Consider the following 72,089-nt stretch of genomic DNA (forward strand, 5'->3'; position numbering starts at 1 on the left):
GATATTCATAGACTCAAACATAAAGAAATGACAATGATAACACTGATGTGTAATACATCCTTGAATGTGAGGCCTGGGGAGGCTAAGTTTATGACTGAAGAGTTGATAGGAAGGATGGAACTGGAGTATATTGATGTTGTGAAGAGGAGAGGTAGATTGAGATGGTTTGGGCACAAGGAGAGGGTGGATGATGACAAATGGGTGTGGAAAAGTGAGAAATGTGAACATTGGGGGTAGGGCTGTGAGAGGCAGACCGAAAAAGACCTAAGACGAGGTCATAGTGTGACCTCAGGGATAGAGGACACAAAAGGGAGGCTGCCAGAGACAAGCAGCATGAACAACCACCATTAGGAGACCTGGGACAGTGGCATTTTCGCCGTGGGTCCACCCCCCAGAGGCTGTCAAAGTGGAGGAGGAGAACAGTATGGGGGCCAAACCACCACAATACCATCCCAACCCTCACAAGGCCCGAGAACCTGGGAGTGGCTTTGGTCGTTCGGGCAAGTACCACATCTCTCAACACAACATATACAACAAAACTGTACCGTACTCACACAATTCATCAAAATAATAAAACATAAACACTGCCATCTTACAAGATACAAAACTATGCAGAACACAAAGAACACCTACATTTCAGCTTATTTCACCACCATTAGACAAGACCAGGCCGACAGTGGTGGCGGCGGACTCATCACCATGGTTCACCAATCCATAAACTTTTCAGATACTAGTGCACACACAAAACTGCTTCTCCCCCACATGACACCACACCAGAAATACAATCAATTAAAATACGCACTGGTAACAAATCACACATAACAATTGCCAATACATACATTCCCCATTTATACACGGGTTTTATTCGCCCGTGTAGAGTACAACTTTCATGTGTGGGGAGGCTCCACACATACAGCTCTTCTCAATAGGGTGGAGTCAAAGGCTCATTGTCTCATTAACTCTCCTCCTCTTACTGGCTCCCTTCATCTTCTGTCTCTTCACTGCACTGTAGCAACTTTATCTCTCTTCTATCGCTACTTCAATGGTCACCGCTCCTTTGAACTCTCTGCTTGCATCCCTCCACATCTACGACAGGTGTGTAGCACTCATCTAGCAACAAACTTTCACCCCTTTTCTGTCCAGCTCTCTAATGCAATAATTAACTGGTACTTCCAGTCCTTCATTTATGCAACATGTCAACTCTGGAACTGTCTCCCTTGGTCTGTATTTCCTACTTCCTATGATCTCCAGTCTTTCAAACGCAGTGTGTCCAGGCATCTCAAAATGAATGGATCTTGAATTTGGCTCTCTTTTGCTACTGTTTTTGTTTTTTTCCTTGGAAGGAACAGTTGGCAGGCTCCTGGCCTTTGGTTCCTTCTTCCTTAATAATAATAATAATAATCTATCTATCTATCTATCTACTGCCAGACACTTCAATCCCGTTTGGGGTGGCCACAAACAAATCGCCTCCGTGTCATCCTGTCCCCCGCCATTTCACTGCCCTGCTCCCAACTCACACACCCCTCTCTCATATACCTTTCCATCCCATCCCTCCATCTCATCTTCGGCCTCCCCCTCCCTCTTCCTCCCTCCACCTCACTCACATACACTCTCTTCGTCAGTCTTTCACCCTCCATCCTCTCCAGATGACCAAACCACCTCAGTGTGTTCCTCATAACACTTCCTATCACATCCACAACCACACCACAACGCTCCTTTATATCCTCATTCATCAGCCTGTCTCTCCATGTGACTCCACAGGCTCCTCTTAAATAACTCATTTCCACTGCTTTCACTCTTGAATTGTGTCCTTCCAACATCGTCCAAGCTTCACTTCCATACGTTTTAGAGTTGGTATCACAATACTGTCATGTAGTAACTTTTTCACCTCCATGCTCACTTCCCTGTTTCTTAACACTGCTTTCAAAGAACCAGCAACCTTTCTTCCTTGCTGTACCCTTTCAAGCACTTCACCCTCCAAACCTCCATCCTTACTCATCACACTACCCAAGTACTTAAACGTACTCACATATAATAATAATAATAATAATAATAATAATAATAATAATAATAATCTGGTCTTTTGTTTCTCAAAAGCACCAGTTCTTCTTCTGGGAATTCACTAATGCTCGACACACATTATTTTTACAATTACAAAAAATGTGACCTCTCTCATATACATATAATAAAAGCTATATCATATATATATGAAAGTGGCAATAATTAAACCCTATAATCATCCATCATAGTACCTCTCTTCAGGTCATAGCATTTTGAAAAAAGAAAGGCCTTCAGCTGTCTCTTAAAGGATTCAACAGACGAGAGTTATCTTATGGACAATGGAAAACTATTAGGCTATATAATCTAGGGGCTCTATACATGAAATAACGATCAGAGAGAGATGACTGGTGAATGGCTCCAGGCTTGCTAAGATGCAAGGAGTCATCTTCACCATGTAACATCACACCCCCATCAGCTTTAAAAAAAAAAAAAAAAAAAAAAAAAAAAAAAAGGCCCCCACAGTACCACACAATTACTCTCCTCGAATACACCCAATCACTAACATACCGTTCCCAACATCATCCTGGGTGGTGATTTCAGCGCCAAGACATCGGCCTGGCATGTCAACAACCGTGACACAGACAGAGGGCTGGTACTACATTCCCAAACAGATAATCTTTCCATCCTCAACAATCTCCATCAACATACCCATATCCCACACCAAGCCCTCTTCCTCCCATCATCACCAGACATCACCTTTTTCTCCCCAAACCTCATCCCAACAACATCCTGGAGAGTGGTCAAAACTCGTGGCTCTGACCACCTCCCAATCATCATCACTACCAAAACCAGAATCAGCCCACTTGGCCACAGACACATACATACTACAGGAGCCAACTGGGAAGCCTTCACAAATGAAACAGAACAACACTTTCAAACATTAAACATATCATACGTCCATCACGAACATCAACACTGCTGTGCACACTTTCAATACAATTATTCAAGATGCAGACAAAAGACACATCCCTAGAGCCAACAGAAAGAGACAACCCCAACTTCAAGCCAGAAATTCAAGGCCTCATCAGTCATTGTGACACACTACAACACTCCCCAACACCCCATAAACATGGCACTGTAAAACAAATACAAGAGCTCAATACTTGAGTAAACAATAAAATATCAGAACAGCAAACACTAAATTGGAATAATTAGCCTATCTCCAAACACTTGATCACAAAATAAACACCAGCAAAATCTACAAAACACTAAATAGGATCACACTCTCCAACAGCAGGACTACAAAATCACACACTGCCATCACAACAAGAGACACCATACCCTCAAACAAACAACAAGCAAACGCTCTCATCAATCACTTTTATATGTCAGCCATTTAAACCCCCATTGTGACGACTGACATGTCACCCAGTGCAAGAGAGAGTTCCCCACAGACCCAGACTTCGCACCTTTCACTTCCAACCAGACAAAACACATCATTAGCAACCTTAGCCCGTGGATTGTGAGCCACAGCTCAGGTTCGGTAGTGTCGCGTTGCGAGCCACAGCTCAGGCTGTGCTGGCCGTGCATCACTGCTAACTACTCCATCCTTACTCAAAATTATGCATGGTGCTATGCAAAGAGAGAGAGAGAGAGAGAGAGATTTTTTTTTCTTTTCACGAGATGATGCCGTGGATGTTTATCTTCAAGTTTATAAAAAACAAACAAACAAAAAATTATTCTTTTTTATTAATTTCTTCACTACTTCCCTATGTAAACTTACGCATGGCCCTATGCAAAGACAGAGAGATTTCTTTTTCTTTCACCGGATGATGCCCTGGATGTTTATCTTCAAGTTTATAAAAAAAAAAACTTTTCTTCAATTTTTTGTGCACCACAAGGTGGGGGAAAAAAAAAAAAAAGGTAATTGCACAATCTACAGGTTAAGCAATCATCTGCCTGTGGACCAGACAACATTAGCAACACAGACCTTAAACACATTGGACCACAAGGCATACAAGCACTCACCAACATATCAAACTACAACTACTCACACAACATAATACCCAACATCTCGATGCATGGCACCATCATCACTATCTCCAAACTCAACAAAGACCCCACATTACCTTCCTCACACTGCCCCATCATACTCCTCTGCATCCCCTCCAAAGTCACCAAATGACTGATACTACAGCTAGTTACACCTCACGTCCCCCTAGCCCCATAACAACATGGTTTTAGGCCGCTATAGGCTGCTCCACAAACACTCTTCTTACAGACCTTACACAGAGAGTTTTTGATGGCATCATTTCAGCTAGGCCACCACACAGAACACTCTTAGTTACACTAGACATTAGCAAAGCTTTTGATGCCATCCCAGCCACAACCTCACAAATAAAATACTCAGCACAAACATGCACAACACAAAAAGATGGTTGGCAAACTATTTAGCAGGCAGGCGTGCACATGTCAGTCTCGAGCATCAGAAACTTCACAAGTGGCGCCCCCCAAGGATCTGTTTTGTCCCCTACTGTACTCTCTTTAACCCATACTTGCACGACATACCCACACACCACAAATACACATAGCTTCCTATGTAGATGACAACACTTACATGTACACACCAAAACGCAAATGCAGCCGCACACATCCTCCAACCTTACCTCAACACACAACATGAATGGTTTCAACAAACATACTCAAAATAGCCCCAGCCAAATCTATAGTGATCCATCACACAAACTGGACAGCAGAACACAGTCACATTCCACACCTCACCATAAACAACACATCCCTACCACACAGATATACACACACAAAACCCTTGGTGTAACATACAACAATATCAGTTAAACAACACATCACAAACATTACAGATAAGTTAACACCAAGACTCATCGCCCTAAGGTCACTTGCCCATATAACATTTGGACGCAACAAAGAAACCACCACCACAGTATACAAACAATATATACATTCAGTGATGAATTATGCAAGCCCTGCTTAGGCTTCTAACCTCACTAAAACACACTACAACACTCTACAGACCATACAAAACAAGGCCCTAAAAAAAATTACAGGCTGCACAGCTACTACATCCACAGACCATCTACACCAAGAAACCAGAGTCCTCAAAGTCAAGGATCATCTAGACATGAGAGGCACACATATTCTTGCCACAGCCTCCACAAACCCACACCATCCGCTACACTATGTGGCAGCACATCCTCATGCACCATGGAACATCAAAACAACACCCAGCACACAATATACAAAAACACTATCATCTCTCCCCCCTTACCCACCTCAAACCAGCTTCCAGAAGCATATCCATACTCAAATCACTCGCCGCTCCATTCAGTCACTTAAAGACAACACGCAGCTGCATGCACAGCCTCCTGATATCCACCCTTCTGAATCCTACCTCCCTCGTGAGGACAGGGTCCACCTAGCCAGGCTGAGATGTGGGCATCATCCAGCCCTCTTGAGTTATCATAACAGGCTGGACAACTCCGTCGCTGATGCCTGTCCAGGATGCAACACAGCACCCCACACTATTAAGCACATTATGGAAGACTGCATTGCACACAATCACCTACACCAACAACACAACATACACTCCTTGAGATCTCTGTGGGAAAGTCTGGTCTCAGCCGTGACCTTCCTTAGGAACTTGGGGCTGTTCAGCCAGACTACCTAGGGAACAGCTACTACTACCATACTACTACCACCATTAGGAGACCAAGGCTGACACATCCATGCATGCTGGAGCCTTTATAAATGATATAAAACAAAGCAAAAGACTATAAGTCACATGATTTTGTACTTTTACCACCTTTATCATTCTTTTTCTGTGCCTGCCCTCCTCTCTTCCTATTTCTCCCATCTTTCCTGTCACTTCTTATTGCTTTTCTTTTCCTTACAGGTGGCTTTACATCGAGTGACAAGCCAAATGGTTTCATGTAAGCCAAGAAACCATTTACAACACTGGGTGGTAACCATATAACCAAACCATACGCGCTCCCTAAGTGTCAACATGTGGGTTGGTGGAGGGTTACTGCCCCTCCCCGTAAAACAAATAACTCAATGTCAAATGACCACCCCTTACGGGATTATGGGATTATGGTGTCTGGCAACAGATAGATAGATAGACCATTTTATTCACACATTCCTAGTTTTATGAAGTTTCCAGTCTCCTCTCATTTTTGCATCTGCAGTCCCTGGTACTGTATTTAACAAGTGTGTTCTAGCAAGAATGTGAAAATCATAACCCTTCCACTCTGGGGTCTGTCCTCAAATGTGCTAAAACTTTCCCAATTTTTTCTTATTCTCTTAACTTTTTGTATGTTGTGGCTCTCCAGTTACCATATATCAGAGCTGGCTGGACAAATTAGCAATAAGGGTGGCCTGCACTGCCTCTTTTAGGTCCTGGGAAACCTCTGGTCTTTTATATCACTGCTGCTTCCTACAAAACGGACAAAAGTTCTACAGTAATGCTCTTGATGTAGCTATATGCAAATGAAACAACATAGCTAGTTATTTACTACATATATTTTGCTTTTTACAACAGCTACCCCCTCCATTATGAAAAGAACTCAACCAATACAGTAAAACGGACTTCAATAGACCGGAATTCGCTTTTATCAGACTCGAGGAGCTACTGGACTAAACTCCTGTATAGACCCATCAGAAAAAGTCTGATAAAGCCAGAAGCAGTCCAGACTGCCTGACCACATCAGGTATGTTCACCACAATAAGGTAAATAAAAGACATGTTTATTAGTGTACAGTACAGTATTATTGTATATATGTTATACCATTCGATTAATGTAGTGAAGTTATACCGGTAACACAGTACAGTACCGCAATGGTAGTCAAAACAGTTTAAAAACTGTTCAAAAGATCCGGACTAATGTCTGATATATCGGGAAAAGTCCGGGTTAGCAGGGGGATGTCCGAATGTCGCTTTTATCAGAATTTTGCATTTTTTGGAATGGCTTGGGCCCCAATTAGTCCGTTAAAGTGAAGTCTTACTGTATTTAAAGATGAACACCATTCATAAAATGTACCAGGGATGCAAGAGTTAACAAGGATGAGATGCTAGTATGCAGGAGGGGAGTGATGTGAAAGAGACATGTTGTTACCACGATGTACCATGAGCACCGGTATTTATAATATAGGAGGGAACAAGAGGGAAAACAGGTGAGGGAGAAAGAAAAGTGCCAGTGTTTAATCCTTGCCAAGCTGCAGACCTCATATGAGGTACACTTTACATTGCTTATAAAACAAGGACTCACGGGAAGTAAACTACCTTTCAAAGAATCAGCCCAGCAGGGGTTAAAATCATCAAATATGGATAAGGTTCTTGCAGATGCTAGACAAGGTTTGCCTTCATATGGTCATTGATGTAACCTGGCAGTTATGCTGCCTGGTCAGCTAAGGTAAACAAACATCCCTTAATTTCCTCCTTAACCCCTGAAGGAGACAGTGGGCTGCATGAGCAGGGCAACTTCAGCCTGCAGTCCACCAGGTTCATATTCAGAAGAGCCTAGGGCCACAAAGACAACAAGGTAGTGGCCCAGTTTGGGCCAATGTGATCCACTGTTGTCTGGAAGAACCTTTTATTAATCACTTTCACTGATTCATTCTGCAGCCCAACTATTGTGCCTGCCATACTTTTAACCCTTTGAATCCATGTGCTCTCCCTTTCTCTCTCTCTCTCTCTTTTTTTTTTTTTTTTTGAAAAACTCTGGGCATAGGCTTCACAGCCTGCTCTCAAGGTCCAGTAGTCCTCCTACGTACCGCACACCTCTAAGTGTCACCACTTCGGCGCTAACACCCACCGTCCATATTGAATACATGCTAGGGCTGTCTCATACAGGACTGGTGTATTGGTATTAGCGGGGGTATTTTTACGACATGTCAGCAGGTCTTCTGGTAGATCAGTCAAGTCTGATTTTTACGAATTTCAAATCCTTAAACTGTTCCCTGCCCCAGTGGGATTTAAACCCGGGTCCGTTAGGACTACAGGCCACCTCTCTACCGATTTGCTGTTACCAGACGATTTCGTTCACCTTAAGAAAGGCTTCTCATTCTGCAGGGCTTCATTAAGACTATTCAACTCGTAAATAAAAAAAAAAAAAGACAGCAAGAATAAAACGAAAAAGACAACCTGGGCCCAATGGGTTTGAGGCTATTAATTTATGAGATGCCTTTGCACTGATGCTGCTTCTGTTATGAAAAAGTACCGGTACCCAATGCGTGTCCAAACTAGGCCCGAGAACTACAAAAGGTCTCTCTAAAAGGAGTGGCTGGTTAGCCTAATGATGATGACTTGAGGGTGCCCTCGAGATCTTCGTTTATCTGAAGTGAAACATGATATTTTTGATGAAGTACCGTAGTCATTCTCTTTGGTGCAAGCCAGTGTTCTGGTAAGTGAGGGCTGTGCTGGAGCTGACCTGTTGTTCGATGAATTTTGGAGTGTTGAAAAGCTACTTCTAAGTTATTAACCCAACACGATCCTGTTACCTATTTATGGAGGTGGTGGTGGTGGGGGGGGAGGGGTTAAAGTTGACAGGTCCTGGAGGTAAATGTTAAAAATCACCATAATAAACAATGGCACAATAAGAGCAGAGAGTTGGCGATAGAGAAATATTGCAGCTAAACTATTTTACAGCAGAAAGGGTCAACAAAAGGCCAGATCTAATCCCTGCAATTTGAAAAGTCTCTCCTGAAATGAATACAACTGTTTGGAAGTGGTAAGTATAAACTACATAAGACATTCTCAAACCAAGGGGTTATGTAAAGTCACACAATAGTAACTCTGATTGGTCTCTGATGTACCCCTATCGAAACCATATTTAACACAGAATATAATTTCCTGGAATGAGTCTGAGTCTTCTAAATGAAACACATACACATACTGGCTCCTGCCTCTACCAAGTACTTACAAGCAACAAAAAAGAGTAACTAATAAATTAAGTTCCAGTAAATGAACAAACTCCTCCAAAAACAGCACTTGATACTTGCAGTAAGTTCACAACTGACCAATTCAGAAATTAGCCATATAAAACTGATAATCAACAAGATATAGGATAAAGCATTAGGTGATATTCTCATTTCAGCCCATAGCTACTGTTATTTTGATGGTGCTCTACAGTTATCTCTTACTGTATGATACTTGCATGACACTTCTATTAGAAATCAACAACAAACAAAACATTTACAATAAACCCTTGATATAACGAACACCAGTATTGCGAATTTCGGATATAACAAACAGCCAAATCGTGACCAAACTTCCCCTGGATTTTGCAAAGGTCACTAAAGGAGAGGGAAGGTCAGGAATTTGCCCATGGTAACAACAGCAACCCATCCTGGCACAGTAAGTATACTGTAACAGTACTACAGTACATTATACTGTATTCTTACTAAAGGTACCGGTATTATATTTATATGTGCAACTTCACACAGTATTGTATTTACATGTACAACTTCATAAACCATTGAATTCTCCATGTAAAACTTTACAGTTAGTGTAGGTTATGTCTGAGCATGTAGGACCGAAAGACTCCCGTTATATAACAAACTGAGTTTGGTAATCCCTCAGGAAATACCAACCCCTCATATACAGCGAACTTTCGGATATAGCGACCCACCCTTCTGCCCAATTAGTTCATTATATCGAGGGTTTATTGTATGTAGCACTTGAAAATACAGTACCGGTATGGTAACACATGGTTCTTGTCATGCTTATGGTTCTGCCCTCACCAATGTGCAAGCACTTAATAACCTAAATGAGGGACCAAAAAAGACCTGGGATGAGGTCATTGAGCGTGACCTCAGGATTAAGGGACTAAACAGAGAAGCTGCCAGAGATTGAGAAGCATGGAGAGCTGCCATTAGGTGGTCAAGGCTGATCCATGCAAGCATGTTGGAGCCTTCAAAAATGAACATGACACAAAAAACAGAAACACTGTGCATATCTACCTTAACCCACGCCACACTCACTGCCTCATATGAGGCGATGGGCCTCAATGCCATAATTTCAAGCTCGAGGATGCATCAGTGGTTTCCATGGGAATGCTGAGTCACCCTCTACACCATCAGAGCTGTTTCAAAACCCTGCCATATATACCACAATTGCCAAATACTGCATATTTAGTAATTCAGATATGCAGGCCATCCTTGGCCATGCTGATCGCCTCATATGAGGCGATGGGTCTCTGCGCCATAATTTCAAGCACGATGAAGTGTCATTGGTTTCCATGGGAATGTTGACTCTCCCTTTACACCATCAGAGCTGTTGCAAAATCCTGCCATACCACAGTTGCCAAACACCACATATTTAGTAATTCAGTTCTCGTTTGTAGCCCAGCACTGGCGGATTCATGCCCATCTACCCCCCACGGTGCTATCGACTTATCACCGCCCTCACACCCACCCAAGATGCATAAATTACATGAAGACGAGGGTGATGAAGAGTTCGAGCTCTGAAACACTCGATTTGATGAGAAAAAAAAAATCAACATAATATTAAATTGATAAGTCGGAAAAAATGACTCGGGGGAGGTAGCCTAATCGGGTCGATAAGAATTTGCGAGACGGGGGTTAAACAAACTAGGTCCGCCTCCCCCCCCTCGTCATGGTCCCACTTTTTTTCAAAGTGTTTTATGACATTTTCTTGTCAAATCAGGGGGCCTTCTCTATGGCATTTCCTTTGAAAATGCTTCTTCATGGGAGTGTTATGTTCATGCTGAAAGTACTTTCCCTAACTATAATGCAGAGATTTCAATACCTTTCAAGGTGATGTCCAACAATGATCTACATGATTAGTGTTATGGGTCCCTGTTAGGTACGGTACTTGTTTTTCCTGATGGGTTTTTATGTTTTGACTGATACCTAAGGCTCATCTGGTAATCTTCCAGGAGGCATAGGACCATCTCTTAAACATTTAAATTTTTTTTTACCTACATTTGAATTCAGTGACTGCACTGGTGTGCAGAAGTGCATTTTTGTGTATGAAGACAATCGATCATTAAACCAGGAAACTATGATTCAGGGATAAGTTTGGATTAGTTGGGTTAAGTTTTGTTAGGTTAGCACAAAATAGGTTGTTTTGTTGTTAGGATAAATTAGGATGGGTTGTTACAAAAATTTATATCAGAAATGGATAGGCTATATCAGCACTGATATGGGCACTTTTGTGCCAAAATTCACATCCCAAGATGATATCCATCTGTCTTCGGCACTGTTGAGGCTTGTAAACAAAGACTTTTTAAACACAATTCACCACTTTTAGCCTTATTTTCTCATGGTGGTGATTTGGAAAGGGGGAGAGAAAAAACTGCAGAACATTGTATTCTCAAAAGAAAAGTGTTGAGGGAAAAAAAAAAAAAAAAAAGTAAAAAATACATAAATCATAACTTTACAAACTCTTAGGGCCAGGCATGTGCAATGACATGGGTGAAATATATAAATGGCATGGCAAGAATCTTGTGTTATATACGAGTGATACATTACTGTTGTTACTGATTTCTGATGAAAATCTTCCTTTCCTTTCGCTGATAAAGGTCCAACATGTTAGAATGTGTCGGCCTTGGTCACCTAATAATGGTTCTCGATGCCACTTGATCCCTGGCTGCCTCCCTATTCAGTCCTTATCCCTGAGGTCACACTCTATGACCTCATCCCAGGTCTTTTTCAGTCTGCCTCTCACAACCCTACCCCCAAACATTCACACTTTCTTCTTACAGAAGAATAAATGTCTATACAGGTACGAGTTAACTCTGGTATACCGGTACTCCAAAAATAACCAAATCCAATACGGCCTGACCTGAGAATAGTAAGCATTTTTTTCTCAGCCTATGGTAAATCACTATCAGTAACAGCCTAGCTCAGTAATAACTATATATCTATCTATGAAGTGGCCACAAACAAATCACCTCCACGTCGCCCTGTCCCCTGCCATTTCACTGCCCTGCTCCCAACTCACATCCCCCTCTCTCATATACCTCTCCATTCCATCCCTCCATCTCATCCTCAGCCTCCCCCTCCCTCTCCCCACTTCCACCTCACTCATATACACTCTCCTCATCAGCCTCTCACTCTCCATCCTCTCCACACGGCCAAACCACCTCAGTGTGTTCCTCCTAACACTTCCTATCACATCCACATCCACACCACAATGCTCCTTTATAATAACACTCAACAGATATATCAGTGCCTCTGATGTCATTAAGCACTACAAGTTACCAAGCCTAAAAATTGATACCATACCACCAAGACAAAGCATACTAATCTTACAGTACACTAAGCACAAAACTCACCGATAACAGGTGACTTTGAAGCATCAACAACTTTTGGAGTGGACGGTCCGCCCTGTCGTTTCTCCCAAATATTTACACTTGGCACAGGAGCAGGGACATACTGGACTTTTTCCTCAACTTCTGGTTCTGGAGGTTGTGCAGCTTCTTCAGCAGGGCCTTCCTCCTCCTCAACGGGTCCATTTACGTGCTTGGCTTGTATATCTCTACCAGGTCTCTTCCCTCGACCTCTGGAAGTAGCCTCACTCCTGTCCCACTCCACATACTCTCGTCGTCCTCCTCCTCTTCTTTCTCTCCTCCCACGTCCAAATTCCTTCTTCTTCCACCGATCTTTCCTTGTTCGGATTTCTGTAAATTGGGCTAGTTCTTCTGGATCTAGTTCATCATCTGGTGGGCTCGTGTTATTGGTAATGCCAGAGGCTGGGGTTGACGCCTCCCCTATGCCAGCTGCCATCTCACTTGACTCACTGACTACTTGCTTTTCATTTCGCGACTGTTTGATGTTGTCTACAGAGCTGTCGCCTTTTCCTCCTCCAACAATGCCAGCCCACGATGACGTCCCAGTCTTTTCTTTAGAAACAATACTGACACCACTGTCGTCCGAGTGCGTCGCCATATTCGCACGATGATACACGAACAATATTTACGATTAAATATCGTAAGTGACGCTTTGATTCAACAACTCCCTTCAGTATCCCAACACATTAGTCACAGTTCTACACCATGGTGACATTTTCAAAGCAACCAAGCCAACACTGTTCAGTACACAACGTTAAATCCATCAGCACTCCCACATGCGTAGAGAGAACAACATTCAGGAAAGCATGGTGGAGCAGTGAAGGGGACAACGGGAACCGAGACCAGTCTCTTCTGGAAATATATACAGCAAGCTTTTTCAACTTATTGTAGTGCACCAATTCTCTCATTACACTGTCTTATGAAGGAACCAGTACATACTAAAAATGAAATTCTACTTGATAGACGAAACTTAAAATTTCACTTGTTCACCTTCACAGCTCTTATACTTGGGCTTGTTTGTATCATCTATAAAAGATCGAATACTCTATACAAAATTCAATGTCTTACAGGATCTTGCTTTCATAAAAAATATTATACTTATGATGCTCATTTGTATAAGATGACAATATGGACTAAAGTGCCTTGCTGAAGGTGTATAATAAATTCCATTTGATCTGATTATAGAAGAGCGAGGAAAAGCTGAGATCAAATACAAAAGAAAACCATGAATTTTATTATGCAGAAACATTGAGAATTGGGGTTCTTTTATCTCCTACAGAGATATTTCAGTTTGTGCTAAGAATTCACTGGAAGTGAGCAAGACTGGAAAATGAATTAAATATTATTGTAAAAGATACAGAGTGCTAATACAACAAAAGAAGGTGGTGGGTCTTTGTATGCAGAAAACATAAAACTGTACATCAAAAGGAGGTGGTTGGTCTTGCCACGCATCTCCTTCAGGATATATATTTATATATGTTATGCAGCGTATTCTGCGCCCAACTTCTTGGTTTCAGATACGGTGCGGGCCTTGGTTTCTTTACTCTTGACGGGGCCAAAGTTTACAGACAAGGGGGCAGGGCTCAAACACTGACTAACCGGATTTACACGCATATTACCAAACAACCAATGTGCAACAATTCACACACAAGTGCATGGGCAAACCTATACAAAATATAAGTACACCTGACACATTACAAGATAAAGTACACTCCATCCATCCATTCATCATCCAATCCTACATTGCCCCATGAAGAGCGTAGGAGCCCGGGGCTAGGCATTGGTCCCGACATTTAAGATGACAGTGACCAGCTTCACTCATCCCTGAGTGGCATTACATGAGAAATCAACCCCAATCACCCCTTGGATATAAACCTTCACCGGCTCAATCCGATTGGAGCGCAGTAATTACCCACTAAACCACCAGGCGCCAAAATTTGGTTATATGAATACCACCCAGCGTAGTACATGCTTTCCTGGTGTACAGGAAACCATTTGGCTTGTCACTCAGTGTTGAGTCACCCACAGGCAGAAGGAAGAGGAAAGAATGAAGTATACTGTAGAAAGAGAGAAGAGGGAATGTAAAGTCACCCGTAGGCAAAAGGACAAGGAAAGAATGAAGGAAAGAAAGACAGAAGAGGATGGAAGGAAAGAAGGATGGAGGAGAGGAAAAGGCAGACACCCGAGAGCAGCACTACATCGAGTGAGTGGATGGTGAGCGCCCCCACCAAAGTACACTCACACTAAATATATCACGACACAATACACAGGGGAGCCTGAATACACTATGACAAATGACACTAAATATATCTCAATATAACACACACACGGGTTTGCACATAGTATATCACAGTATGAATATAATGTACACGAGTGACATGAACTCAATACTTCGTGGGATACGATATACTGTATCACAGTACACCACACGCGCGTCACATAGACGGGATATGATAACAAGCACGGTATATCACAGCGCAAAACACGTATGTGGTATAATCAGAATACTTAGACACAAGATAGGGATATAGAGTCAGGTCGGATATGTATTGCACAGGGGAAGGGAACAACACGCTTGAGGGCCTGAGAATAGTTACACTACACCGACATGTACTACTACAGTATGTGATGGGGACGGGGTTGGGTAGCCCCCTTACGCTGAATCATGGTATATTATCACTGGTAGGGCCTAGGGCACAGAGGGGGGGAATCAGGGTGCTGCACAGGGCCGTGAAAGGAGGGGATGTCACTTAGGGCAACGGGGGAATTTCCCACAAGGGCGTACACTAGCATAAAAAACGGGTGGGGGGTTGGTGCAAGTAGAGGGCAAGCAAAGGGGCGTGAAGTTTTAGGGGCTGAGGAAGGGGAATAAACACAAAGTTCGTAGCACTACACAGGGGAGCACCTATGGCCACTATGCGGGCAGCCATAGGTAGCGGCCAGGTGTGGGAGGAAGGCCGTCTGGGATGTGTTCCCGGTGCGAGTCTCTGGCGGCGTAGTCTAGGGTCCGAGTCGAGCAGAAGGGCGGAGTGATAGCTGGCCCTTTCTTGGTGGGGGCTCTGGGAGTATGGTGGCCCTCTGGGCTAGGGCCAAACAGGGCTAGGAGGCACTCAACACGGTGCCTGCCCTTCATCATGGTGGGAGTCCTGGGGGGCAGACCTGGGCTGGTCTGAGCTGAGGGTCAGCCGTGGGGCACTAGTCACCTCCCTGGGGCTGTGGTCTCGCCTGGAGGAGGCGGCCGTCATGGGTCGGCTGCAGCCACCTGTACCTGGGGAGTCTGGTGGCTGATGTTGGCGTAGGGGGCGTCCTGCCATCACCTGGGGGCTGCGGTTTCACCTGGAGGAGGAGGCTGTCAAGGGTGACCTGCAGCTGCTCACTCTGGGGCAGTCCGTAAGCAGCTTCAGGCGTTGGGGACTGGGCTGCAGCAACAGGACACCTGGCCTCGGGGTGGTCTCGTCCCCGGTACTCTCCAGCAGGGTTCCTGTGGGGGAGCAGTCTCCACTCTCCGTACAGGAGGGGAGGTGGGAGGGGCGCTTCACATGGCTGCAGGATGGGCAGGCTGAACAAGAGGCGTTGCCCTCACAGGGAGCCTCCGGGATCGCAAAGGGGGAACGACTGGTGGTCCGTTCCCCAGCATGGCGGGCCTGACGGTCCCTGCCGAAACTCCGGGCCGGGGCATGAGAAGGAGGTTCAGAGGACACTCCCTCGGCCGAGCAGATCCGGTGGACACTGCCTAGGCTCCTTCTCAGGGTAAGGTCGAAGGAGATCCGGTGGACACTCCCTCAGGGGACCACTCGACCAGGGGATGGATGGAGAAGTCCTGTAGAGCCTTCTGGTGGGCGCCGCAGGTCTGGTGGACTCTGCCCTCCTGCCACTGGGGGATGGCGCAGCTGGGAGACAACCGATGGTCTGTTCCCCTTTGGTAGATCCGGTGGACACTACCACAGGGCCTGCCACCCTCCTGGGGAGCACGAGCGAAGGTCGTCTGGCAGACGGTCCAACACGCTGGCTCCCGGAGGTGGTTGGCAGAAGGAGGAGAGCCGGTGGTCACTCCTGTATTAGATCCAGTGGACACTACTGTGCTGCTGCTCCCCTGGGATGTAGTACATATATGAGCTCTGGTGGAGTCTCGTCCTCTTTTAGGGGCAGGTCAGGTGGACTCTGCATCTGAGGGCCTACTTGGGACTTTGCCACTGCAAGTCCCATCCCGATTCTGGTGAGTGCTCTCTCCGTTGGAGGGCAATGCACTCAATCTGAGTACTCCCGGTGGTCTGGCTGCATGGAAGAAGAGCATAAGATCACGTGGAAGATGAGTCGGTGTAGCGCGGGGCAGCGCAGAACGCCTGTAAGCCTCCCTCTGGCCTCCTTTTGCGGTGGTGGTGTCGGGGTCACTCTGTCTGGTGGGTATTTCAATATAGTCAGCAGTTACAAAGTGCATCCACTGTAAAATAAAAAAAGTAGTAAATCTTGCCACACCCCTTATATATATATATATATATATATATATATATATATATATATATATATAAGAGGATGTGAAAAAGGCAGAGTATAAGAGAGAAGTGGAGGAACGATTGGGCAAATATGAATTGGAGCAGATGGGAGACGTGGAAGGTATGTGTAAGATATTTACAGAAGAAATATGTGCAGCATGTGATGTGGTGTGTGGAAGGAAGAGAAGACAGAGGGGGGTGCAAGGAACAGCATGGTGGACTGAAGAGGTGAAACAGGCTGTGGCACAAAAGAAGAAAGCATACAATGAATGGATGAGAAATAGGGGCGTGGATGAAGTTGAGAGGCGGAAGAGAGAGTTATATGTGGAAAGGAAGAGAGAGGTGAAAAGATTGGTAAGAGAGAGTAAGAAGAGAGTGGATGAGGAATTTGGAAGGAATTTGAGTGTAAAGTGGAGGGACTGTAAGAAAATGTTCTGGAGAGAAGTGAAAAGAGTAAGACAGGGTGGAAGTGAAGTTAGCAGGGGAGTGAAAGATAAAAATGGTAGATTACTAGTGGAGAAGGAAGAAAAAGTGAGCAGATGGAGAGAACACTTTAAGGAATTGTTGAACGTAGAGGATGGAAGTAATGCGAGTATAAGTGGCTGGGGAATGGCTGGGAGAAGGAGGGAGGTGAGAAGACAGGAAGAAATCAGTGGGATAGAAGTTGTGGAAGCAATGAAGAAAGTTAAATCGGGGAAAGCCCCAGGAATTGATGGAGTGTGTGGTGAAATGCTGAAGCATGGGGGAGAGATAGTAGTAGAATGGATGTGGAAGATGTGCAGATTGGCCTGGGAGGAAGGTAGAGTCCCGGAGGATTGGAAGTCAGGTATAATTATTCCCTTGTACAAAGGAAAAGGGGAAAAAGAAGTGTGTGGTAATCATAGGGGCATTTGTCTTCTTAGTCTAATAGGAAAAGTGTATGGTAGGATACTTATAGACAGACTTAGAGAAAGAACAGAGAAATTAGGTGGAGAAGAACAGGGAGGCTTTAGGAAGGGAAGAGGTTGTGTAGATCAGATATTCATTCTTAGATCTTTAGTGAAAAAGTTTCTAGAGAAGGGAAAGAAGTTGTATGCGGCTTTCATGGATTTGGAGAAAGCATATGACAGGGTGGATAGACAAGGATTGTGGAAAGTGTTAAGAATATATGGAGTAGATGGGAAGTTGTTGAATGCTGTGAAGAGTATGTATGATGGTGCGAAGGCTGCAGTGCATGTGGATGGTGAACTAAGTGAATTTTTCTCTTTGAAAGTCGGTTTGAAACAGGGATGTGTCATGTCTCCATGGTTGTTCAATCTGTACATGGATGGGGTAATAAAAGAGGTACAAGGTAGGGTAGTGGATGTTGGAGTGGCCCTGGTGAGAGAGGATAGTGTTTGGAAACTCCCTGTTTGCAGATGATACTGTGTTGTTAGGTGAAGAAGAAGGGGAGTTGCAAGGCTTGGTGGATGAGTTTGAGAGAGTGTGTAAGAAACGGAACCTAAAGGTGAATGTAGGGAAGAGTAAAGTGATGGTCTTTGAAAGAGGTGAAGTTAGTGAATGTACAGCGAGGTTGGATGGTGATGAATTGGAAAATGTGAGTACTTTTAAGTATTTGGGTAGTGTGATGAGTAAGGATGGAGGTTTGGAGGGTGAAGTGCTTGAAAGGGTACAGCAGGGAAGAAAGGTTGCTGGTTCCTTGAAAGCAGTGATAAGAAACAGGGAAGTGAGCATGGAAGTGAAAAAGTTACTACATGACAGTATTGTGATACCAACTCTAACGTACGGAGGTGAAGCTTGGACATTGTTGGAAGGACACAAGTCAAGAGTGAGAGCAGTGGAAATGAGTTATTTAAGAGGAGCCTGTGGAGTCACGTGGAGAGACAGGCTGACGAATGAGGATATAAAGGAACGTTGTGGTGTGGATGTGGATGTGATAGGAAGCGTTATGAGGAATACACTGAGGTGGTTTGGCCATGTGGAGAGGATGGAGGGTGAAAGACTGACGAAGAGAGTGTATATGAGTGAGGTGGAGGGGGAAAGAGGGAGGGGGAGGCCAAGGATGAGATGGAGGGATGGGGTGGAGAGGTATATGAGAGAGGGGTGTGTGAGTTGGGAGCAGGGCAGTGAAATGGCGGGGGACAGGGCGACTTAGAGGCGATTTGTTTGTGGCCACCCCAAACGGGATTGAGGCGTCTGGCAATAGATAGATAGATAGATAGATATATATATATATATATATATATATATATATATATAATGTGTGCGTGTGTGTGTGTGTGTGTATATATGACAGGTACTGGCAACTGTTACAGAACGAGCATATTTGATTAAAGGTAGTTTTACCTTTATTCCAAGATGCTCAATCCACATATGATAATAAAGGTAAAGGTAGGGGGCAGACGCCATGAGGCACTTAGCAGCAGTGCTCATCTCCGTTAAAGGCTTTTGAGCCTACGGCAGGCTATTCACCCAATATTCCAGGATACAAGGCCATTGCATGATCCAATTTATCTCCCATAGGTATTACCCTAGGTTCAGGTATAATGCATACTATAAAATGAAAAGGGATTCATAACATTTCATTTAAAGAGTAAAGTAGTAAAAGAGAACTACAGAAGTATAGGCAGAGTTTGAGCATCTTGAATTAAGTTTAGAAAAAAAAAAAAAAAAATTATGCCAGTTTGGAGATGTCTATCTATCTATTGCCAGACGCCTTAATCCTGTAAGGGGTAGCCACAAACAAAATGCCTCCATGTCGCTCTGTCCCCCACCATTTCACTGCTCTGCTCCCAGCTCACACACCCCCTTTCTCATATACTTCTCCATGCCATCCCTCCATCTCATCCTTGGCCTCCCCCTCCCTCTCCTCTCCTCAACCTCACTCACATACACTCTCCTCGTCAGTCTCTCACTCTCCATCCTCTTCACATGGCCAAACAACCTCAATGTGTTTCTCTTAATGTTTTCTATCACATCCACATCCACAACACAACGTTCCTTCACTTCCTCATTTGTCAGTCTGTCTCTCCATGTGACTCCACATGATGGCAGCCTTACGGTTGGCCTTATATGAAATATTAAAGGCGGACCTGAAGTACAAGAGGATGATGACAGTTTCTCAAGGGAAGAGTGAACCAAGACATTCCAGGAGGAGTGGACTGTGTGGAGGAGCAGAGATGTCATCGGATGTAGCATAGGAGAAGACCTGATAAGTTGAAGGATTATTTTGTAATTTTCATTTTCGAAGGCTCCAATATGTTACCATGCGTTGGCCTTGGTCACCTAATGGTGGCTTTCCATGCTGCTCGATCTATGACAGCCTCCCTGTTCAGTCCCTTAACCCTGAGGTCACACTTAATGACCTCGTCCCACGTCTTTTTCAGTCTACCCCTTGTGACCCCACTCCCAATGTTAACACTTCTCACATTCTACACTCAATTATCATCCCCCATCCATTCCATATGCCCAAACCACCTCAGTCTACCTCTCCTCAACACAATACCAATACACTCTAGTCCCATCCTACCTCTCAACTCTTCCATCGTAAACCCAGCCTCCCCTAGGCTGTGCTCGCAGGTATTCACTGGACATCCACCTAATCATTGTCATTTTTGTACATTTGAGCCTGCGAAAAACTGCTTCCTTTACTGCCCAGGTCTCGCTACCGTACAGTATTACACTAACACATGTTGCATACAAAGATCCCATAACATGTAGGGAAAGCCATCTCAATGTCAGGAGAGGCAACAGCTCCCTGAACTTCTTTCAACCACTTCTCACCCTAGCCAGTCCTACCTTCAGCACATAACATGTCTCCCAAATAACAAAACTCTTCTACACATGCAAGAGACTCACCAGGAAATTCAATTCTTTCACGCTTGCTAATCTCCACCTGCTCTCCCTGACACACCTCACACATAAAATCAGCATTATCTAGCAGTCAACCTCTAATACCACTACATCTCTTGTGCACTCACTCATCACAAACACTGCACAAGAAGGAATTACTTCCCATGCCTTCATGGCAAATTGCACATGGTCACTCTCCCTTTTCTTTCACAGTACTGCCACCAACCCTAGATATTATCACTTGTGTTTTATCTGCATTTACTCTTTAGCCCTTGTGCCCCATACTATCTCTCCACTTCCTAAATCTTTCCTCCACCTCCCTTTCATTCTCTGCAATGAACACCAAATCATCAACATACAACATCTCCCACAGGATTCCATTTCTGATGCCATGTGAGAGGGCTTCAAGTACCATGATAAACAACAGGAAACTCAATACTGACCCCTGATGGACATCAACATTCACAGAAAACTCATCACTGAAATCTCCATTCACTCTTACCTGGGTGTGAGCACCCACATACACAGCCAAAACCACCCTAACCAGCCACTTCTCCATCTCAATCTTTCTCATTGCCCACTTCACCACCTCTCTAGGGACTCTGTCAAAGGCCTTCTCCAAATCAACAAAAACAAAGTACAGTTCCCTTCTCTTTCCTATATATTTTGCCTGAGGCTGTCAAGTGGTTCCCCTGCCTGGCAAAAACCCAAACTGTAACTCATCAATAGTCACTCTTTCTCTAATCATACCTTCTAGAACTCATTCCTTTACCTTTTATCTGATCTAAAAGCTTTATACCACTATAATTTCTTCTTTCCGGGGCATTACCTTTCCCCTTGTACACATTCACATTTACACTCTTCAGCCAATCATCCGGGACAACACACTCATATATAATCATATTTATTAGGTCAATGACTACCCTTACTCTTATATCTCCTGAGGCCTTCAACATTTCAGCAGTCAACCCAGACACACCTGCTGCCTTTCCCACCTGCATCCTGCCTATTGCCTCACTCACAGCAGCAGTGTCAATCATAGGTCAAGGGCCAAACACTGGATCTGCTGGCTCCAAACCTTCCCTATCCCAGTCAAACTCCTCTTTCAACAACCAGCTATAATGCCCTCTCCATGCATCTTTAATATCCCCATTGTTCACCACTACCCTTCCTTCATCATTCTTCATAAACTGCTCCTCTGTAATATCCCAATTATCCCTCTTCACCTGGTTTGCCACTTTAAATATCCTGTTCTTCCTTTCCACATGATTTAGGTTATCAAGTAAAAGTCCTTGCAACTCAAACTTCGCCCTGTATACCTCTCTTCTAGCACTACGGTTGGCAGCCAAGTATTCCTCTTTGTTACCACCCTTCTTCCTATCCAGGAAAAGCCTTCTTTTTTCCCTTAACTGCAGCTTCTACACCCTCATTCCACCACCAAGTTACTTTATGTCTTGATGGGCCTCTTGTCCAACCGCACACTGAATCAATAACTCTCAAGAGGCTGTTCTTGAAGGCTCTGTACTGTTCATTAATGTCTCTGTCAACAGCTCCCTGTTCAGCCACCACTTTCTTTATCTTGCTATCGAAAGCATCCCTTACTGTTTGGTTTTCCAGCTTCCATATTTTCCTCCTAGGTACGAAAGTCCTCTTTTTCATCACTCATTCTTTAAGCACTGTCACATATGAACTTCCTATAACTTAACATCCCTCACCAACCTCGTATCAGCCCTCCTGACCAGAAAATAATCTATCTGAATGCTATTTCCCCCAGACTCGTATGGAATCAACCTACTCTCTTCCAAAAATGTGTGTTGCACACAATCGTGTTCATTGCCTTCCCATAATTAAATGTTTAGTTTGGATTAAGGATTATGTTTGTATACATTGTGTAGTTTTGTTGGGACAACAAAGGACTAGGGAGAGGGTACTGTTGAGTAGTGAGATTTGCCAATAAGATTATGCTGGAGAATTCCCAACGTCTGTCATACCATAGTTCCATTACGAGTCAGAGTTGCCAGTTAGCCTGCTGTTTTTGAGCGAGTTATTTTGTAAGTTGTACATTAATTTTGTGCTCTTTTTCTCATTCATGTTTTATTTATGTGACATTGTTAAATTATGTAATTTAATTTATGTTTGTATGCTAAATAATTTAGAGTGTTAAGCAGCGTAAGAAAACTCTGGCATGTTTTGGACATCTCCGAGTTGGTAACTGTTGTAACCGTTGCTCCCTCAAAAATGCACGAGAACTGTGGAAAAGTGCAGAAGACTCTACAATATAGGAAGCTTATATAAGGATGGGGAAGAGACTAGAGTGGTTTCAGTCAGTTTTCAGTTCAGGTTGAGTGTAGTGCAGTCTGTGTCAGTGAAGTTTGTATATCATCAGTACTTGTGAAAATAGTGAAGCGTTGTTGCCAAGCATTGTCTGATTGCAGTTGGTAAAGATTGTATATCTTCGGTATTTGTGAAAACAGTGAAGTTGACAAGCATTAAGTGTAATTATTTGGAAAATAAAGACAATGAACTTTAAAGCCAGTGTTTATTTTCACCTCAGCTGTACACTGACAGGCTGACCATAGGAAGAACAACTCACTGGGCAATATCCTTCCTATACTGAACTACTGCTGTTGGAGCCTGTGGCAGTGTGGGATGGAGACATAACAATATTTTCAATACTATCCACATTTTTCCTTATTGCTATAAAGGAGAACACTGAGTTGGTATCAGTATTCACTGGAATGTCTGAAATGTTATGGTAAGAACAGTTTCCCATATAAATTTTGGATTTCATTTTCTTTATGATACTGGATTTGAAATGTTCTTCAAAATAAGTAACAATGTCAAGTTTCTGATTTAACAGCTGATGACTTAGAGAAAAGAGTGATGAATTTAAACATTATTACATAGTTCCTCATAATGCACCATATAATTAAGGTATTTCATCTTCTATATGATTTGAACAATGGACAAATCTTACTCAGAAGAACAGGATTGTAAAGATAATACATATTCTTAATTGCATTATCATATGCCATTCCTGTGCTCCTAATGGGCATGGATGATGAATGGAATGATCTTTGGTATCCATGCAAGAGCACTTAAATAAATATGGTTACCGGTACTGAAATTGGAAAACGCATGTGACAGGATGAACAGAGAGGAACTATTAGTCTTAATTATGCTGGGTGTTTCCACTCCTCTGATCATTTGATTTAGTGTTACCTTCAGGTGAATCTATAATTGAGTGACAAGCCAAAGCACTTCCTGAAACCCAGAAACCCATTTGCTTCACTGGATGGTAACCAAATAACCAACAACTGAACACCTGGTAGTCCATCCATCCATCATCTGATCCTATGTTGCCCCATGAGAAGCGTAGAAGCCCGGGGTTAGGCAAGTTGGTCATGACATTTAAGAGGAGAGTGACCAGCCTCACTCATCCCTGAGTGGCATTACGTGAGCAATACACCCCAATCACCCCTGGGATATAAACCTTCACTGGCTCAATCCGATTGGAGTGCTATTTTTACTCACTAAATCATCAGGTGCTATAATTTGGTTATATGGTTACCACCCAGCACAGTAAATGGTTTCCTGGTGTACAGGAAACCATTTGGCTCGTCACTCAGTGTAGTCACCCACAGGCAGAAAGAAGAGGAAAGAATGAAAGGAAGATAGGTAGAAGAGGGAGTGTAAAGTCACCCGTAGGCAGAAGGACGAGGAAAGAATGAAGCAAAGAACAACAGAAGAGGAAGGAAAGAAAGAAGGAAGGAGCAAAGGAAAGGACAGACAACCGAGAGCAGCACTACATCCGGTAAGTGGATGGTGAGTGCCCCCACCTACCATTAACATCTGGTAATATGACTCATTAGGGCTTAATTCCGAGGAATGGTTTGGGTTCGCTGCTTGCATAATGCTGCTTAAGGGGAAACAATTGGTTACTACTGCCTTAAATGTCTAGATTAAGTGGCCTAACCCTGGTCCTTTTTGCTCTTGATGGGGCAAAACAGGTCTCCATGATGGATCAATGTATGGTGACATATGTTAGTGCCCACATCAACATATGGGTGCTGCAATTTGGTATGGCAAAGTGCTAAAAGCCAACGGCCATGCCACGTTGAGTACACCGCTTCCCGTCCGATAAGCGAAGTTAAGCAACGTTGGGTCTGGTTAGTACTTGGATGGGTGACCGCCTGGGAACACCAGATGCTGTTGGCATAACTCCCTACGTGTCAAGTGGGGTTGGTGGAGGATTAGTGCCCCTCCCTGTAAAACAATTAACTCTAAGCCCTTGACCACCCCCTTTGGGATACATGGCGTCTGGCAATGGATGGATGGAAAGTGCTAAAAGTCAGCAAAAAGAGCAGTGTTATCAAGACAGCTGAGAAATGTGTGAAGTGCAGAGTAGATATGATTAGAAACCATGTGACTTGTGAAAGATATTAAGTGATGAAGTCTTTTGCTATTAGAGTAGATGAGTGCTTTGATGGAATCTTTACTTTTAGAGAATGGACAAAGATAAGTTAGCTATACAGGTATTTGTGAGCAGTCTGAAGGTTGGAGGCAAGTTACTCCTCGGGATGAAGGTGTCTGGCTACACACCCACCAAACAGGTGTGACTGTGGGAACTACAGTAGTTTAAAATTTTCTTCTATGTATGTTACTGTTGCAACTAAGGGCTCATCTAAATGTGAAACTGATAAATTGCAGGCTGAAATTACCTTCTGCAGTCTGCCATCCTTTCTGTATAGATAGGGAAGGAGCTGAGTGACATTGGAACAACCAGGCATTGGAACCACCTTGGTGCCCCCACAGGAAGGCATCCCTCACCAAATTACATTAATGTACAGGTAATTAATGTAATGAAGAGACTATAGTTTACCATGGTACAGAACATTTCAACCCTTCAGCTGCGATATTTTCAAGGTTGAATAAAGCTGTCTGGCATTAGCTAGAAAAAATTTTTCAAGCTACACTGGTTAAGAATAAGCATGGCAGGGCTGAATAACAGCCTCCAATGCTGAACAAGAAATAGCAGTTGGAGCTATATACCACCGACATGAAAAGGGAAATTTACCATCCAATTAACATTCAGGCTGAAATATCAGTTAGTGCATTTGTACTTGTGATTACAGTATTCCATTAATACATTTTCTGTACACTAGCAATGCAATATAAAATTCTTACCCTAAATTCTGCTACTGAACATACAAATATACAGTATTTTCTGTGCCATAACGTAACAGTCACTAGCACAGGATTCTTCCTGATAATAAACAGTACTTTGAAAAAAATGTATGGCAGCTGGTAAAAAAAAAAAAAAAAAAAAGTATAATTGTTGTACAACTGTTCCCCTACTTATGAACTTCACTGGTTTTGAAAGCTGGCTCAGTTCAAAAGTTTTAAGTTGAAACTCACTAATACTGAACACCAAATATGTACATCATTCATGAACACAGGTAGAAACTGAAATACCACTCTTGTACCAGCTGCTTCTGGTAAACTGATCATTAAGTCATTAATCTGTAATAAGCAATGGACATTTTTTTTTTTTTAATCTCTGTATCATCATCATTCAATCCAGTGTTTCCCCATGTGAAGTGTACGAGCCTGGGGCCGGGCAAGTTGGTTCTGACATTTAAGAGGAGAGTGACCAGCCTCACTCATCCCTGAGTGGCATTACTTGAGCAGTAAACCCCAACCACCACTTGGTTATAAACCTGCACCAGCTCAATCCAATTGGAGAGCCTTAATTGCCTACTAAACCAACAGGTGCCATAAATTGGTTATATGGTTACCTCCCACCATAGTAAATGGTTTCCTGGTGTACAGGAAACCATTTAGCTTGTCACTCAGTGTAGAGTCGCCCTTAGACAGAAGGAAGAGGAAAGAATGAAGGAAAAAAAGACAAGTGAAAGGATGGAAAGAAGGAAGAGAGGAAAGGGCAGGCACTACATCGAGTAAGTGGATGGTGAGCGCCCCCACCCTTTAAACAACTAATAAATGCTTCTTCGATAATTTGTATTTCCAGAAGTTCATAATTCATAATATACGGAAGGGAGCAAGTGTTCTTATTCCATAGCTGAAGTGATGGCTCTTAATATACGATCCTGCTTTTTAAGGATTTCACATTGAGTTTTAGCAATAATTTGAAGTTCCTTTCCAATTTTTTGTAATGCTTTTAATTTGAGTCTCTCTCTCCTCTCTTTCCTTTTTTTGTAATGGTGGTGGAAGTCCTGCGTATCAGACAGATGCTGAAGGTATTGGTTAAGAAGAGCCTGCCTACCACTGCCTTGCTCCACCTGTTTGGCTACGGATGAAGTTGGTAAGTGAACTGTTACTCTTGTTCCAGAACTTTCTTGCATGGCATCTCCACTCTCCACAACCATCCCTCCACTTCTTCCATCCGTAACCTTCACAAAAGCCCCAGTACTACTGGGATAGGAAGAGTCTGTTGGGAGGAATTCACTAAGTACCTGGAAAAAAAAAAAAAAAATGAATAAAATAAAATAATATGCACATTAATTCTCTGTTCAGTACTACTGTTGCCACAAATATATACAGTGATCCCTTGGTTTTTGTGCACTTGGTTATTGCAGTTTTTGTTATCGGTGCAAAATGAAAATCTGCACTCCTGTTGTTATAGCACATTTTTTGGCTAATATCATCATTATCGTGCAACTGAGCAGGTTTCTGCCGATAATAATGGTGCAGTGTCTGTGGTTTCTGATGGCTCTGAGGGATTCAAAGATGAGACCCTACTCAAGGAGTTAATCTCAGGTGGTGGAGGCCACTAACTCTCCATCATTTAGCCTCAGAACCACTTACTTAAGCCCAGCTCAGGTCTCTCTATGGTACGTGTTTCTTCCTTATTGTGCCCTTATTCCATAGGTTCTGTGTTTTCATTATTGCACAATTCTGTTATCACAAACCATGTTTTGTACCAATTATGTGCAACAACCAATGGATCACTGTACATTTGCAGTTTTGCAGTGTAATGGACTAAATGACATATGCATGGATGCAAATATCCTCCTTTCTCCTTGTACAATATTAACACATTAAATGCAACATATACTGTACTGTATCATATGAGTCATGTTATAAGACTGGACATATACATGATGAACATGAATGAGGTGACAGCACTCCTGAACAGGTTTAAATGTCTCTGACCACATCTTGGGACTTCAAACTCAAGGTATCTCAACTGTGCACAACAATTAGTCTCTGTCCAGCCTCCAAGGGGTAAACACATACCACTTTCGGGTGACTCTCATTCCTCCAATTCCTTTGGTGGTAGTGCTAGCACATGTCTAATGCTGAAGGACATATACTTGATATGAGGTAAATGCATATGACACAAGAAAGCAGCAACAGGGATGAAAGGGGTGCTGAAAGTACAATGCAGTGTGTGCTCAAAAGAGATGACAGAACAATTTACACAGGGCCTTCCAGAGCAACCACACCACACTACACCATTTATGTAATTTCTATACCATTACACATCTACCTCTTTGAAATGGACACTGGTTATGATAATGAATGTGAAAGAAGAAATGAAATGCAGGGAGAGGGAAGAAAGTTGGTGGAAACTGAAGGTAGGCGAGCTTCAACCAGTCAAAATGGCACTATTGCATATCACCACCAGCGGCCAGCCACCACTCAAATCATCTAAACTGCTTTGCCACTCCTAATTATCTATTAAAAAGAAAGTTTCCTTGATAAGCCCAACTCCTTAGCTACAGTAGTAGATAAAGAACCTCTCTCTTTCAGTCCCTGGACTCATGAGGGATATACCAAACCTCAGGTACCTTAATATTTCCTACATCCTGTTATCTTCATAATCACGAAGCCTCTGGTAAGCTAAAAGCTCTGGTAAATCCCATGGAACATACATGAGGTAAGAATGATCAAGAAATAAGACCCAAAAAGTATAAATGTGAGAGCTATCTACAGAGTATCCTTTGAAGTGGTTCACAAATCCATCCACTCATCACTCAGGCCTTTGAAATTCTAGGCTCCACATAACAGGTCAACCAAACCACAAAAAATGTGTTTCTTACCGTCAATCGCACATATATCCTCTTATTTCTTGCTACATATTTCTCTACTACTTTTTTCAGAGTAAAACTTTGGTTCACAAACGTGCTTGCCTTCCTTAACTGACCATATTCTTCAATTACTGACACCTCCTTAACCTGTTCAGTACCGAAGCCTTTGTCAGATTTTGTGCATAGATTGCCGAGCCTCTGTGTGGCAAGGCTACCTCTGCTGGCAATTTTCAACTTTTTTTTTTTTTTTTTCCATGAGTAGACCTGAAAAGCAGTCAAAATAAGCCTAATGATAGTAAAAGTGCTCACTTCGGCTGTTTGCCGCCCGAAAACAGGTGTTTTGGTCCATGATGCCCAGATTTGCATCAGGTGGCTACTTTCAGAAACTGTACTGACAGCGGCTGATGTGGATAGACAGTCCAATCTGGAGTGGAGTGGGTGGATGCATGTAGTAAAATGCAACCAGGTTTACATACTGCAGCCACAGATGAAATTATGATGATGGGAAGTTGGGGTTCCGTGCTAATTTTACATATTTTCACATTCAGTTCTTTTTATACTACAGTATATTGGTATACGGCACTTTGAACATTCACACAGGGTACGATAAACATTCACGTTGCACACAGTCACATTAGTTACAGTAAATCACACATTTCTTATGTTATTTTCCTTACATTACTTGATTTCATGATTTACTTCTACTTACTTACATTTACTTTTACTACTTTCATTATATACACTATTTACACATCACTATCAGTTAGTTCATCACTTTGAAGTTTTCCAACTTCCACTGGAAGTTGGGAGAAGTTAGGAGCAAGCACAATATTTTTGGCAGTGCAGTGTGACCCAGATATGCGTCAGATGGCTACTTTCAGATACTGTCAGTGGCTGACGTGGAAAGATAGTCCATTTTGGTGTAAAGTAGGTGGATGTATGTAGTGTCTGTAGTGTGGAAATGCAACCTGGTGTGTGTAATGCGGCCTTAGTCAAAACTACGATGATGGGAAGTTGTGGTTCGTATTATCACATTCAACTTTTTTTTTTTATATTACTGTATATTGGTATAAGGCACAGGAGGGGAGGAGAGGTGTCAGTCATCCCATTTTCTGTCACACACTAAGGGCAGATTCAGGAAATTTTGTGCAAATGTGCAAAAAACCGTGTCCGTATTTATACGGACTCGGCAATTTAGGGTAGTATGAGTTAGTCCGTATACAGTATACTGTATACAGACTCAGCAATTTTGACATGATTGGTTTGTTCATATATATACAGACACGGTACAGAACAGGTTAATTAATCCTACTCTTCATTTTTTTTTTTTTTTTTTTAGCATGTCCAACTCTAGGCAAAGGCTTCAGGGCCTATCTCTGGGGGGCAGTGACCTACCCCAAGGCCCAGTAATCCTTCTACACCTCCACATGTCACCACTTCAGCGCTAACACCCACCATCCGCACTGAATACATTCTAGGGCTATCTCATACAGGACTGGTGTATTGGTATTAGGAGGGTTATTTTATGACATGTCGGTGGGTCATTTGGTAGATCAGGAAAGTCTACTTTTAGGAAATTCAAATCCTTAAACTGTTCCCTGCCCCAGCCGGGATTCGATCCTGGGTCCATTAGGATTGATGGCCGTCCCTCTATCAATTCAACCACCGCCTCCACCTAAAACTGAAACTGAAACTTCCTTACGTCTCCCATCCCATCAATTACTACTGTGTAATATTATATACAGTATTGTACTACCGTACCACACTAATCAAGCTAATGGCTACCCATATGACTCCCATTTTCCTTTTTGATATCCTGTTTTCTGCAATGACAGAATGAAACATTCCTTCAAGTCCTCTGACAACCTTCCTTATTCCCATGCAATCCTGAACATGTTAACCAACCAATATTCAATGTATAATCCTGAGGCATATAATCCACAACTTTCATTCCTGACACTTGTCATGTTGTAAGTTTTTTTTGCACTGTATAATAAAACAACTTAAGGAAATAATTCCATCCCAACCTCAAGCCCCAAGTTCCCCTTTTCGCCCTTAAACCCACAACATCACTCCCTATAACCACCCTCCAGTTAACAAAAATGCTACCAAAAACCAATGTTAAATACCTGAATGCCCATTCTATGCCAACAGCCAGATAAAATTAAAGTATTTCCCTCCCAGTATGTCTCCCAGAGTCACCTGCCAGCCTCCCTCCCCTTTTTTAATTTTTTTCCAAGGAAGAAGGAACCAAAGGCCAGGAATCAGCAACCTGTCCCCTCCAAGAAAAAGCGAACAAGACAACTGTGAACCAAATTCAAGATCCATATATTTTGAGATGCCTAGATACAATGCGTTTGAAAGACTGGAGATCATAGGCCACAGGAAATACAGACAGAGGAAGGCTGTTCAAGAGTTGACCTGTTGCATATACAGTCAGGCCTCGCGTCTGGCATTATTTAATATGGCAGTTTCACATCTGGCAACAGGTTAGAAACTTTACAAAGCCCCGCATCTGGTGGGCGCTTGCCATGCAAAATTCCGTGCATATCCAGCTCAGCACTTGGCGGCCATCTTGTCACGATGTCATTGTGTACACCGCCACCTCACAGACAACAGCTACCATCTACCCTGCCTGACTAGTTTTTGTGCCTGGTTCTTGTGTTTGGCAGTGTCCAGCCACAACTTATTACAACAGTACAAAGGAAGCAGGGGAGAGACGATAAGGCAGCGACCTAGGCTGCCACCCAGTAGTTATTCAACAATCAACAACCCACACTTTGGCCCAATAAAACACTCCTAAACTTGATATTAATGAGTTTTTATTTCCTTTACATATTTATATTGATGTTTGGTGTTGTTATATTTAACGAGTTTCGGCACAAGATGAAGCGCTTGATCAACAGGGAGGGCCTAACTCTCGGTCAAGTCTACAACGCTGACGAAACTGGCTTATTCTATCACTCTTTGCCTATGAATACTCTAGCCGAGGAGATGGAGAAGCATGTACCTGGCCGCAAGCTCTGCAAGCAATGGATATCTGCTTTGTGTTGTGCCAATGCTAACAGCATGCACCAGCTTAAGCCCGTTATTGTTGGTCGTGCAAAGCAGCCTCGGTGTCTTCATGGGGTGATGGATGTCCTTCCTGTCGTCTGGTACCATTCCTTGAAGGCGTGGTTCACAGCCCAGATCTTCAAAGACTAGTTCCACCACCATTTCATCAAGGAGGTCATCCATTACCAGACGGAGAAACTGGGAATCCCACACGACCAGGTAAAGGCTCTCCTTCTCCTCGACAATGCACCTGCCCGCCCGTGCGACAAGAAGTTGGTAGCTGAGAATGGGCGCATTACGTGTATGTTTCTGCCACCTAATACTACTGCTCTCATCCAACCAATGGACCAAGGAGTGATCATGGCAATGAAGAGGCTGTACCGACGGAAGTTCCTGGACGAGGTGATGGTTGTTCTCGAGGATGAGGACGAACGCAGGGAGGGACGGGACACGCGAGGCCAGCGGACTTTGGAAAACATTCGCTGCTACAACATCAAGTCTGCCATCTACAACTAGGCCAGTGCATGGAAGGAAATCCCTGTCAAGACTCTAGAAAATGGTTGGTCTCATCTGCTTCTCGGAACGGATGTGGAGCACGATTTCCTATGTTTTGACGTGGATGACTTCCATGCACGTCTACGTGTGCATGGAAACGATGTTGATGTGGACGAAGTGCGTGAGTGGTTGGATGACGACGAGGGCGATCCTGGGTATCAGACCATGTCTGATATCGAGATCGCATCTTCAGTTGCAGGTGTCAGTACCCAGCTTGAAGATTCTGATGAGGACGGCGACGATGATGCGGACTCCTCTCAGCGTGACACTACTCCAGCCATCCCCAAGCTGAGCGAACTCCGGGAACACCTAGAGTTCGTTCTGGACTACCTGGAGCACCCGGACTGCGACAGGGAGATGGGGCCCTTGGGACTTGTGGAAGAAGTGCGCGCTTTCAGGCAGTGCATCATTAATCGTCAAAATCGTCGTTCCTTGTGTCAATCAACCATTGACAGCTTTTTCAGGTCTGTGACCCCCGCTGTGCCCAGCCCTGGCATCACTCCATTGCCTCCCCAAGACAGGCCCTCATCCTCCGAGCCACAGCCCAGCACATCAGGTATGGTGGAGTCACCACTCGACGTGAGTTTGCACCTCTCTTCAGAGTCGTCTGCAGTGGGTACGCCATCACCACGACTCAGCGACGCACCAATAGGTCACCTGCATGTGCTACTCTCAGACTCTGACAATGATTAGACGCCAAGAACTTCTCCACTAGACCACACAGGAATGTACAGTGTTGTGCAGTGAAAAAAAAACAGTGCATAGTGTTAAGGAATTTGAGTTCTGAGTGAAAAGACAAAGATTTAATGGACTGTCAATGTAACGTAAATTAACTTGAGTGTGTTTTGTTTAGAAAATGGTTTTATGAGTGGAAAGACTTAAAGTGCAGAGTGCAACACTTATTTCATTAAGGTACAATGGAGCGCAAGTAAGACAAGAGTGCGCAGTGTTAAGAGACTGGAATTCTGAGTGCAAATGACTAAGTTCTGTGCAAGACTTCATGAACAGTGTACTGCAAGTGCTTCAGGAACTCCTTCTTACTGTCAGAGTCTGAGAGGAGGCGGGTTATTCATCGAGATAGCCAGGGACTTGCTGTAAGTACCCAGAATGTTTCATATTATACTGTACTGTATTTTCCATACTTACCTCTAACACCTCATTTCACTCTTTTATGTCCCTTATTGGTGTGAATAGTGTCTTAGGTGCTATGCATGTGCAGTAGGGAGGTGTTTTTCTGAGTTAGGCTAGGTTAGGGTCCATAACTACCAGTCCAGGAGCCAGGGACTTGTAAGTACCCAGAATGTTTAATATTGTATAAACTCACCTCTAAAACCTCATTTTATGGTTCTTTTGCATTTATTTCAGCCTTTTATGTCCCTTATTGGTGTGATTTGGGTCTTAAATAGGTGCTATGCATGTCCAGAGGGAGTTGTATAGGTGTTTTTCTGAGTTAGGGTCCATAAGTACAAGTCCAGGAGGCTGGGGCCCAATATCCGGACAGGATCACTATCCGGACATGCCTTTGGCTCTATTACATCGGATATTGGAGGGATCACTGTAGTGTGCACGAATAGTGTGTTTTGTAATCAAAGTCAAGTATTGAGTAATGCTGGGGAAAAGTGTAACACAATGGGACAAAAGTGTACCATGACAGTATATGTGAACAAATGTGTACAAATGACAAAATGTACAAAAAATGAGACAAAATGTGTAAAGGAATGTGTGTACAAAATGAGACTAAATGTGTCTCTTCACATTTTCCTCGACCTTATAAAGCAGACTTACTCCGCCTCTCTCAGCTAATTAACCACTAGGCTGTCTTATGGAATATCTACAGCCACTCACCAAATACAGAGGCACCTGCTATGAAGGGGAGCCAATGGCAAAGTTACACAAATTACACAAGACCACTGACGTGCCATTATGAAGACAGAGCAAATGTTATTTAGGCTTCTAATGGCATATACTCTGTTTTAGCTCCTCCCACACTATAAGCTGCACCCACAGTTCAAGGACAAGAGGGATTTTCTGCATAATTTGTGAGAAAAACATCTGGTGTGTTATCAGTCCAGTGACCGCTAAGTAAACACAGCTGGGGATAAGGATTACCCTTACAGCCTGCAAAACTGATAAGGAAAAGAATTTATTGTCTTGATGGCTCGTCTGTCTCCTTACGTTATCACTTATTTTCTATTCCACCCATTCGCTACTGGGGTTAACTACGCTAGTAACAATATACATACATACATATATATATATATATATATATATATATATATATATATATATATATATATATATATATATATGTATATATATATATATATGAGGAAGAGAGTGTATGTGAGTGAGGTGGAGGGGGGAAGAGGGAGGGGGAGGCCGAGGATGAGATGGAGGGATGGGGTGGAGAGGTATATGAGAGAGGGGTGTGTGAGTTGGGAGCAGGGCAGTGAAATGGTGGGGGACAGGGCGACTTGGAGGCGATTTGTTTGTGGCCACCCCAAATCGGATTGAGGCATCTGGCAATAGACAGATAGATAGACATATATATATATATATATATATATATATATATATCCATCCATCATCTAATCCTACGTTGCCCCATGAGAAGCGTAGGAGCCTGGGGCTAGGAAAGTTGGTCCTGGCATTTAAGATGAGGGTGACCAGCCTCACTCATCCTTGAGTGGCATTACGGGAGCAATAAACCCCAACCATCCCTTGGATATAAACCTTCACCGGCTCAATCCGACTGGAGCACCTTTATTACCCACTAAACCACCAGGAGCCAAAATTTGGTTATATGGTTACCACCCTGCATAGTAAATGGTTTCCTGGTGTACAGGAAACCATTTGGCTTGTCACTCAGTGTAGAGTCACCCACAGGCAGAAGGAAGAGGAAAGAATGAAAGAAAGAAAGACACAAGAGAGAGTGAAAAGATACCCGCAGGTAGAAGAAAGAGGAAAGAATGAAGGGAAGAAAGACAGAAGAGGATGGATGGAAAGAAGGAAGGAGGAGAGGAAAGGGCAGACACCCGAGAGCAGCACTACATCAAGTGAGTGGATGGTGGGCGCCCCCACCTATACACAGTACCCTCGCATCTAACACGGTATTATTGTCTTGCATGGGTCCCGTGTTGGACCAAAAACATGTTGGACAAACAACAGAGCTTATGGGGAAAAATGAATTATGTCAGCAACCCTAGGAAAAGTCACCCTAAATACCTATCATATACCTATACATATTTTGGTACTACTATAATTATAATAAATGGTACTGTACTATGAATGACAACTAACCTTTAAGAATAGTGTTGGTGGGCTTGCTGGGAATGGAAGGTGATATCTGAGGCTGTAGGTAGTCCTACTGGGTCCCTGGAGGATGGCTGCTGGCATCACTAGTGGATAATGGCTGCTCCTCCTCCTCAACCTCCCTCATAAATCCTTTGAAATTCCTCTCCCTGTTCTTCTGCCTCTCGATGAATTCTAGCTTGGTGGCCTGAGGGAGGTGTCGCCGTTTCTTGAGGTTCTCAGAAGGCTTCCTAGGCATCCTGAGCAGGGGAAAATGGAGTAGCAAGGGCAGAAAATGCAGCGAGAAAAAGGCACCGTCCAATCCGAATTATGCGACTGAGTGGCGCTCTGGTGGGAGAAATTTAAACAAAACATCACATGAGAGCAGAAGCATTTTTCATTGGGTGACATCACAATCACGTCACGATAGCAGGCGGGGAAGGCTACTTGATCGGAAGTTTTGATTGGCTGTCAGCATCACGGGAACATCCAGTATGACTGTGTTGGGCCAGGGGTGATCGTGATAGAGGTGAACTCTGCTGATTTCGCCCACTACTCGGAGTTCCGTCAGTATTATGCTTACACACCCGTTTTACAGTACTTAAATCGTATTATATCGTACTAATTTTTTGCTCTCTGTGCTGGACAAACACGTGTTGGACGCAAGGGTACTGTATATATATATAAGTAATCCCTCCAATATCCAACGTAATAGAGCCAAAGGCATGTCCGGATATTGGGCCCCAGCCTCCTGGACTTGTACTTATGGACCCTAACTCAGAAAAACACCTATACAACTCCCTCTGGATATGCATTGCACCTACTTAAGACCCAAATCACACCAATAAGGGACATAAAAGACTGAAATAAATGCAAAAGAACCATAAAATGAGGTTTTAGAGGTGAGTTTATACAATATTAAACATTCTGGGTACTTACAAGTCCCTGGCTCCTGGACTGGTTTGAACCGACAGTTTGCAGTCCACAGTTAATCCTCTGCACTCTAAATTCTAATTTCTTAACACTGCACAACACTGTAAATTCCCATGTGTTCTAGTGGCGAGGTATTGCAGTTTGTTCACTGTTTATTCACAAAAAACAAGCACCTGTGGCTTGCACTGCTATAAGCATCTGCTTTTGATCGGAGTTTGGCTGTGACTGTTGATGATGGCGGGGTAACAGAATTGCCAGATCGCAACGGCAACATTACCAATCTCCTCAACTTTCATTACCAAATTCGTAAAGCTAGCATTTATTCTTCACTAATTATATATACAAGTGGAAATACATGTAATCACTCTCCTTATAATTAACACCATGTTGATTATTTTCACGTTATGTAGGGTAGCAGAATAATCAGAGAGAGCAAACAATTCACCATCTCCATCCTGTGTATCCTCATACATGTGAAAAATCCATTTGGTAATGCATTATTCTGATTCATTACCAAACGAATTTTTCATTACCAAATTGGCCCACACTTGGTAATGAAAAATACCAAATGGCAACCCTGACAGGGGAGGGGGGAGGGGGAGGAAGGAAGGGCTGAAGGGACCATGGTGTAACAGCTGTTTGGCGCCACGCGGCAATTTCAAATTACGGGAGGGAAAAAAGTCAGATTTTTTTCTAATTTTTTGCGGTTTTTGGCCCATTTTGGGAATGTTGGATCCCGGGACGATTATGTCCGGTTAGTGGGGATGTTCGGATATTGGGCGTTCGGATATTAGAGGGATTACTATATATATATATATATATATATATATATATCTATCTATCTATCTATCTATCTATCTATCTGTATACCTAGGCTGCTTTCCCCAAGGAAAGGGAGGTAGCCGAGACAGGACGACACACTCCCCATTTACTCATCCATTCATACACATTCATTTGCATCTTAGCCCCAAAGGGGAGAAGGAACAGATCCTCACCACACCACACTGCACATGGGTCAACTGCGCAGTGCAATCAGTGACATCCGCAGCAAGGCCCGACAGCAGAGCTGGTTTGCCCCTGCCGCATCACAATAGACCCATCCCCTTACCCGCACCTGACCTGACTAGCTGATCAGACCAAATGCAGGAGAATATCCCCACAGGGCTGCATCATCATTTATTCATTCACAATTTCTCTCCATTTATTTCTGTCATGCACAGCCACTCTTCCTTGCTCAACAGACATCCCTCTCGCATCCAGTGCTCTCTTCACACTGTCCATCCATCCTATTTGTGGTCTCCCTCTCAGCCTTACACCTCTCACATCAGATCTAGTTATCTTTTTCACCAATTGCTCATTATCCATTCTCTCCATATGGCCAAACCATCGCAACACCCTCTGCTCAACTCTATCTGCCATCTGAACAACTACAGTTCTCCTTCACACTTCATCATTTCGCACTCGATCCATACGCGTCACTCCACACATACTCCTCAGACACCTCATCTCCATTACATTCAAACTTTTCTTCTCTGCTACACCCATATTTCATGTTTCAGCCCCATATAACGCAATCGGTACCACAACACCCTCAAACAGCCTTTTCTTTACATCCATTCTAAGTGAAAGACATCTAAACACTTTTTTCATTCCTCCCAGCACCTTTCCTACTTCATTCATTCTAAACTTCACTTTTGCATCTATTCTTCCATCCACAGAAACATGTGACCCTAAATATTTAAAACACTCTACCTCCTCAAGCAACTCACCATTCAAAACTATATTCTTCCCCCTACCATCTATCAACCTCGTATACTTCATCACTACTCTTATTCTCGTTTACTTTCAATTTCCTCCTTTCACACACCCTTCCAAAACTCCTCTACCAACTGTCTCAATCTCTCCTCTGAATCAGCCACCAGTGCAGTATCATCTGCAAACAGCAGCTGCTTCAGATTCCACTCTCCACCATTAACATTCACCAGACTCAGACCTCCACCTAAAACTCTTGCATTCACCTCCCTTACAACACCATCCATATAAATATTAAACAACCAAGGCGACATCACACATCCCTGTCGCAGCCCCATTCCCACAGGAAACCAATCACTCACAGCATTTCCCACTCTAACACACGCTCTACTATTTACATAAAAACTCTTCACCCTTTTTAGTAACCTACCATCAAGTCCATACAATCTTAAAACAGTCCACAAAACCTCCCTTTCAATTCTATCATATGCTTTCTCTAAATCCATGAATACCCAAAACACATCCTTGCCTTTCGCTAAATACTTTTCACACACTTGTCTCACAGCAAACACCTGATCCACGCATCCTCTCCCTCTCCTAAAGCCACACTGCTCATCACCAATCACTCTCTCTGTACCCTCTCTAACTCTCATAATTAACACTCTACCATACACCTTACCTATGACACTCAAGAGACTTATACCCCTAAAGCTTGTACATTCATACTTATCACCCTTGCCTTTATACAACAGGACCACACAAGCACTTGCCCAGTCAACTAGCACCATACCTTTCACAAAGCACACATTCAACAATCTTACTAACCAGTCAACAATAGTCACTCCACCACCCTTCAGGCATTCCACAGCACATCCATCCATACCTGCAGCTTTCCCTGTTTTCATCTCCTTTACTGCCTTCTCCACTTCCTCCTTCGTGATCAAAAGCATTCAACTCTCCCAACACATAAATATCATCACCATCCGGACCTCCTTTCCCACCCTACAGCAGGGTGAGGAGTAGCAACGTCCAGACAATCCAAATTTGCCCAATCCATTGGGCCACGCTTCCATTCACTCACATTAAAGCCACCAGAATCCTGGCTCAATCTGATACGCCAAAAACATTCATCATGTTATGTGGCTTCGCATAAACGTATCCGATAGAGTCAATCCAGATGATGTCACATTAAAGAGGGGTGCCAAATCCCTGATGATATGCTTCTCCTTATAATATTCATCTAGCCAGCTCAATCTCTTTGTCAGTTCCCTAGCCTCACCGACTTACAGAGCTCTCTTCCTGACAAACTCATCCACCATATCCCTCCACCTTTTCCTTGGCCTACCTCGCCTCCTCCCTCCTTCAAATTCACTCAGATATACCTTTTTCATCACTCTGTGGTTATCCATTCTCTCCACATGATCATACCATCTCAGTAAACTCTCTTCGATTCTGGTGTCCACAGACTTCCTCACTCCACATCTTTCACAAATCACATTTCGTATCCTATCCACATACATTCCTCAGCAGTCGCATCTCCACTGCTTTCACTCATGATTTCATTTTCATGCCACACCATAGACTCTCATCCATATGTTAGATGACACTAACACTCCTTCATGTAAGCCTTGTGCAGCTGCAACACTCACGCCTCTGTTTCTTATTAAGGCCTTCATTGCACCAGCTACTTTCCACTTCTTTTGCATATATTCCTCCCTCATCTATCACTGTACCCAGGTGTCTGAACTCTCTCACCAATTCCAGTCTCCCTCCATTCACTGTAACATCACACTGGGAGCCACCTCCTCTCTCAATAACCATCACTTTACTCTTTTCTACATTTACAGTACTTTCAAGGTGCGATGCTCACAGACATCAGCAAAGCTGCACCAGTCTACCATGTTCTTGTCCGGTATTTGCAAGTAGTACTGCATGATCAGCATACAACAAATTTGAGACATTCCATTCATTTATTACCAATGCCATCCCCCTCTTCATTACTCATGTTTTGACATCTCTCATCATCCCATCTATATATATATTGAACAACCATAACATCACACAACCTTGTCGCACGCCCATACCAATCGTGGACCATTCACTTAGATGCCCATCTACCCTTACACATGCTTCACTACCATCATAAAAACACTTGACAGCACCTAGCAGCTTACCATCTACACCGTACATGCGCAAAACATTCCACAATCCTCTGTACTTTGTCATATGCTTTTCCATATCCATGAATGCCATAAACACCTTATAGTCCTCACAAGCCTTCTCCACTATCTGTCTTACTGCAAATATTTGATTCACACATCCTCTGCCACTCCTAAAGCCACCCTGTTCATCACTCACTAAGACTTCTGATATCTCTTTTACTTTCTCCATAATAATTCTTCCATATACCTTCCATACAACATTCAATAAACTTATGCCACGATAATTCTTGCACTCACTTCGCTCACCTTTATTTTTGTACAGGGGGTACGATCACAGCCTTTTTCCACTCTGCTGGCACAGTTTCAATCATTCATGTCTTACATATCTCCAACAAGCACTTCATTCCACTCTCTCAACTACACTTAATCATCTCTGCATACACCTTATCAACCCCCGATGCTTCCCATTTTTCAGCCGTTTCACAGCGTACTTCACCTGTGTGTCACGTTTCTTGGCACTGCATTCCTTCTTGCACACTCCCAAAACCAATTCAGGTAAAACTAATGTATTTTGAGATAGTTTATTAACCTGCAAATATGGTTGGACAATTGTGTATTATTCAGTTCTTGCTATTTCCAGATGATTCTACTCACCTTAGAAATAAGATTTTTTTTTTTTAATATATAACTAGAGGGGTTACATATAGGCTAGCCTTCATTACCCCTCCATTGCACACCATCATCCCTAAATTGAATGTAATCATCTAGTGATAGCAAAAATGACTTACAGATTGTGTCATCAGTTTTGGGAGGCCAATATTTCATCCTTAATCATATGATAATTCAGTACTCACACATTTCATGTGGCCATCCTTTGCAATGCTTTTCTCTGGGCCAGGGTATCACACCCAACATTTACAATGGCTGATAATGAACCTGCATGAACCACCAAGGCAATGGTTGCATTACAGTTAATTAGATGTGTGGAAATTGCTATCATGATAGTCTCAGCCTAGACAATGACTGTCTAAATACTGTATGGCAACATCCCCTGACATCACTCGTATTTTCACCCTCTTCTACTTGCACTGTACAATAATACTGTATATATTTGGGATTACAGTCCAGTAATGACCCATCCTCTTCCTCATGATAGTTAAATCACATAGTGGCTGTGAATTATTGTCATGGAGCCCTATTTTTGCAAAAAGGACATCAATACGTCAAGTGTTTCTTAAAATAAAACTTTGCCGTACTGCATAACAATAAGAATGATGAGGACTAAAGGCAGACTGATTCTGCAGCAAAGTATTCTCACAATAAACACAATTCTGTATGAGGATGTAAATAAGTTATGGACAATTCACAGAACCGTGAAGCAAAACACAAAGAATTTTGCTCTAGAGTTATCTCTGAAAATTTTAAAATTTAACACATTAAAGTAAAAGTGCTAACTTTGAAATGCCAAAATGTTTGAAGAATCAAAATATTATTTACCTGATAATATTCCCATGGTGGTTTCTTTGGTGAAAATTCTTTCTTGACTCGTTTATATGTACCAAGGAGATTATTCCACTTGCGTCTAATCCTCTCCAATGAGAAATTGTAGCCATGCCTTGTAAGTTCTTCATGTAGTTCCCGATATACCTGTGGTCGGGCCCGGTTGTTAGATGTCAGCTCGTGGTACCTCTTTCTGATACCATTAATTAGCAGCATGGTGGCTTCATGGCTGAACTCTATGTCCTCTGTTGAAGTACATTCATGGTTATTTAAGAGCTAGACAACTGACTTTATGGAATGTTAACAATACAGTAAAACACTGTAAGGTAAAAACAGTACCACTAACAGCATGTCTCATATAATTCCTTGCAAGGTGTATAGGTCTACAGCACAGTTTCAAGAAATACACCATCACTCACCCTCAACTGGGCAGAGGCATGGAAGAAAGCGTCGCTTGCCACACTAAAGAATGGTTGGTGTATACTCCTCAGAACCTCCAAGATTCTAGCACCACAACATGATATTAAGGTCTGTGAGCCACTAAGGAGGGCAGAAATGTTGAGATCTGATTGGTAAGAGAACCCTGCTGAGGAGGAGCTGCAAGAGTAACTTGATGAAGATATTGGTGTGCCAGCCTACCATCACCAGACAGAAGGGGAGATTATGGCTGAACTACAGGACAAGACATCAGCAAAGGTGGAAGACGAAAAAAGGGAGGTGGAGGCACCTGGACTGTCTCTAGCTGCAGCCACTGATGCTGCAGACACAATCCTGACTACCAATGACAAAGCTAGAGGACCTCTGGCTCAACATTATGATGTCATGTGGCTCATCAGGCTGGAGTTAATGCAGTTGCAGCAGCCAAGTCAGATCCAGGCTAAGATCTCCAAGTTTTTTCAAGCCTTTGCACTCTCCTGCTGCCAAGCGGCTCCACACAGTCAGACTTCCACTGTGTCTGTAGCATCAACATCCTTAGCCAGCCTCCACACAGCTTCAAGATCCAGCAGTACAGCCTCTAGGACCCCAACCGCAAGCACCTCAGGACTCTCTATGATAGATGTGACGCAAGAGCCACCAGAAGCCATCTTTGCTGAGTGACAATGAATGACAGTTAACTCTGTGTACAGCATACAATAAGGGTGGCAATGTGAACAGTGTACATCCATCTATGCAGGTACAGTGTACAACACATGTGTTTCCTACCCTTTTTACCCCAACCTGGCCTGAAACTGCCCTCTCCCCATCATGACTGCCAAACTTTAAGAACAGACTACAGTGCTGTAATACTGTACTCGTCATGAAGGCACACTATGATAAGGATGTGAAATTATGGACCAAGTTAGTGTAAAATGGGTATAGTTTTCATTCTTTAGCACTGTAATATGGTTTTTCACTCATTCATTTTCCAATATGTGCTTGAAATCCCACTTCGCAGGGGAAGGAACCATCAGATATAAAAGAGTATCAGCTTTATCAGAGCAGACTTCCCCCTAATTGGTATGTTATAGTGAAGGCCTATTGTAATTTATCCTGGAAAAAAAAAATATACAGCAATCACTCCAATATCCGACGTAATAGAGCCATTGGTTATTGGTTTTGTCCGCATAGTGGGCCCCAGCTTATGGACTTCTACTTATGGACCCTAACTCAGAGAAACACCTATACAACTCCCTCTGGACATGCATAGCACCTATTTAAGACCCAAATCACACCAATAAGGCACATAAATGACTGAAATAAATGCAAAAGAAACATAAAATAAGGGTTTAGAAGTATGTTCATACATTAATAAACATTCTGGTACTTATGGACCCTAACCTAGCCTAACTCAGAAAAACACATTCCTACTGCACATGCATAGCTACTAACACCCTATTCACACCAATAAAGGACATTAAAGAGTGAAATGAGGTAAGTATAGTATCGAAAAATGTACAGTATGAAACATTCTGGTAAGTCTAGTATGGAAAAAAGTACAGTATGAAACATTCTGGCTACTTACAGCAAGTCCCTGGCCACCTCGATGAATAACCGCCTCCTCTCGGACTCTGACAGTAAGAACGATTTCCTGAAGCACTTGCAGTACACTCTTCCTGAAGTCTTGCACTGAACTTAGTCAATAACACACAGAAGTCCGTTCTCTTCACAGTGATCACTTTTGTCCAAATAATTCTCCATTGTAACTTAGTGTTGCACTTTAACTTTTCCCATTTTTTTCCCATTTTCAAAAGCCAAAACAAAGAAGTCTATTTATGTTAAATTTATTTTCCACTGAGTCTTTTCTCTCAACTTGAAAACCTTAACACAATACACCGTTTTTTTCACTGCACAACACTCAAAATTCCCGTGTGGTCTAGTGGAGAAGTTCTTGCTGTTTATTCACTGTCAGAGTCCGAGAGTATCACTGGCAGGCGACCTAGGGGTGCATCGCTGGGCCGTGGTGATGGCGTACCCACTGCAGAGGACTCTGAAGAAAGCCGCAAACTCATGTCGAGCGGTGACTCCACCGTGGCTGATGTGCTGGGCTGTGGCTCGGAGCATGAGGGCCTGTCTTGGGAAGGCAACGGAGTGGAGCCAGGGCTGGGCACACCGGGGGTCACGGGCCTGAAAAAACTGTCAATCGTTGACTGACGCAAGGAACGACGATTCTTACGATTGATGATGCGCTGCCTGAAAGCACGCACTTCCTCCACGAGTCCCAAGGGCCCCATCTCCCTGTCGCAGTCCGGGTGTTCCAGGTAGTCTAGAACGAACTCTAGATGTTCCCGGAGTGCGCTAAGCTTGGGGATGGCTGGAGTAGTGTCCTGTTGAGAGGAGTCCGCATCATCGTCGCCTTCGTCGTTGGAATCTTCAAGTTCTGTACTGACACCAGCAACCGAAGACGCAGTCTCGATATCAGACAACGTCTGATACCCAGGATCGCCCTCGTCGTCGTCCAACCACTCACGAACATCGTCCACATCAACATCGTCGCCGTGCGTATGTAGCCGTGCATGGAAGTCATCCACGTCAAACCCTAGAAAATCGTACTCCACATCCGTTCCAAGAAGCAGACGAGACCAACCATTTTCAAGAGTTTTCACAGGGACTTCCTTCTATGCACTAGCCCAGTTGTACAGCGCAGACTTGATGTTGTAGCGGCGAAGGTTTTCCAAAGTCCGCTTGCCTCGTGTGTCCTGTCCTTCCCTGCGCTCGTCCTCGAGAACAACCATCACCTCGTCCAGGAACTTCCGACGGTATAGGCGCTTTGTTGCCACGATCACTCCTTGGTCCATGGGTTGAATGAGAGCAGTCGTATTAGGTGGCAGAAACATGACCTAATACGGCCATTCTCAGCAACCAAGTCCTTGTCGCACGGGTGGGCAGGTGCATTGTCGAGCAGAAGGAGAGCCTTTACCTGGTCGCGAGGGATTCCCAGTGTCTTCGTCTGGTAATGGATGACCTCCTTGACAAAGTGACGGTGAAACCAGTCTTTGAAAATCACAGCTGTGAACCATGCTTTCAAAGAATGGTACCAGACGACAGGAAGGACATCCATCACCCCCACGAAGGCACTGAGGCTGCTTTGCACGGCCAACAACAACGGGCTTAAGCCGGTGCATGCCGTTAGCACTGGCACAACACAAAGCAGATATCCGTTCCTTGGAAAGCTTGCGGCCAGGTACCAGCTTCTCCGTCTCCTTGGCTAGAGTGTTCGTTGGCAGCGAGCGATAGAATAGGCCAGTTTCGTCAGCATTGTAGACTTGACCGAGAGTTAGGCCCTCCCTGTCGATCGAGCCTTTCACCTTGTGCCGAAACTCGTCACCTCCATCCTCGTTAGCGTCCAATGCTTCGCCATGTGCTTTACGGTTAGTAAGGCCATGTCGCAACTTGAACGCGAAGAGCCAACCCTCGGATGCCTTGAAGTCTAGGGCATCGTGAAGCCTTGCGAACTTCTCAGCGGCAGCCTTCAGCTCCGTTCCACGTACCATCACACCAGCTGCACGTTGCTGTCGATATCAAATCAACGTGGATCGGTCGATTTCTGCAAACTTGGGGGTAAACATAACCTTCCTTTCCACGTTGCGTTTGCTTCTCGACGAGAAGTCAGCCGTGTACTGCATGAGTTTGTTTCGGGAACATTTGTTATTGAACAAAGTTGACCGGGCCAGGTTGTACTCGCGGAGAATGCGGGAAGAAGACCAACCCGCATCAACTTTCTCCAATATCTCCCTCTTCTTTTCCAGAGTCAACACCACTCTCTTCCTTTTCTCAGGTGGCGGGGCCATCATCACACACACTAAGAGGAGGCCCGAGAGCAGCAGGAGGCCCTGCAGCAGGTAGGGCACCACCACAAAAGCGAGCACGTGGGCAGCCATTGCGAAGAGCGTAGGTCCAGTCGCAGTGAGAGACAGGTGGGAAGTGGGGAGGATGCAGTGGCGCTCTATCGGACGTCGGAGGAATGACGCACCAAAACAATGCTCTCCTGCGGCGCACGCAGCAAGTTCAAATTACGGATGGGAAAAAAAATCTTTTTTTTTTTTTTTTTTTAAATCCCAGGACGATAAGGTCCGGGTAGTGGGGATGTTCGGTTATTGGGCGTCCGGATATTAGAGTGATTACTGTATATCCAATAATGAAATAAATGAAGTACATGCTGTACAGTAGAGTATTTTACAATAAAATGCCTGATTATCTCCCACTTCTTCTTGAGGGACAGAACGCTCCTAGCGTGCTCGTTAGAAGGGGGAATAACGTACACACATGCCAGCCCAAGGCAAGCAACATAAGCCCCTGCGAAAGCTGTGTGTGGCAATAAAAGGTGGAGACTCAATGACAAACTTTACATGCATCTACACCAGCTGGCTTAAGATGTGTGACTGAGGAAGAGTGGGCAAGCTGGGCACTGTTTTGGCAGGGAGAGGCAGGTGGTTTGATATACTGTATTCGGCTTCACTGCTCCCTGACAGCTAATGTCGCAAAAACGGATATTGTTTTAATTCAGCCAGATTTTTTACTTTTTTGGAAAATGGTGTTCATCAGTTAATTGTCAGACAATCAGGGGATTCCTGTATACTTGTATGTATGCAGTAATGAGTGTGCATGCATGCATTTTTTTGAGTGTGTGAGCTAAGTGTGAATGTTATGTGTATTTCAGGGTGCATACAATACTGTGAATGTATGTGGAAAAGTTAATATGAAGCTGTGTGTTAACATTAGATGGTGTAAGCTACTGCAAAGATGTAAAAATGTGGGCGGGATAATGAAAAAGTGAGTTGATCAGAGTCAGTGAGCTTATGTCAGGGTGTGAGCTGGTATACAGGTGTGTAAGGTGATGCTGTGTAGGAGATACAGGTTGAACCTTAATTTAACAGATTCCTTGGGAAACAGGCTTTGCCGCTGAACTGAATTTTCTGGTAAATTGAGCTATTACAAAGGATTGGGTTCTTTCTTCTGGGAAAAAAAAAAAAAAAAGTAAAGCACATTCATACTTTACAAAATAAAGGCAATTACTATGCTTTGGGACCTTTTCTGTGTAAAACAATGCATGTACTGTACATATTAAACCACAAGTATCTATTTATCTATTGCCAGAAGCCATAATCCCGTAAGGGGTGGCCACTTGACTCTGAGTTATTTGTTTTATTGGGAGAGGGGCACTAACCCTCCACCAACCAACTTGTTGACAAGTAGGGAGCATGTATGGTTTGGTTATATGGTTACCACCCAGCGTTGTAAATGGTTTCTTGGCTTACAGGAAACCATTTGGCTTGTCACTCAATGTAAAGCCACCTGTAAAGGAATGAAAAGTAAAAAGAAGTGACATTACAAAAATAAAGAGTGGCCCTCATCCTGATCAGCTGTTTTTTTTTTTTTTGGGGGGGACCAAAAAGGGCATGCATACAACCCCTTTCTCTAGTACAGTATTAGCCTACTCAAAACTGGTGGGTCAACATTCCTGTTAATTTTTGTTCTTGTGAAGGCAATAATTATAATAATTAAATTGTTTTCATGGGTGTTAAATGCAATACAGTAGATCCTACCAATACACAGGTATTTGGATAACAACAAGGAATGTGTACTACAAACCATAAGTTACAGGTATTAATGCTCTTACGGTGGACACCTTTTCTGAGAATAATTTTTCACCCTTTTGGTGGCATTTCCAACATTATTGAAGGGGCTACTGATATATGAGCACCCAGCAAATACTCCACCCTGCAGCAGGTGTTTTATATATACAGTAGGCTCGCACAGTGCACGAGAGATTGAGCGGTCCACGACCTCGCGCACTGTGAATTCACGCACTGTGAATACATAATCTGATGGGAAAAATTACATATGGGCGGTACCCCCTCATACCTGGACATTTTTTGCCCCTTAGAGACATAATAAAGGTCAAATTTTTCAGACATTGTACTACAGATATAGCTACAATAACAAAAACATGGGTAGTCACCTTAACAACAGTAGACAACAGGCCTGATGGACTTAAATAACAGGGGTTCCTAGGTGTGGAAACATTTACAGCACCTCATCCCCAGCTGCACCAACACTTCCCTCCACAGACTCCTCTTGAGCACCTTCCCCAGGAGCCTCAAAGTCACTCACTTCAGCCATAAACCCCTCAAAGTCCAATGCTGACACTTCTGACATTACATCCTCTTCATCATTAACAGGAAGAGGAGCAGACGATGTAGCTGGTTCCTCAATTTCGCTAACATGAGCCCGCTGTGTGTAACTTGTTATGAGCGTCTGTCTTCATCTGTTTATTTCTTGCCTGTGCCTGTCTGTGTAGAAACGGAAGAGTTTGTTGATACCAACCAGCACTTCCTCCGTTCTTAGGCTGCTCACTTCCTGTTTCTTCACCTCTTCCTTGAGCTTATCCATGGCCGCAAGGATCTTGCTTATTCTTGACATACACCGCTCAGTCCTGCCCTCCATTACACTAGGCTGCTCAACTTGACTCAGCCTGGCGTCGGGCTCTGTGTCAGCCTTGTCTATCTGTTGCAACACTTCCTCGGGAGGCTGTTCCTTATTAGCAGCATGCACTTCTCGTATGTCCGCCAATGTAACATCCTCAAAACCTGGTACACCTTGTGCTGGTGTCAGTGTTGCTGCCTCAGCCTCGGCCAGTGGTTGAATGGCCGTCTCCTGGGTCGTCCATAAGTGAGGCACAAGCATTCGCCACACATGGTTCACTGTTGCAGGTGCAATCTGGAGCCACGCTTGTAGGAGAAATTCAACCGCATCCTTCACTGTAAAACGACGCCAAAATGCCTCAACAGTCATGACACCTGTGGCGGATCAGGATACAGCTGCTGGCGGAGATGGAATGGGAGCAGGTGCCTCATCGAGGTCTTCATCGTGATCTTCTTGCACGGCATGAAACTCCTCTTGTGTGTCGGTCTTCCGGCATAGGTAGTCATACACTTGCTTATGGCAGAAGTGCTTCACAGTGGCAATCAGTTCTTGATCCAGTGACTGCACTAATGATGTCGTCCGGGGCGGCAGAAACACAACACGACAATTCTTGTGCAGATCTTCTAGGTATGGAGGGTGACTTGGTGCACTGTCATGCACAAGGAGCATCTTAAATGGAATGCCCAGTTCCCAAAACTTGGCCCTGGCATCGGGGACGCAGCGCCTCGTTAACCAATCTGCCATAATGTTCCCGGTCATCCAACCATTTGCAGACTTGTACCAGTACATGCCATTTGCGTCCACGTTCGTGAGGTTTTTGTAGCACCTTGAGTGTGATGCTGTGTGTACAACTGGCCTCATCTTGTGGCTCCCAGACAGGTTTACAGCGAACATTACCATCATCTTACACTTCTGGAGCTTGCGACCAGGGGGTTGTTTCTGTCTTTTAGCAATGTAAGTTGATTTGGGCATGGCCAACGACGTTTCATCGACACTGTAGATCTGGTCCTTGGTGTACTGTCCCTCTTCAAGAAGCGCTCTAAATATCGCAGGATAGTCTCTCGCAGCCAGCTCATCGGCAGAGGCACGTTCAGCAGACACTTTGACGTGACGAAGTTCCTTGCGCTTGAGAAAACAGTCCAGCCATCCAACCGATGCCTTGAAAGGTTTGTCCACATTTAACTTGTGAGATGCTGCCTTGTAAAAGAGCTGGGCTTGGTTCTGAATAAATCTGCCATTCAGTGGAACACCTTCCTCAATATGAAGGTGGCAAGATACCGTTACATTAGTATCATCGCATGATTTCCCACCCACGAACGGCCGTCTAGGTCAGAGGCACTATATGTCTTCACTAGAGCCCTTATGGCATCACGGTTCTTCCACACTGTTCTCATTGTTGATTCAGCCAGTCCCAGGGCTTTCCCAGTGACACTGTTTCCTTGACCATCCTCCTTCTTCTTGATGATCTCTAACTTGGTAGCGTGCATCAGAAGTTTTTTAACTCTTGGGGTTGGAGCTATGGTGCGGCGAAGTACAGGCCAGGATGGAGCAACAAAAAAAAAAGTCACATGTTGTACACAACAGGTTAGCTGCAGACAGCAGATCCGCACTGTGCACAAGCCAGGACTGTTATGGCGTGCCCGCCGCCTTGTACCCCAAGCTGTGCAGTAGAATGCCTGGGAATTTCTACGCATCAAAATGACGACACGTGACGCGTTGTGTGAGGGGTGGTCGGGTACTACTATAAAATGGCGTTTTTTTAGCCACTCCTTGCCTCTACCTAGCGTTCTGTGAGGTAAACTCGCGCATTCAAGGTTTTTGGTTATAATTTTTGGTCACTCGCGCACAATGCAAATCGAGCACTGTGATGACGCACAATGTGCGAGCCTACTGTGTGTGTGTGTGTGTGTATATATATATATATATATATATATATATATATATACATACAGCATATATACCGTAAGTGATCACGCAATTATCCGGACGTTCATTATCCGAATGTGTTCATTATCCAGACACTGGGCCTTGGCTCTATTAATATATTATCTGAATTTACTTGCTATTATCTGGATGTAATACTGCCCAAGAACTTCGGCTGGCCAGCCGACATGTCCAATCATTTGGTATCGTGGGTGCTGGGCTCGAGCCGTGAGTGGGAAACAGCCTGTAACCTACAACCAGAGCTTAAATGTCCATCTGACCTTGTACTGCATGGTCAAAATCACACACTTGTCCTATTACTCCCAATGAACCTCCAGCACCCGAGCAAGTAATAAGACTGTAACCTGCAAGTGGTGTCAAAACGTCTGTGAGCATTCCCCACCGAATGTCCAATATCGCATGGCCACAGGGGCTAAGTCTTTCCCTACTGCCACCTCCATCGAACAAAGACCACAGGCCACGAATACATTTTTGGAGACAGAGGCCGTCTGTCTCTCCACTGAAGGTCAAAAGTCCTCTGGTCTTGATGCGTTGTGTTTCCACATGACCACTCAGTGTCTAACAGACCGCAAGCCACGAGTAAATGTATGGTAAAAGTGCCTGTCTGCCTGTTGATAGAAGGGGGAGAATCCTGCCCACAGCCTCGCCTTCCCCCCTCCCTTCCCTCCTCCATACCCTCCCAGCTCCCCTCTTACTTCCTCAGTCTTTACCCTCTTCCATGGTGATAGCATTAACTCATGATTTTCAAAGCTTTATGCAATTTATTCGATTACTATTGGTCATATGGAAACTCCATGGCGACCACGAGAAAGCTCATGAAATTCTGCATCTAGACATATGATTAACTCTTGGAAGATGCTGGCAAAATTTTGAATTAGGATGGTGAGAATTTATATGAAGGTAAGTTTTACTCTTGAACACTTTATTCCTGGTTGAATTTCGTACTTGTCAGTTTTATGTGTTTTTATTAGCTTATTTTATAGTATAAACACCAGTGAAGATGATGGTATATGATTTATACCAATATAACTAATTTCTGGTGGCATATTTGGCTGTGGATTTTTTTTTTTTTTTTTGAGCCCTGGGAGCAATTACTCGTCACAGACAACAGATTTTCAAACCGTCGTCAGTTTTTTTGTGGATTTTTGTTGTTTATGCATTGTTTTCATGATGTTAAGCATTAATATGGATAATCATGATTGTGTGTTTTGATGTCTTAATATGGCAGACTGACCCGAAAACAGTGCCAAAATCAGGATGGGTACTGTATATACAGTGGTGCATAGGTATGGTGTTTTTTGGTTTCCAGTTTTTTTTTTTTTTCCATGGTTTTCTTGGTGTTTAACATTGCTTTAAATATTCGTATGTGTGTTTTGATGTCTAAATGTGGCAGACTGACCTGAAAACACTGCCAAAATTAGGAGGGGTACTATACATACCGGTACAGTGGTGTATAAGTAGAGTGTTTTTTGGTTATCATTTTTTTTTTTTTTCATGGTTTTCTTGTTGTTCTGCATTACTCTTGATATTCCTAAGTGTGTTTTGATGTCTAAATATGGTAGACTGGCCTGAAAACAGTGTCAAAATTTGGAACGGTGCTGTACATACAGTTGTGTACTGGATAAGGCGGATGCTTTTTGGTTTTCAGTGTTTTTTTTTTTTTCATGGTTTTCTTGGTGTTTTGCATTACTTTGGATATTCCTATGTGTGTTTTTTGTCTAAATATGGCAGATTGGCCTGAAAACAGTGCCAAAATTAGGAGAGGTACTGTACATACAATCATGTATAGGTAGGGTGTTTTTTTTTTTTTTTTTTTTTCATGGTTTTCTTGGTGTTTAGCATTACTTTGGATATTCCTATGTGTGTTTTGATGTTTAAATTTGGCAGTTTGTCCTGAAAAGAGTGCCAAAATTAGGAGGGGTACTGTACATACAGTGGTGTGTAGTTAGGGTGTTTGTTTGGTTTTCAATGGTTTTCTTTCACGGCTTTCTTGGTGTTTAGCATTACTCTGGATATTCCTATGTGCGTTTTGATGTCTAAATGTGGCAGATTGACCTGAAAACAGTGCCAAAATCAGGAGGGGTACTGTATATACAGTGGTGTACAGGTATTTATTTTTTTTAATGTTTTTTTTGGTATCTCGCAGTACTTTGGATATTCCTATATGTGTTTTGATGTATAAATGTGGCAGATTGACCTGAAAACACTGCCAAAATTAGGAGGGGTACTATACTTACAGTTGTGTATAGGTAGGGTATTTTTTTGGTTTTCAGTGTTTTTTCTCATGGTTTTCTTGGTGTTTTGCATTACTTTGGATACTCCTATATGTGTTTTGATGTCTAAATATGGCAGCTTGACCTGAAAACAGTGCCAAAATTAGGAGGGGTACTGTACGTACAGTCGTGTACAGGTCGGGTGTTTTAGGGTTATCAATTTTTTTTCCATGATTTTCTTGGAGTTTCACATTACTCTGGATATTCCTATGTGTATTCTGATGTCAAAATATGGCAGATTGGCCTGAAAACAGTGCCAAAATTAGGAGGGTTACTGTACATACAGTCGTGTATAAGTCAGGTGTTTTTAGGTTTTCAGTGTTTTATTTTTCATGGTTTTCTTAGTGTTTAGCATTACTTTGGATATTCCTATGCATGTTTTGATGTCTAAATATGGCAGACTGATATGAAAATAGTGCCAAAATTAGGTGGGATACTGTCCATACAGTAGTGTATAGGTAGGGTGTTATCTGGTTTTCAGTGTTTATTTTTCAAGATTTTCTTGGTGTTTAGCATTACTCTGGACATTTCTATATGTGTTTTGATGTCTAAATGTGGGAGATTGACCTGAAAACAGTGCCAAAATTAGGAGGAGTACTGTACATTGTGTGGTGTATAGGTAGGGTTTTTTTGTTTTTGTTTTGAAAAATATTCTGGATAATCCTGTGTGTGTTTTGATGTCAAAATTTGGGAGAATGACCTGAAAACAGTGCAAAAATTAGAAGGGGTACTGTACATATAGTGGTGTTTTGGCAGGGTGTTTTTTGGTTTTCAGTGTTTTTTCTGCATGGTTTTCTTGGTGTTTAGCATTACTTTGGATATTCTTGTGTGTTCTGATGTCTAAATATACTTGAATGACCAGAAAACACTGCCAAATTATGCACAGATACTGTACAAATAAGTTATATATAGGTTGGAAGTGAGTATAGCTTGCTTCTGGGTGTAGTTGGGGAACCGTGTTTATTATTCGGATGTTGCCACTACCCGGTGTAGTATGCACGGAGTGACATGCTGGAAGTTACCATTCTGCTTAGTGCGCATGCGCCGATTGCCCTTTTAGTTGCTGTGTTGAAAGTATCCGCATGTTATCTCAAGTACTGTGCCATTTATCAACAACATTTCATGAAATATATGTCAGGGAGACAGTTGGATGTCTTATCGACCTGTATGTAACTACAGGTCAATATATGGATTAGTGCCCCTCCCTGTAAAACAATTAACTCTAAGCCCTTGGCCACCCCGTTTGGGATACATGGCGTCTGGCAATGAATGAATGAATATACATATATGTATGTATGTTAAGGAAGACTTTGAAATCAGTCATTTCGTGACGTAAGGTTTGTTTAATTTAGGTTTATTTAGGTTAAGTTGATCTAGGATAAGGTTAGGTTAGGTTAGGTTAGGTTTGGTTAGGTTAGATTAATTTTGGCTAAATAGAGAAGGGAACAGCAACTTCCTGCATATGACACCGGACATGCCTTTGGCTCTATTATGTCTGGATAAATGAGGGAATACTTATATAAATATATATATATATATATATATATATATATATATATATATATATATATAATATGTATGGTATTATTTTACAAGTGGACATTTACCCAGGTGTGTAGGTGGAAGAATGAGGGCTGCAAGTTGTGTAACACGTTGTGTGAATGGTGAAGATGAGGCAGTTGAACATTTATTGCTAGAATGTGGCAGCTATGAGTGGGAGACAGCAGAAATGTTGAATGTGTGAAATGTGCAACTGATGAGGAAAAATGGGAGGAAATGGAAGAGTGGAACCTAGTAAGACCAGCACTGTTCTTGCTAGGTCTGCGTAGGACAGATGGGTGAAATGTGGTAACAGCCGAGTGTGCACGTTTTTGGCAAAAAAAAAAAAAAAAAAAAAAAGGTAAACGAGATCTCATACAGTATGGGGAAGGGAGGTATGATACAGGATGGGAATACTGTACAATACCCTTATTCTCATAACGTCTCACAAAGCCCCCCTCTCATTTTTTTTTTTTTTAACAATGTTCTAAGAAATTGCACATTCAAAATGCCACACTTCGTTGAACCAACGGTGACTCTCCCACCAAAGACCAGCACAATGAACCGGTTAACATCCCCACTTTAGCTTACCTTTCCGTCCCTGTTCATCTACTGGGTATGCAATGGCGTGATGTCCATCAAAAGTCACATGTATTGTCTGAAAGGCAGCTATGTCACCTGTTTGAAAGGCCGCCATAACCAAGGCTTATGTTTGTATACAAATCCGAGCGAAGTCGTTCAAGACAATCTGACTCACGTATTGCCTTCCTCTGTGTTGCCTCCACCGCTCCCAAACCATACCATGGCCCTGGCTTCCTCCTAATATTTTTTCCTATTTTATGGTTGAATTGTTTATTTTATCGCTGCTTTTGTATGCTTTGTAAGTGAAATATCTAACGAATCTCCTTTCATTAATAGTATATACTGTACTCACTATATGTGTTGCTACATTTCTGTTGCTGAAGGTGGAGACAAGATTCACCACTTCCTTCACTGTAAGGCTTACAGTGTAATCACTTAATAACCAGTGACTGTATGCTACTATTTTCACACACACACCGCAACTCAGCCAGGAGACAGGGCGTGTGTGCTGGGCATTCCCCAGGCCCTGTCTTCCCCCTTACCTTTACTCAAGACAACCACCAGCAACCGGGCTACAGCAAGGCCCGGTCTCCTCGAATTGAGGAGAGAATCAACAACAACAACAACAAGCTACTATTTGCTGAAAGTGTGTGGTAAGACCACCTCCTTTTGCATAAAACTGTGTAGGCTAGACCTTTTCAACAATAAACATGCCAATTTAGTTCAAATAAGTTTCTCAGCAATAAATATTATCACATCAAATAAAATCGTTTCGTAAACGGAAATTCACGTACGATGGAATGAAATGCATTTCTATTTATCATATAAAAAATTATAAAGTACGTCTTTACTAAATACTACAAGGAAAGTCGTTGGTGTTATATATATATATATATATATATATATATATATATATATATATATATATATATATATATATATATATATATATCATCCAATCATATGTCGCCCCATGAGGAGCATAGGAGCCCGGAGCTATATAGGCAAGTTGATCCTGACATTTAAGATGAGACTGACCAGCCTCACTCATCCCTGAGTGGCATAACGTGAGCAATGAACCCCAGCCATCCCTTGGATATAAACTTACACAGGCTCAATCCGACTGGAGCACCTTAATTACCCACTAAACCACCAAGCACCAAAATTTGGATATATGGTTACCACCCACTGTAGTAAATAGTTTCCTGGTGTACAGCAAACCATTTGGCTTGTCACTCAGTGTAGTCACCCATAGACAGAAGGGAGAGGAAAGAATGAAGGAAAGAAAGAGAGAAGAGGGAGTGTAAAGTCACCCATAGGCAGAAGGAAGAAGAAAGAATGACAGTCGAGGCGCTGATGATGTTTATGCACCACATCTGACGGCTGCGTCTTTTGAAATCAGCCGACGAATCCGGAAAATATAGTGCCATGGTCCACTGCTCAGCTAAAATATAGTGCCATGGCCCACTGTGCATCTTATGCAAACAATAGGGAACAGAGACAGCCAAGGCCATTAAAACAACCAGGTATTGTCGTACAAGGGCAATTTTTTGTGTCCAGGTCGAACACATCATCATGGCGTGGACACACCTTAGAAGAGGTTGCCAGACAGTGATAAACAGGCTCAGTTGTTGGGAGGTTAGAGGCCAAACAGGTAATCTCTCTCTAGTCTCTGAATATGGGATGAGAGGAATCCAGAAATAGGAACAGGAAAACACAAAAGTAGATCTACAAACATAATGTCTGTTGGTAATAAAAGTGAGCCAAACATTCATCATTTAACCTTTTGAAACTCATAAAATCACATACCGTAACAAGTAGACTGTAAAAGTAGCATGCAGGTGCGGGAAAACTAGGCCTTAATATGGAATTTTGTCAAAGTCTATGGGAGTGTAGCACCTTGTTCCTGGATATATTAAGCGAATGACTGACGGACAGACTCACTCCAAGAGGCGTTTTCACATTTAAAATTTAAAAATGAAAGAAATGCATTTGGGAGCCGAATGCTAATCGCCCGCCAAAATATGCTGTTGGCCAATTACAAGTGCGGCTCCCCCCCCAGTGTGGGTTGGTGGGCAGCGCCCCCCACTTGGAGGGTGCGGGAAGGCAGCATCCCCCCTGAGGGGTGTGGGGAAGCAGCGCACCCCAGGGGGGCTGGGTGCGGGACCCCCTCAGGGGACGGCGCACCCGCCCGGGGGGGCCTGGGGGGTGGGTCCGACCTGAGGTGGTACACCCCCAGGGGAGCCGGTGAGTGGCGTCCTGCCAGGCATTGGGGGGCAGAGTCCCCCAGGGGGACCATGGGAAGTGCACCCCCCAGTGGGGACCCGGGGATGGCTCAAGCCATTCATGAGATATAATGGTGCTAAAGGTGGGCGATAAAAACTAGTTGACCTTTGGCAGCCATTTTTGTGATCTTGACCTTGACACCGAGTGCCCATTTTTAAAACTCGTCCGAGATTTTGGCCACACCATGATACCCTGAAGGTTTCTTGTTGATAGCTCAAGCCTATCATGAGATATAAAGGTGCTAAAGGTAGACAATAAAAAACTAGCTTTTTTATGCAAGGAAGAATAAACCAAAGGCCAGGGGCCTGGATATTGCTCCCTCCAAGAAAAAAACAAAAATAAAGAGCCAAATTCAAGATCTGCTCATTTTGAGATGCCTGGACACACCGTGTTTGAAAGACTGGAGATCGTAGGCGGTAAGAAGAACAAACAGAGGGAGACAGTTCCAGAGCTGACCTGTTGCATACATGAAGAACTGGGAATAACAGTTAACTCTTGCATTAAAGAGGTGAACAGAAAAGGGATGAGAGTTTGTTGCTAGATGGGTGCTATGCGCTCGCCGTAGCAATGGAGGGATGCAAGCAGACAGTTCAGAGGAGCAGTGACCATTGAAGCAGCAATAGAAAAGTGATAAAGAAGCAACAGTGCGACGAAGAGACAGAGGTTGAAGGGAGCCAGTTAGAGGAGGAGAGTTAATGAGACAAAAAGCCTTTGACTTAACCCTGTTGAGAAGAGCTGTGTTTGGGAAGCCTCCCTACACATGGGAATTGTACTGTACACAGGGACAAATAAAATCAGTGTATAAAGTCAACCACTGTTCAGGGGTAAAGAAGGTGCGGAGTTGGCTGAGCACACCCAATCTCTTGGAAGCAGGTTTTATAGGAGAGGAAGATAATATGTTCTTTCTAAGATAAATTCCTAGAGAATGAAACCCCAAGTATGTTTATCCTCTTTGCTCCCGACATCCCCAATATGGGATGGAATTGTGCATTTTCAAAATTTATTGAAGAAGGGAACCCCGGGGTAGGGACCTTCGTGACTATGAGCTGAGAGGTGGAGGGCGGTACGCTTAGCACCCTTCCAGCAAAACCCCTCGCACAGGAACTCTGAGTGCTAAGGGATTAAACAATGACAAATCTATCAGCTTCTTTAACCTCTTTGCACCCCACGTCCCCATTATGGAATTGAGCTGGGCATTTTAAAAGTTTAACAAAGAAGGGAACCTGGGGGTAAGGACCTATGAGCTTCGCGACTGTGAGCTGACAGGCGGAGGGCAGTACGCCTAGCACTCTTCCAGCAAAATTCTTCACACGGGATCTCTGGGTGCTAAGGGGTTAAAGATGGTACAGGATTGAGCTGGATATTGTTAAAAAGTAGAGGGTACTCCTGTGGGAGATTTTGTTGGGCTGATAGGTGTAAGGACAGAGTTTTTGATGTTTTAAAAATAACGAGGTTATTTTTATCCCAATCAGATATATGAGCCAAGTCAGACATTAGGTGCGCTATAGCTCATCCCTTCTTTGTTGAAGTAAATGCTGAGATGGACGCTGTGGGAAGCAAATGGAAAGGTGAAGGGTGGAGTCATCAGCGCATGGGCGTCCGGAGGGGGGGAAGGGGGGGCAGTTGCTCCCCCTTGGAATTCCAAAGTGCTTCAGTTCTTGTTCAAGGATGATTGAGTGATTTGAGTCGATTCATGCATTCTGTCACTTTATGCATTTGATGTAAGTCAAGTAACTCATGTAAGTATATGCCTATGCCTATTTGGAGTGTGTATTTTGATTTATTATAACAGCACATATATGTATAATTTCTTTTATTTTGCCCTCCCCCCCTTACAAAAAATCCTGCAGATGCCCCTGCATCAGCGAATGAGTGGATAGGGTTAGATGTACAGCTGATAAGGTCATTGATGAATAAAAGAAAGAGGGTTGGTGGTAGGTCAGAGCCCTGAGGAACACCACTGTTGATTGCTCTGGGAGAAGAATGGTGGCCATCTACATCAGCAGCTCTAGAATGATCAGAAAGGAAGCAAGAGATGAAGGCATAGATAGAAGGATAGAAACCGTAAGAGGGTAGTCTGGAAATTAAAGATTTATGCCAGACTCGATCAAAATTTATTTAGATATCAAGTGCAATGGCAAAGCTTTCGCCAAAAACCCGAAAGGAGGATGAAAGATAGGTGAGAAGATCGACCGTGGTGCGTCCCTGGCAGAACCCATACTGACGATTAGAAAGAAGGCTGTGATAGGAAAGATGCTTTAAAGTTTTTTTGTTAAGAATGGACTCAAAAACTTTCGAAATACAGGATGTTAAAGCAATTGGGTGATAGTTAGAGAGCTGAGAATGGTCACCCTTCTTTGGAACAAGCTGAATGAGAGCAGACTTCCAGCAAAAAAGGAGAGGTGCAAATTGACAGACAAAGACGAAAGAGTTTAACTAGGGAGGGAGTAAACACAAAAGCACAGTTCTTGAGGACAACAGGAGGGACCCCATCTGGCCCATATACCTTGTTAGTACTGAGACCAGTGATGGCAGAAAATACATCAGATGAAGACATTTTAATGTCAGCCGTGAGAAAGTCAGAGGGGAGAAGAGATGGAGAGTCTGCACTGGAATCGTCTAAGGTGGAATTGGAGGAGCAAACCTGAGCAAAGTTCTGCTTTATCACTAGAAGAAATAGCTAAACAAGCAATCAGTGTGGAAAAGAAGAGGGAAGGATGATAAAGTTATCAGAAAGGTTTTCGGCAAGGAGCGGGAAGACTTCGAGATGGAGAGTTTAGAGCATTTAGTATGCATTAAATTATTTTTAACAGAGCTAAGAACAAACTTAGCACGATTCCGGGCAGAAACATAAATAAGATGAGATTCAAGGGTGGTTTGGCTCCTGTACCTTTTGTAGGCCTTTTTGTTGTGAACAACATTAGAACAAGTGTGATTAAACCTTTTTTTTTTTTTTTTTTTTTCATTGGCCAAAGGATATATGCAGGGCCGGATTACCAGGTATAGGCAAAATGGGCAACTGCCTACCAGGCCACGGCCTGTCACAGGCCATCCAGACTTCCAGAGCGGAATAAATATACGCTTTGGGTGTCCAAATAATGGCCATCACCCATTAGGCCATCAAAAAAAGGCCATTATAGGTCATCCCAAAGTTTCTGTGGAAATAACGGAAAAAAGAGATCTATGTGTTGCAGGCTAACCATCTGCGTTGCCTGCCAGGCCACAGCAGGGTTAACCAGGCCCTGGATATGAGAAAGGAATTTATGCTTCCATGCCGGAGAGAATGTGCATGGCACACTCAAATGGCTCTCGGCCATGGAAACAATAATCATTCCATTTTTTTTTTTTTTTTTAAGAAGTACTGCCTGAGGGCCTCCCAATCAGCAACTCCAAAGTGCCACTGCTAACATTTCTTTGGGGGGGTCCACAGGCCGTAATGGAGCAATAGGACAGGTTGAGATGATAAGGTTGTGATTGGAGGATCATAACGAAGATGAAAGAATTAGAGATTAAGCAGAAGGATTAGTTATATGGAAGAGGCCAAGTATGTTGGAACTCTCTCGAAGGTGGTCCGAGATGCAGGTAGGGTTCTGTACAAGCTGCTGTAGGTCATTAAGGATAGAAAAGATGGTGGCTTGTTCACCAGGTGGATCAGTGAAAGAAGAGGAGAGCCAAAGGTGGTGGTGAACATTGAAATGTCCTAAAATGGAGATTTCAGAGAAAGGAGAAACGGATAGGATGTGTTCCATCGTAGAAGTAAGATAGTCGAAGAATTTTTCATAATCAGTAGAATTAGGTGATAAGTTAACAGCACAGATATATGTAGTCAGAGAATGACAGGAAAGCCGAAGCCAAAGAGTAGAGAATTCAGAAGAATCAAGTTCTTAACAGGCGGGCGATAAAAATAGATGAGTGGATTCCCCCACCCCCTTCACCAGCATAGCCTGTGTTATGTGTATCCATCCAACAGGAGATCACTTACACGCACTAGAGACAAGCACTACCACCATCCTTTTGTAACCTTAATGTTTGTTTGTGTGTGTGTGTGTGTGTGTGTGTGTGTGTGTGTGTGTGTGTGTAAGAGAGAGAGAGAGAGAGAGAGAGAGAGAGAGAGAGAGAGAGAGAGAGAGAGAGAGAGAGAGAGATTTACACGTGTCTCTGAATGGATCTAGTTTAAGGACGGCTACACGGGAAGCTAATCGTGTACAATACCGTAAGAGGAGCTGCATTCATACGTGTCGGACATGAGAAGCCGTAACTATCATATTCTTGCTACCGCCGGACGATTTGCTGCAGCTTAGTATTGGTTCTCGTCCTCAACTAGTTAACCACATCGCTCTTATGATGTACGATAATTCTTAGTTTATTCATGCTGTCTACAGGCGACTTTATTCAGCTTAAGAGAAACCTTATGAACTGGAGGGAGATGGATACGGTCTTCATTAACTCCCACAGTGTGATAGATTGCTGAATAAAATCGCCTGAAGATAGCAAGAATGAAATGCAAAATGTGTCACCTGATTGAAGGGTTTAACACGTAAAAATAACTGTGGCATATCATACCCTTAACATGTCCGTATATACAGTGCGCACAGCTGCGGACATAAATATCGGTAAACTTAACTACGATAACCAACGAGACAGTCAGCAGTGACTTTCGATAACCAGTACAGTCATCTTTTGAGCTCAGCAAACTTTCCAGAATATGACGGTAGAACTTCATAACCGAGTGACTGTAATGTGGTACATGCTGTTTTCACTCTGACTTGGCCCAGATTTTTTACATTTTGCAGATAATTTCACGTAGCTCAGTGGCAGAAACAGATAATACTACGGCTGTGGCGAGCATCATATTTTAGTGTCACTCTATTGCTACAACTCAGTATTCAAGATGGCGAGACAGTAGTTTTAAAGCCAAGTTAGAGGAATGACAATATAGTCCAGGATACTCTTGGCAGCTGTGCAAATAAAATGAAGATTGCCATCAGTGTTGCCTGACATTGCCTTCCTCTCCCTCGGGACGCTCAAGTTCTGTGACTTTTCCAGCTCTTTTTTCCTATCTCTTCCTGTACCCTCTCACTCTTCCTCTTCCTTCCTCTCCTCTCCCCACTCCTTTCCCTTCCTTCCTCTTGTCGCCCACTTTTCTTCTCTCTCTCTCTCTCTCTCTCTCTCTCTCTCTCTCTCTCTCTCTTACACACACACACACACACACACACACACACACACACACACCTTCCGTCCTTTCTCCCTTCCGCCAAACAACCTCCTTTCTCATCCAACTTTATCATCGACCTTCCTCCACCTCTTTCATCCCCAACTTTACAAAAGAAAGTGAGAAGCAATTTTTTCCTCTATCACATTTTCTTTCATCTCTCAATTTTTTCTGCTTCTTCTTCCTTTGAGCAACTTTGTCGAGATAGCAATAACTTTCCCTTTACTCAGGACAGAGAGAGAGAGAGAGAGAGAGAGAGAGAGAGAGAGAGAGAGAGAGAGAGAGAGAGAGAGAGAAATTAAGTTAGAAAGAATGGAAAGCAATTTAGAAAGAGATATGAGAAAGTTAGAATGAAGGAAGAAGAGAGTGTTGGACAGCAAGGAAAGAGAAAAAAAGAAGAAAGAAAGAAGGGAGAAAAATCTAGGTGGAGAAAGAAACCAGAGTCAAAAGAAAAGTGATGGTGATAGGAAAAAGAATGAGCAAAGATCTCAATAGAAGAGAAAATTAAGGGGAGAAATATTGAGAAAAAATAAAGTAACACAAAAGAGACAGCGGAAATTAAAATGAAAAGAGAGGCAACTACAAGAGAGGGGGGGAGGAGGGGAAGGAAAATAAAGAAGAATAAAAGAAAAGAGGACAAAAGCTGGAAGAATAAGAAGTAAGTTGGACGGAACTCAGACAAGATGGCACTGATTCCTTACTGGGAGAAGGGAGAGAGGGAGAGAGAAGGAAGGAGAAGAAAGGGAGAGGAAAGATAGGGGGGAAGGCATTAGGAGCAAAAAGGAAATCCGAATGTGTGTCATGTCGAGGGAGAAAAGATCGCAAGGAAGAAAAAGATGGTAAGCAGACGCCACTGTCATATACCTGGCGTCCTTCGCAGGTAAAAAGAACGGAGGATAATAAAGGCATCCGAAATTCGAAGGGGAGAGAGAGAGAGAGGAGGAAAAATAAACAGAAGACAGAAAAATGCTGTGGAGAGAAAGACAAGGAGTATGGGAAAAAGAAGGAGAATAAAGAATTAATAATACATTGAAAGAAGAGTGACGTAGATAAGACCTGAACACACACACACACACACACACACACACACACACACACACACACACACACACACACACACACACACACACACACACACACACACACACACACACACACACACACACGTTGCTAGAGGAAAGAAACGGAGGATAGAAATGACCCATGTGGAATCCAGAACAGTTTGTCGAAAAGAGTATGTTTGATGCTGATATAAGATACTTTTCCCTCGGTATGAAAATAAACCATATATTTATTATTTCTTCTTTCAGTCTGACAAGATAATACCCCCCTCATCTCTCTCTCTCTCTCTCTCTCTCTCTCTCTAAATAGTTGCTTGAGTTCCTTTCTTTCTGGTCTTGTACCGTGATAGCCCTAGGTACTCCAAGATGAACTAGACAGCACTAAAAGAATCCATTTTTCCATCAACGCCGATGATATTCAAGATTTATTGCTGTAATTTCTCTTTCCTACCAGACGAATACTTTTACGGTTTCACATAGTCATTTGATTCTACGATCTAAGTCGCCCTGTTTCCCAGCATCATGGAGGGCGTACTCCCGCCGAAACCAATAAAGTTTATTATTCATTTTCACATGCGGATCCGATTCCATCCCAGAATCTATTAAACTTTTCCTTGACCCACTGTCCGCGTATCTATTCTATCTACCTATTGCCAGACGCCTCAATCCCGTAAGGGATGGCCACAAACAAATTGCCTCCATGTCGCCTTGGCTAACGCCATTTCACTGCCCTGCTCCCAGCTCACACACATTCTTTCTCATATACCTCTCCATTCTATCCCTCCATCTCATCCTCGGCCTCCGTCTCCTTCTCCCACCCCTCCACCTCACTCACATACACTCTTCTCGTTAGTCTCTCGCTCTCCATCCTCTCCCCATGGCCAAACCACCTCAGTGTATTTCTCCTAACGCTTACTATCACATCCACATCCGCACCACAACGCTCCTTCACATCCTCATTTGTCAGTCTGTCTCTCCATGTGACTCCATATGCTCCTGTCAAACAACTCATTTCCACTGTTCTCACTCTTGACTTCTGTCCCTCCAGCAAGGACCAAGCTTCACTTCCATTTGTTAGAGCTGGAATCACAATACTGCCATGCAGCGACTTTTTTACTTCCATGCTCATTTCCCTGTTCCTTATTACTCCATTAAAAGAACCAGCAACGTTTCTTCCCTGTTGTACCCTTTCAAGTACTTTGCCCTTTAAACTTCCATCCTTACTCATCACATTACCCAAGTATTTAAACGCACTCACATTTTCCGTTTCCTCCTCACCCAGCCTCGTTGCACATTCAGTGGCTTCATTTCTCTCGAAAACCATAACTTGGCTCTTCCCTATTTTCACCTCTAGATTCCGTTTAATACACACTCTCCCAAACTCATTTGCCAAGCCTTGCAGTTCCCCTTCGTCTTCACTTAACAATACCGTATCATCTGCAAACAACAATACAGGGAGTTTCAAAACACTGCCCTCTCTCATTAGGGTCGCTCCAACATCCACTGCCCTACCTTGTACCTCTTTTATAACCCCATCCGTATACAGATTGAACAACCATGGGGACATGACACATCTCTGTTTTAGTCCAACATTCAAATAGAAAAATTCATTCAGTTCACCATCTACACGCACTGCAGCCTTATCCCCCTCTTACATACTCTTCACGGAATTCAGCAACTTCTCATTTACTCCATAGATTCTTAATATTTTCCTCATTCCTTGTCAATCCACCCTGTCAGATGATTTCTTCAAATCCATGAAGACAGCATACAACTTCTTTCCCTTCTCTAGAAACTTTTCCACTAAAGTCCTAAGAATAAATATCTGGTCCGTACAACCTCTTCCCTTCCTAAAACCTCCCTCTCCTTTTCCAGCTAATTCCTCTGTTATTTCCCTAACTCTGTCAGTACGTATCCTACCATATACTTTTCCTTATTACACTAAGAAGGCAAATGCCCCTATGATTACCACACAATTCTTTTCCCCCTTTTCCTTTGTACAGGGGAATAATTATACCTGACTTCCAATCCTCCGTGACTCTACCTTCCTCCCAGGCCAATCTGCACACCTTCCACATCCATTCTACTACTGTTACTCCCCCATGCTTCAGCATTTCACCACACACTCCATCAATTCCTGGGGCTTTCCCCATTTTGACTTTCTTCATTACTTCCACTACTTCCATCTTACTGATTTCTTCCTCTCTTCTTACCTCCCTCATTCTCCCAGCCATTCCCCAGCCACTTATACTCTCATTACTTTCATTCTCTGTGTTAAACAATTCCTCAAAGTGTACTCTCCATCTGCACGCTTTTTCTCCCTTCTCCACTAGCAATCTACCATTATTATTTTTCACTCCACGAGTTACCTCTTTATCACCCTGTCTAACTCTCTTTACCTCTTTCCAGAACATTTTCTAACATTCCCTCCACTTTACACTCAAATTCCTTCCAAAGTCCTCATCCACTCTCTCCTTACTTTTTCATACTATTCTTTTCACCTCTCTCTTCCTCTCTATATATAACCCTCTCTTCCGTCTCTCAGTTTCCTGCACGCTCCTGTTTCTCATCCATTCACTATATACTTTCTTCATATGTGCCCCACTCCATGTATCCTCCAGATTCAAATGAAATCCAATAAAAACATTCTAAAATATTGTGGGTGCAAACAAACAACCACACCACCAAACAGACAAGAGTGTATACATAACCACCGTGCAACTTCATTGGCAGAGGTAAATAGTATATTAACTCTAAGGTCTAATTCTGCCCTGTTACACAATATCACAAAATATATACCATACCTCTGCCGAGGCCAAGAAAATATATGATTTACTCCTGCATCCAGATCCGGATTCACCTCAGATCCAAATGAATTCTCCCTTGAACCACTGTCCATCTATCCACCAGATTTCATTGAAATCCGATAAAAACTTTTTGAGATATCTTTTTCACAAACAGACAAACCAATCAACCAACACAGATGAATGCATAACCTCTGTCCGACTTGAATGCCTTATTTCTCATTGCATAAATCTGACATATTTCTACAGCAAAACCATTCACATCTCCTGGAGAAAGAGTCCTGGTAATTCCCTAGTAGTGTCCAATAGCTGTAATCCCAGTCTTGTGTTGCAATGTTTCCTTACGGGAGTGGATGGGAATATGGATGTGGTTGTTTCCCAAACTAACAACGAAACTTTACGACCACTACTCCGAAACTGGTACCAGGTAAATTTGGACTAATATCACAGTATTTCCCGGGACTTGAAAACTCTTGTAATATACTTGTATGAGAAATGGTGTAGTGTTGGTGAACTCTGATCAAGACTAAGTTTATATTTTATCTGCGAGAATTTGCCTTTAGCAAAGATATCAACGATGCCACTTTTGCTATAATGTCTGGATATGTGTGTGTGTGTGTGTGTGTGTGTGTGTGTGTGTGTGTGTGTGTGTGTGTGTGTGTTGTAGGGAGCGAGAGCACTTAGTGGAGAAGAGGCTTCCTGCTTTCTTATTTCCTTGTGTCGCACATTTTCAGTGTTGTTATACTTCGCGCTGCTGCCTTCTGTGTGTTTGTATGCAATATAATTACTAAGTTTTCAACTCCTCCCTTGTCTGGAATATTATCTCTGCAATTTAGGCTTAATTACTCCGGGTAATTTCTTGTCATGTTTGCCCTTTGCTACTTGTTTTTACCTTCAAGAGTTGGTAGAAAACTTGGTTAGTGTGTGTAAAAGACGATACTGAATTATATCATTGTGGACAAAAGTGGAAGTGTGGAGGATGAAGCGGAGGAAAATGTACTACAGGGAAGGAAAGTGGCAGGATCGTTAAGTGCAATGGCGCGAAATGAAAATGTGTGGGTAGGGGTGAAGATATTTGCATGAGAGTACATTAGTACGGAAACTGTGGTGACTCTGTGGCCCGGTGGATATCGTTCTTGTCTTAACCCGAATCTACGGGTTGAAACCCAAGCTGTGGCTGACATTTGAAGTATGTCCCGATAGCTGGTAGTATGCCATTTTGCATGCGTGAACATGTTTGCACCCTGTCGGAACCACTGATGACATATACAGACTCTGACACTCACAAGCATAGCCATTACAGCACTATGAGTTTTACATTCATTAATTTCTCTGCAGTAATTCCTTCACCATTCGTAGGCTACTGTACCTGCATGGAGAAGGACTACTTCTGGCTACCACTTTCGCACCGAAGAAAAGATTTGGTTCTGCAATGGACTGATTTGGACTGATAGTTACAAAATAGATTTATGTTCAACAACATACCAGTATTCCTCCGAGTGGCTTATCCTATGATGAATAAAATCGTCGCCCTGTAGCAGTTATACATGGTAGTTAGCGCCTTCAGTCCTGTGACCTGTATTTTTAGTTTCTTCTGTCTATTGCCTTACAATCTTATCAAACTTAGGAAAATGCATCTCGTGCTGAAGGGTTTAATGACTGTTATATCTAACTTCTGCAGTTTGAAAAGATACTGCTATGTTGTCTGGAGAGATCAAGAATAAAATAAAAGTACATCACCAGAAAGATAGAAATAATAAATAGATGTCCGAACACTGAAGGGATAAATGCACCCACGCTCGAAAACGTGAGGGGCTGTGTGTGATTTGCTCTAGTCTGTCACGTCTGCCATTTAATTCTTCCCTTTTTCCTGTATGTGTAATTGTCTGGTTGTAAGCAGTATTGTGGAAAAGGTACTGGATGGAATTACATCATTTTTAGCTTGATGATCAAGGACCATCAGAGTAACAGGTGATTAAATTCTGTCCTAAAAATGTCGAAGGTCAAGGACAAGATCTCCTCATACAGCTTTGATCCAATTTTGACCAAATTTCGTGGTAGAGTTGAGGGACAAGAAAGGACGAAGTGATTCAATTTTGAGAGCAATTAGAAAATGGTAAAGGTTACAGGGCAGCGTCAAAGATTTGGTCCTTTAACTCAAATAATTTTGACTCGATCTGAATCAAACTTGGCTGAGGGGTTCAGAGTTATTTAGGGATGAAATTATTCTGTGCACAGAACACTAGGTGGTCACAGGGTACGGTCAAATTAAGCACTTGTGACCTGATTTGGACCAAACCTGGTAGACAGGGTGGAAATGTTGGGTGGGAGAGATACAAGTAAGGCTGTTAGAGCTTGAATTCTTTATCTTCTCTAACGATTCAGACTACACAGAACCCATCTTTTAGATGGGTTCTTTGTAGCCCGAAACGTTAGAGAAAATAAAGAATTCAGGCTGTAACCTGTGTCTCTCTCCCACCCAACGTTTCCACTTGTCACGATGGACCATCTACTTACTTGGTAGATAGGTTGAGGAGCAGGTAAGGATGAAATAATACTACTTCGAGAGCAATCTGTCGAAGGTCAAGGGCACAGGGCAAGGTCAAAGGATCGGTCTAAGATCGATCATCGGTGGAGGGTGTTGCTGTCTCTTAGTGCTCCATCATGTTGGAGACTGTTTTGTAACCTCTTCTGTGACAGACCTTTCCTAAGCATGAAATCGACGGACGACGGTAGGAGTAAAATATGAGAGCGCCGTAGGTATACTGAAGAGGAAAGGAACAGCTATTAAGGATACCCTCTTCAGTCTGATGAAGTACTATATGGCTGATTTTCCTACCATTAGACGATTTCATTCAGTTTAGGAAAAACGTCTCGTACTGAAAGGAGTTAATGAAGGCCATAGTACAACTTTTTTGTTCGAAGAATACTGTATATCCTAAGCTGAATGTAACCGTCTGGAGATGGCAAGAATGAAAACAAGTCACCAGAATCACCGTATTATAAAGTCGCTAAACAGTATTTTATTGTAGTAAAGCCTGTGAAATTGAACTGTAGTCAGCACATTATTGAAATTTAAAATACATTTCCAACTGCATGTAGTGACGGCAGAACTTAACATAAAACTGAGTTATTAACCTTCTCGTGGCTGCATTTTATATCGTATTTTCGGTTACCGCTAGACATTTTTTTTTTTTATTAATTCGGAGAGTGAGCGTAATACCTACACTGTGGTCACAGCGGTCTGAGTGTTGACGTGGAAGGAATAAAGACGACGAAAGTTAAAACTGAAAGAGGAATATAAAACTGCAAAATCTGAGGATGGAAAAACATCAAGGAGAAAGAAAATATGGATCCTTTCAATACGATGGCGTCCTTTTTGTCATTATTGCTACTACCAGACTGTTCTATTCAACTTGGGAGAGAGCTGTAGTAGTGAGGGGGTTCAGGAAGGCTATCCACCCCCTACATTAGGAAAGTCTCGCCTCTGCTGAATAAAGTCGCCTGGATATAGAAGGAACAAATGAAAGTATTCAGAGTGAAGGAGTTAAGAAAAGGGATAAGGAAGGACGTAAAGAAAGGAAAGATGAATAGGGGAATTTGAGAAGGATGGAGGCATTAGCTGGAATGAAATACTAGAGTTGTTTCAACCATGAAAGTGTTAATGATACTACAACAACATTCTTAATCTCCTGCACCTACTCTCAGCTGAATAAAATCGACTGGCGTTACCTGGAAAATGAATTACTAGGGTTGACCTGACCGTGAGAGAGTTAGTGTTGCCAGTAACACTCTCAGCCTTCTATATTTAATGTTAGCTTAAGAAAATCACCCACCATTGGCTGGAATTAAAAAAAAAAAAACTAGAGCTGTCCTGAGTGTGAGAGTTGGGCAAATGGAGGGAATAGAAGGGAACGGAAAGAAGATGAAGGGAGTAAATGGAGAAGACGTTAAATGGAGGAGAAGGATGAAGAGTAAGGGTGAAGGGAAGAAAAGAAATAAGAAAGGAGAAAAAAAAATATGAAAGTGAAAGAAAGAAGGGTATAGAATGATGAAAAGGAAGGTGTAGGATGGAAGGAGAAAGGATGGAGATAAAACTGGAAGGGTGGAGAAAGAGAGAGAGAGAGAGAGAGAGAGAGAGAGAGAGAGAGAGAGAGAGAGATGAGGAGAGAAAAGAAAGGAAAAGAGGTGAGACGAGAGATGAAGGGAGGAGGCTGAGGGAGAGAAAGGCACAGGAAGGAAATAAGAAAATCAAAAGAAAATGTAGAGAGCAAAACGGGAAAGGAAGAAAAACGGAGCAGAGACAGGAAACTACGGAAGGGTAGTGAGTGAAAAAGAGGAAGGAAGAAACTAAGGGAGGAAGAAGGGAGAGATGAGGTCAGAAAGGAAGATAGAATAGGAGGGAATATGAAGGAGAGACAGGAGAAGAAAGGGAAGGAATGAAGAAGAGGAAAACAAAGGGAAAAAGAGAAAATAACATTGGGAAAGAAAAGTGCGGAAAGATGGAGCAAAAGGAGGGACAGGAGCTGAAGAGAAGTGAGTAAAGAAAGCGAAGGAATAAAGGGAGGAGGAGGATAAAGAGAAAAAAAGAAAAGAGATGACAGAAGAGACGTGAAGGAAAAGCATGATGACTAAGGAGCAAGTTTCATTCCTTTCAGTGCGATGACGTATCTAAATTTATTCTTCCTAACTCAAAGATGGCTTCTCGTAAGGTGACAGGAATCGGTGAAGAAATAAAAGACTGTTACCGAATTTACAAGTGTTTGGAAGAATGGTGAAAGAGAGAAAGAAACTGAGCAACTACTTAAGTCTTCTTCATAGTGTAGAAACCTAAATATAAGTGACGCCATCGTAGTGAAGGGGTTAAACTGAAGGAGAAAGGAGCAGGGGAGTTAGAGGATGGGAAAGGAGAAAGAAGAGATGGGAAACAAGGAGGGATACAGAGAAATAAGGAAGGAGAGTGAGGAAGGAAGTGGCATCGACTGAAGAAGGAAGAGTGAAAGAGGGAAAACGATGAAGTAAAAAAAAGAGGAGGGAACTGAAGAAGGGAAGAGAGGAGAGAAAGATACATGGGAGAAGAAACGGGAAACAAAGGGAAGGAAGTGAGGAAGAGGAAGAAATGCAGGAGTGGAAGGGAAAAAAAAGTGTAAAGTGAGAAAGAAAGGACGAAGACGATGGAAGAGGTTGAGAGGAGGAGGAAGAGAACAAGGAGAGGAAAGAAGGAGAGTAAAGGAGAAGAGACAGGGGATGGAGGGAAGGTAGTGAGGAAGAGGAAGACATAAAGTGAGAGGGGATGGGAAGGAGGGGGCTCCGTACCCCCTGCAGCTTCAAGAGGGAGGTAATAATGATATCTCACACTCTTGCTAAAAATGGTCCCAACACCTGCTCTCTCTCTCTCTCTCTCTCTCTCTCTCTCTTTCCCGTGGTTCTCTCTTTTTTATTGCACCGAAAAATGCATTAAGAAAATAAACACACACACACACACACACACACACACACACACACACACACACA

The 72,089-nt window shown here is 43.1% G+C and overlaps 1 protein-coding gene and 1 non-coding gene across 2 annotated transcripts; one reads left to right on the forward strand and one right to left on the reverse strand.

Moving 5' to 3' along the window:
- The first annotated feature begins 24,769 nt into the window (after nucleotides 1-24,769).
- Nucleotides 24,770-24,888, forward strand: LOC145413909 (5S ribosomal RNA). Its single transcript, XR_013899787.1, has one exon. It is a non-coding gene; the product is annotated as a 5S ribosomal RNA (ribosomal RNA).
- A 1,853-nt stretch (nucleotides 24,889-26,741) lies between these two features.
- On the reverse strand, nucleotides 26,742-55,327 carry LOC145413627 (uncharacterized). Its single transcript, XM_080283288.1, has 3 exons — nucleotides 55,222-55,327; nucleotides 41,969-42,216; nucleotides 26,742-27,146 (listed from the first exon to the last, which is right to left on the reverse strand). Exons 1-3 carry the CDS (start codon nucleotides 55,325-55,327, stop codon nucleotides 26,742-26,744), a joined length of 759 nt encoding a protein of 252 aa, XP_080139414.1.
- Between the last annotated feature and the right edge of the window lie 16,762 nt (nucleotides 55,328-72,089).

Source organism: Coenobita brevimanus, chromosome 97 (assembly GCF_032717465.1).
Source record: "Coenobita brevimanus isolate Jiangsu-jjx chromosome 97, ASM3271746v2, whole genome shotgun sequence".
NCBI lineage: Eukaryota > Metazoa > Arthropoda > Malacostraca > Decapoda > Coenobitidae > Coenobita > Coenobita brevimanus.

Coding starts and splice junctions, on each gene's coding strand:
- LOC145413627 (XM_080283288.1), bottom strand. CDS start 55,327: ATGGCGGCCTTTCAAACAGGTGACATAGCTGCCTTTCAGACAATACAT. Junction 42,217..55,221: donor AGATGAACAGGGACGGAAAG/GTAAGCTAAAGT, acceptor GTACTTCAACAG/AGGACATAGAGTTCAGCCAT. Junction 27,147..41,968: donor CACCATGGGAATATTATCAG/GTAAATAATATT, acceptor TTTTTTTTCCAG/GTACTTAGTGAATTCCTCCC.